The sequence below is a fragment of the Ixodes scapularis genome, unplaced genomic scaffold (genome assembly GCF_016920785.2).
Source record: "Ixodes scapularis isolate PalLabHiFi unplaced genomic scaffold, ASM1692078v2 PGA_scaffold6__148_contigs__length_123643588, whole genome shotgun sequence".
Lineage (NCBI taxonomy): Eukaryota > Metazoa > Arthropoda > Arachnida > Ixodida > Ixodidae > Ixodes > Ixodes scapularis.
Window position 1 is genome coordinate 60952440 of NW_024609881.1, and position 72089 is coordinate 61024528.

A 72089-nucleotide genomic window follows, 5' to 3' on the forward strand; every position below is an offset into this window, starting at 1 on the left:
TCTCGTCGCTCCAATGTAGGAAGCGTCACATTCCTTGCACTGTACCTGGTAAATCACGACACTTTCTGCCTCTGGCAGGGTCGGATCTTTTGGCTTGGAGATAACATTGGCGATTGTTCTGTAGGGTTTGAATACAGTTCGTACCCCCAACGGCCCAAGGCCGCGTCCCAATGCCTCCGAAACCCTTAACGTAACGTGTTCGTTCGGCTCGATCCAGGCGCCGATGGGACATTTGTTTGTTGGTCAACAAGAACGCATTGGTCTTAATGAGTTGAAGTCAGACAGCTCCATCATGATTTTAAAGGCCGACAAAGGAAAAAGAACCGTTGTGCTTGATAGGGATGACTACATGAACAAGATGTATGAAGTTATAAACGACAGTCACTATTTCGTGAGGCTATCAAGAGATCCCGCTGCTAAGTCCGAAAGAGAGTTAGTTGACCACCTTCGAGAGCTGAAAAAGAAAGGACGTATCAGTGACGACTTATACCGTCGTCTCTTCTCCTTTGACGCCGCGACACCCAAGATGTATGAACTCCCCAAAATTCACAAACCGGGTTGCCCCCTACGCCCGATTGTATCTTTTATTAGTTCATCCACTTACAGCCTTTCCAAATATCTGGTTATGATTCTGAGCCCTCTTACAAGAAAAAATGAGTTTAGCCTCCGGAATTCCCATGACTTTGTTGAACTTATACGCGCTCAGACCCTGCTACCGCACGAGGCTATGGTATCCTTTGATGTGATTTCATTATTTACGAATGTCCCCAACGCCCTGGCGGTTGATGTCGCCCGTGACCGGTTGTTGGCAGACCAGTCGTTGTCCACTCGCACAACCCTCCTTGTTGAAGACGTTATACTCCTTTTGCGTTTTTGTCTCAACCAGTGTAATCTTAGTTTTAATGGGGACATATATCATCAGGTCAGCGGATGCCCTATGGGGAGTTCAGCTTCCGACACCGTCTCGAATCTCGTCATGGAATATGTTGAGGAAAGGTAATGTCTGGCATTGATTTCCCTGTGAAGTTCTACCGTTGTTATGTCGATGACACTTTTGTAATGGTTAACAGAGAGAACGTAACTGATTTTGACCGCAATTTGAATAGTGTCCACCCCTCAATTCAGTTCACCTGCGAACATGAAACCGATAGTACCTTGCCGTGTTTAGATGTACGTGTCCATAGAACTAGTGAACCTTTTTTAAGATGGAGACATCCGTATATCGTAAACCATGTGACATACAAAACTTTCTTGACTACCACTCTCATCACCCTACTTAACACAAAAGCTCAGTTGTAAGATCGTTACTTCATCGTTCAGAAACTGTCCCATCTAAGTCAACACTTAGCATTCAAGAACTTAGCCATGTGCGGGAGGTTTTGAAAAAACGTAACTACCCCGACTGGTTTGTCAATCGCGTTAGGAAACAAATGTCCCATCGGCGCCCGGATCGAGCCGAACGAACACGTGACGTCGTGTGCATCCCGAAGGCATTGGGACGCGCCCTTAGGCCGTTGGGGGTACGAAAGAACAATTGTCAATGTTATCTCCATGCCAAAAGACCCGACCCCGCCAGAGGCAGAAAGGGGCGTGATCTACCAGTTGCACTGCAAGGAATGTGACGCTTCCTACATTGGAGAGACGGGACGAAAAAGAATAACAAGACTAAAAGAACACGCACGGGATGTCGCCAATTCCACGAACGCCACCCGATTCAAGTCCGAACTCGTCGATCACGCATGGACGTGAGGACACCAATTTGACTTTGTCAAGGCATCGACCTTGGCGAGAGATATAAGGTGGGGACCGAGGAAGCTGCTGGAATCTTGGTTCATCCAGAATGACAAATGCGGAAGTGATTCATCGCTGGTAAACAAGAACCGTGGCCCCCTGCCGGACGTGTACACAAACTTTATGCCTAAATAGCCGAACTTTTTTATGCGACTCTCACTCGCTCTGTGCTCTACTGAAGATGCCTCCCGCATTGGAGGCGCAACGTTTATTTAAATTGTTATTTTTGTTATGTCAAGCCGTTTTTGTTATTACATAAATTAGGAGCGCAACCGGGACATTTTCTCCCGTGAATGACTATCGGGTGCTTTGACTCCGAAGCAGCTCTTTCGGCGTCCATTTAATGTTCTCGGAGTCGGTCTTTGAGGCATCGCCCCGTTTGCCCGATGTACCTGGTCCCGCAGGACAGGGGGATCGCGTACACTTCCTTCGGTTCCTCTCCTTCCGCCAAGATTTCTCTTGGCGGAAAACCCGCCCGCCCGCTCCCACGGAGCGGGCGGGTTTTGAGGTTGAAGCCGAAAATAAAGTTCGCTCTTTCCACTTTTTTTTTTGCGTTTCCTCCTCTCCTGCCCTCCTTTCCTCACTTCACCGCCCTCCCCCGATGGGCCAACACGGAGAATGGATTAGGAGACGCCTCCGTTAATCCGGCATAACCCACCGTAGAGGGGGCGTGCTGCTTGACTAAAAATTATCTCGCTGCACAAAAAAAGAAAAAAGAAAAAACGTCGCGGGCAGCGATTTAATGCGCTTTGCCGGATGCGTAATGCTTCGTCCGCCTTGAACAAGCTGGTATGCATTGGACTAACATTTTTCGAAGCGCGGCAGGTTTAGTGTAGGTCCTATCATAATGGTCCTGCAAGACTTCCCTGTCCGCCACAAGCTAGCCAATAATTCAAGGACATAACGACAGCAGCGTATTCAAACAGTGTAAAATAAAATGTATATAATATTTATAAGAACACCATCGTCTTCACTGCTTGGCTTTCAAATGTTTAGCGCCGCAAATAATCGTAATCAAAATATTTTTATAATTGAAGACCCCTCGTTGTGCATCGAACCCAAAATTACGCTTACGTGAAACATGATTCGGCGCGGGAGCAACTCGAGTCACCGTAATTTTTTTTTTTTTAACGTGGATTTTGTTTTCTAATCTAACTGAGGTACCACTCGCAGAACACGAATCGCATACTTGGAAGGATCTGAAAACTCATATAGCTGGTTGAGTGAATGCAATACTACCGCATTCGTTGAAGCTCGATTTGTTGATTCGAACTTCAACAAATCACACGCACCCATTCTCCCTATTTCTGTTTACCCAGTCATAGTCGTTCCCTCACGGTGCAATACGAGTACAAGTAACGGCAGTTTATGCAATGTTGACGATACACAGCCGTGATCGCACGGTTTTTAGAAGCGCTATAGAACGAGCACAAGCGTCGAATTTCGGTACTCTGATTGATTTCTGTCTTCCCGCCGTGACACCACACGAGAAAAGCGATTTCGTTCTGTCTGTGAAACTAGGAACAAAGAAATCAAGATATAATCCCGTAATAAAACAACGCGAAATGGATCTCTGCAGCCAATACCCAACCGTTCGCGAGGTGACTGGGCAAAAGCATATAATACCTCCGTGCCTTTACCCTCTGCGCACCGCCAGAGAGAGTCATACAAACTCCTTTGCGATATTATCAACACGATTGCGTTTGCAAGCCGGTAGTTGGACTCGGCTGGGATTCGTCCCTTCTGACTTTCATAGCTCTCTATGAAACCAGAAAGGTAGATACTTTTCTCCATTGGGTTGGTTTGCCCGGGGCCTCCAGTTATTTACGGCCAAAATCACACTAGAGGCGCTTCAGCAATGTTTACTCTGGTCGACACACGTGCTCCTTAAAGATGCCTGTCGTCAACTCTTTCCCAAAAGATACTTGAAGAGCCAATCTTAGAGGCCGACGGATAACGAGGCCTTAGACCTCAAAGAAATTATAACAGAAATTTGGCGTCGTCATTCCCAAACTGGTTGCCGGACGAAATCCAGGGTTGGTAATAGTAACATAAGATACGCACGGCAGAATTCCCTGCCATAAATAAAATGATTTGGCTAACGCCAATGTAACGCGAAATAGGTGCAAAGAGTTTTGCGATAGGAAGCGTAAACCGAAAAAAAAAGGAAAAAAAAAGAAAGAAAGAAAGAAAGAAAGAAAGAAAGAAAGAAAGAAAGAAAGAAAGAAAGAAAGACTGAAGAAAAGGAGAAATTAGAAAAAAAAATCTCTGGTGACTTGGCCAAAAAAAATTCTGTTCATGTGATTTTTCTTGCCACGTGACCAAACAAAAAAAAAACGAAAAAAAAAATAACACGAGAAAAAAAACCATTCCCTGCCCGGTTTCGAAGCTAGGCCCTCTTGATCGTGAAACTAACGCGCTATCCGTTGCGCCAACATAACTTTTTTTTTTATTTCTTTATTGCAGCCAACATAACTTTTTTTTTTCTTTCTTTATTGCAAGTTGCGCCAACATAACTTTGTCAGTAATGCTCACGCATTCCCACATCATAGGCGAAAGCTTAGGTGCCTTCGCAGTTTTTCATGCATGTGTTATTTTTATTTGTGGCAAGGGTTCACGTCCAGAATGCTTTTAGAGTTTTCGACCAAAACGAGTTTTCTTCATCCGAGTCACCTTCTAGAACCAGTAGACCGCACTGGGTCGTCCGGCTAATCAAGCAGCTATTTTCAAATTCTCTGGCGTGCCCGTCCTCGGATCCGAGGTCGCCGTCTGACAAGCTTAACTTTCTTCCACCTGGTAGCCGGAACCACCACGGCCAGCTTTGTTCCGTCCCCACTCCCTCTCGAGAGGATGGCCTCGCCCCGAGGCTAATCCCATTCTCTAAACCTCCTTCCATCCAACGCTTGACCTTTCCCTCCCCGTCCCCCAGCTTCGGGAGAGAAGGTTCTTCTCTGCAGAACGTCCCGTTTGTACAGCGGCTTTAAAGTTCAGAGATTGTCCTGTCTTTATCGTCCCTTTTGTGTCTCCACTTTTTAATATTTAAAACGTATCAACACGCTAAAATAGGACAATTTCCGGGATTTCATTTTCATCCCCCAAGTGTGATGCGGGAACCGCGCCATAGAGCCACGGTCGTTTCCGCACTTTGTTATCGCTAGGATTTGACAGTGCTCAATCACAATGCAAGACACGCACAGAGCCACGCTCGCTTTTGCAATGCGCCGCATAAAGGAATGTCCAAACAGGACACGACTCCGACAAATCGTGAAAATTGAAGCGGGCTTGAAGCGGGCGCTTCCGCTTCAATTTTCACGATTTGTAGGAGTCGTGCGTTTTGTAGTGTCCAGTTTGGACACCCCTTAATAATGATATATCTTGTTGAGACGTGCGCACATCCGTCTTGCGCAGTGTTAGCTCAATGGCAGCACCTTCTGTAAAGGCGGATTCACACCGGGGATAGCAGTCGCGCGATCCAGCTAAATCGCATCGCAAAAAAAAAAAGAAAAAAAAAAGTAATTAGTTGGTCAATTTGGCGTGCGCGATGAGCGAGTCCAATGCCTTCGTTGGCGAGTCGCGTCTCAAAAACTCTCGCTCCGAACGCCGTTGGTTAGCTCGGCCTCTCCGCGACTAGAGTGCATCGCAAAACGTCGGGTCAGCAAGCGACTGCTCAAAACCCGTCACTTTTTGCCCGCGATGGTCGCTTTTGCGATGAAATTTATGGCGCGACTAGATCGCATCGCCGGTGTGAACGCGCCATAATGTCGAACCAGTCTCGCGGCGCGTCCCGATATTGGCTTGTGTACCTACGCGCGAGTAAAACATCTGGCACAATTTGCGTTTGCAAAGCCTGCTCCAGCCGCGTCAAAACATTTAGCCAACCTTTGGACTGCAGAAATCAAGAGACAACCAAAATAAGATAAAGTTGCCAGCCGAATAAAACTTGATTTCTATTTAATTAAGATGAAGACCACCCGCGTACATCAAATACCTCATCAGCCGAACTCCAAGGCAGTAAGCCTAGTTCTGGCACTTGTTTGGCACCTTTGGCCCGTCGCTGCCAGATCACAGCCAAACTATCATGAAGCGAAGCCTAACTTGGGCACTCGCTTGGCGACTTGGGCCCAAAGATGCCAGATCTCAACCTAACTACAAGGTAGTAAGCCTAACTCTGGCACATTTGGGGCGATTTTGGCCCAAATGTGCTAGGTGACAGCCGAACTGTCAAAAAGTGAAGCCTAACTTTGGCATTTATTTGGCGATTTTGGCCCGAAAATGCCAAAGCTCTGCCGAACTACAAGGTAGTAAGCCTAACTCTGGCACATCTGTGGCGATTTTGGCCCGAATGTGCCTGGTGACAGCCGAACTGTCAAAAAGTAAAGCCTAACTTTGGCATTAGTTTGGCGATTTTGGCCCAAAAATGCCAAAGCTCTGCCGAACTACAAGGTAGTAAGCCTAACTCTGGCACATCTGTGGCGATTTTGGCCCGAATGTGCCAGGTGATAGCCGAACTATCAAAAAGTGAAGCCTAACTTTGGCATTAGTTTGGCGATTTTGGCCCAAAAATGCCAGAGATCTGCCGAACTAACGGGCAGTAACCCTAGATTTGGCATTTGTTAGGCGATTTAGGCCAGAAGATGCCAGATAATAACCGAACTACCCGGGAGCGAAGCCTAAGTTTGGCACTTGTTTGGCGAATTAGGGCCAAGATACCCAGACTGTTGCCAAGGGAGGTCAGGTTTGGCACTACTTTGGCTTCTTCGGGCTTTTTAATGCCCTAAACTGCCAGACGCAAGCCAAGTTTTGGCCCAGAACTCGGTGCTGCCTGGGTTGACACCACTGAGAGCCTATAGCTTGCATTATAAAGTCTCTAAGGTAACTGACAAGGTGAGAACAGGGAGGAGCTTCAGTTGTCTCCCCTCAAGCTTGAGTCTTCCCCTCGAAAATGCTTCAACATCTCGTGCACATCCAGCACGCGCATACTGCCAAAGCATGGTGGAAGGCATAGAGCGCGCGCTGAAGGCCGGGTGTTTGAAAGACACGCCATGCCGCTCTCGCTCAGTCTGTGAAAATAGTAACATCATTGAGTTTAAATATTTGAAAGCGAACAACTCTCATGCCTCATCTATGCAGATAACGATAATACACCGCGGCCAGCTTTATCAAAAGTAGCAGACACATCGGCTGATTTCCATTCTTTGGAGTGGGAACCCACCAAAAACAATGGTGAAAAGAACAAAACAAAAAAAGCATGAATTTACACTGTGCATTAGGCAGGACAAACAAATTTCTTCAGATGCATCGAAAACATTTATTCACAACTTTACACAATTCATTGCCAGCTAGAATACAGCTAATGCACTTTATTGGGGGCTGCAAAGTCGCACACAGATGAAGCAATGAACCTGGCTTACAATATTTTAGATACAAAGTGCGCACATTCTTTATCACAGCAATGGTACAGCAGCTATCAACCTCAGCACAAAAAGTCAAGCATTGCTTAGGGATGTACATTAATCTTAAGGTTTACATATACCACTAGATGTATGACACTCAGTGAATTCATGAGTATAATGCTGTGAACTTCCATTTTTACATACAAATTAACCCCTTCCAAGCAGCCATATTTTATGCTGCCCATAAAGGAGTAAGCAGCTACCTTAAAATGAACCAAGAATTGATTTGGTGTTTGAAGTTCACTAACTTCTTATCAGTTAATGGAGAAAACAAATCTATAGCACAGGAAATAAGGAAAATTGCACTGTGAAATTAAAAACAAAAAAACAAAAAACGCTATTTTATTTCTTTTATTCCTTAAAAAGATTTCTGCCCGTGATACAAATAGAGAATGCCAGCCTTAATTTAGCTTAGAAATTGGATATGAGATTTCTAAACAAAATAAAGAGGATTGAAAACAATTAAACCAACCCTAGAACAACTTTTGTTGCTTCAGGATATAAACCCTGAATTTTCATAGCATGAAACATAGTACAGCAACAGAAGTAAAGAAAACAAAAACAGAAGACCAGGGACACTGCACTGACTCCCAGCTGTCATATTAAATAGAAATATATATTAAAATAAAGACAGAAGAAAAAAACTATGCCACAGAAAAACACAAAAAATAAAAATGCTCCATTAAGCACCAGTGCAGAGACAAGATGTGACACACATGCCAGAGATATTCCACGTCAGATTGTGCCTTGGGATAAGGTAACTCGTTCAAAATACAAATGTGCGATTGTCGTTTATGGTTGTGGTCAATCCTACCAAAACGTCCCTAGCAAGTTCCCACTTAAAATTTGGAGATAATTGCAAAAAACTGAAAGATGGGTGCTTCTTTGGTCATCATTATGCAGATGCATGCCATGCGTATTTCCCAACTATTACGAAATTGAGGGGTGGTACTTATCGTGGCATGGTTTTTATCATGGTTTATCATGGCATGGATTTCAGTATTTTACGGTACTTGACTATTGGTGATCAATATGTTCAGTCGGAACTAGAAGAAACACGAATAGCGGGTGCATGGTTTTTGACCTATGCTGCATCACCTAAAGGCATGACGACGAAATTTGATATGCACTGAGCGAGAACTTAAGACATCAAAGATGGAGCTGCACATTCCCAGCCGCAATTTACCATAAAATCCCGAGAGATAGCCCACCTAACACCAACCGCAAATCAGCTGAAAATATGGAGTGGGCTAACTTTCAATGTACATTCAAGAAAAGTTTGAAAAAAATTCCTATTTTTAGGTGGTGTCCCTTCCAAGCTTGTAATGGTGGTGAGGGGCAATGAAGCAAAGATGACTGTACTTCCCAGTCAGCAGCGTTCGCTTATATCCCGCCACAGTGAACAAGCCGCATGTATGACGAGGCCCTCATTGACCCCAGCACTACTATTACTAGGAGTGGGCTGTGTTTCGGTGTTTAAAAAAATATAACAAATCAAGCCAAAAATAGGGATGCACTATCTTTCAGGGTTGGGGCATCTCCCGGGATTTTGCTACTGCAGGGGTGCAGCATCTTCTAAAAACCAAGCACGGTCTGTTCGCATTTGGTTTTGTGTCAACTGTGCATTTAAATTTTCACTTCATTACCCATTTATGGTTTCCTTTTGTCGTTTTCTTCTGGCTAAAACAAGGAATCTGGTAAACACCCAGAACTGCACGTGAGTTTATGCAGACTCTAGCACAAACGTTTCCCTTACAGTGGCTAAGTAAGTGTGAGTAGGACAGCAGAGACACACACACTTTTGTACAGACCTAGCATTAACTTTCAAAACTTGATTAGTGTCATTAACTTCAACAAACTGAAAAAATTGCCCTCACTGAACCTACTCAGTACGTTGTTTTGAACATGTTGTGCTCTTACATACAAATCAACTTCCTTTAAGCAATCACATTCTGTGTGGTCTTTCGAGCAGTAGGCGACTATCTTAGTAATGCGACCAAAGACACCATCTGCCACAACGTAAGAATTTTTCCTCCGAGATTTGTCCAGTTCAGCAGTGCAGAGCTTAAAACACCCAATTTCAATCTTTTTGTACTGTCTTCCAACATCCCTAACTTGTCCTTTCCCATAAAAATGAATGAGGCCATTGCGCGTGTACTGGACTTTCAAGTTGTATCCCTTCAGCAGGGCCTTAAATAAGTGGCTTATTTCCCCCCCTCTCCCATTTGATGAGATGTAGATCTCCAAAGTCTTGGTAAGGCCTGGAGCAAAGAAAACTTGTCCACAATTTGCATATGTGGATAACGAGTTCCCTTCACAAGCCGCCCCAGTTTCCCATTAATGGACTCGAAGGGGTATAATGAGTAGCCCCAAGGCGGGCCCCACTCCATTGCACTATCGACAAGATGTATGAGCAGGTGTGTGTTGTATGGAACATGCTCTTTGCCATACAACTCCTGATACTTCTGGACAAAACCAAACATGGTGACCCTAAGGTCTCGGAGCTTTTGAATACAAAGTGATGGACCTAACAGGTAATGCATGATCTCAACAAACTGCATCCAATGGTTGAAATATTTCGAAGGAAGGATTCCTTTCAAAACTACAGGGGAGTAGTACAGCAGCCAGTTTCTCCATTCCGACGATTTCCACTCTTTCATGACATTCAGGGATCTGGGCAGTCTTGACATTTCCCAGATGGGCTGCAAGCCCATCAGCTTAGCATCCATATCCCTCATAAAGGGACGCAGGTTAAACGCGTCACGTCGCTTTGCCTTGAACCAGAGAAATGTGGTGGATCGCACGAAGCCTGAACATACGGCATGCATGTAATCTACCACAAAGCCTGTATTAAAGCTAAAAAAAGAAAGTAGTAAAAGAACGCTTGACCCTTTTACACCACAGCTTGGTTCGCCTTTACGCGCTTTGCGGGCATGCTGCGAGAAAGACTCGTGCGTCCTCCTTTTGGGAGGAGCAGCACCGGCTGGGTACACACGAGAATTCCCCTTCCCCTTTTCCACTACCTCGCCGGGCTCCTCACACCATGCACATCCATATGCACCGTTAAACTGTGTCATCTGCATGAGTTCGCACCTTGCAACGGTGTCCACCGTGCAAGGCCCTGGGAATACCTTGGATACTCTGGTATTCCCTCCCTTGTCGGTCCATGAGATGCCACTCGACGACAGCTCATTCAATGCTTTCACAAAGGGCACAAGGAATGTATTCATAGATGGTTTCCCTGAACCAAACCATAGTCCAAACAATTGGAGCTTTTGCATTCGCTCCCTAAATGGAAGTTCATTAACTTGGACAAGCAAGGGCCAAATTCCAAAGTTGCTGCTTTCAAAAAGCGGTACACCATCAGTGTTAAAGGTTATAGTTAGGTCATCTGCACCCAGTGGGAGCCTACTGCAACCAAGACTTTCAGTCACGTCTGTTACATCGTACGACAAACGGTGTTTGCCTAGGATGCTGCCATCGCTCGTCTCAAGCATCTCACGGATTTGGCTAGCAAGATCTAAGGTAAAAAAGTAGGACAACGACTTCACAAGGTCGTTTTCAGAATGCTTCATACCACACTGGTTACAACAGGCCTCACCGTCGCTAGGACCTAATTCTCCAATGTAACCCATGCAGCTGCTACAGTAGAAATGCCTAATCTTCCTACCCACACTTCCAGCAAAATGCTTGAAAAAGCAGTATTTTGTTGTAGGATACTTTGTATCCTTTGGTAGATGAGAGTCAATCAGCTTGAGTACGCTCTCCGTGGCTTCCTTGGATGAACATTGCCGAAGACTGTGGCCCATTACCATCAGGAGGCTTTCTGCCATTGACAACTTGGCTGCTGGGTATAGCAGCTCATCCTGAACAGAATTTCAGTCACGTGTTAGAATATTTCACTACATAAAAATAACAAGAAAATAAACGGGCTATGGGAATGCATGATCATATCCAGAAAGCAACCCAACAAAAAGAACAGAAGACCGCACAACACCCCCTTCTTTTTTTTTTTAACATGACCAAACCAATGAAAAAGTGGATAACATAAATAGAAAGAACAGAAGAAACAGGCTACCTGCTGAACTTTCAACAACCTTGAAAACCCTGACTGACGCTGTGGTGGCTGCTCTCTGTAGGTGCTACTAGTGCCACTAAACAAGCTACGCTTCAGAGTAAAGGCACTCGCCCATATTTTGGCTTAAAATCATGGTTGCCAGTTATCTGAAGGTTTATCTGAAATCACAGGAAACCATTTTTTGTCCTCGAAAATGTTTACACAGTTCGAGACAAAGCAAAGCAATACCACATGAGCTTCCGAACGCTGAATCTAATGCTGAGGAAGTTGCACTTTTGAATCATGACGATCGGCAGTTCCGCCTGCTCTGCACAAGCACCAAAATGGCGGCACCCACAACAATGTCGGGGAACGAGGTGCCAATACTCTGCGCAGCTCATTTAGTGGCTCTAGGTGTTACATCTGTTAAAAACAGAGTCTGGGAGCAATAATTAAAATGATAGTTCTGTGTCATTGACCTTTTAAGTGTGTTTGCAAAAGCAGTCGAGGTCCTATTTGCCAACTTGTGCATCTAAAAAATTGTGCGGAATCGGATATGAAAATAATTTGGCAGAAACACGAAGCAAATGAAAAAGACAGGCCTTGTAAGCACTATAATTTGTTGGCCTAGTTGTTTGAACATCACGAAAATAGAAAGTGCCAAGTACAAGGACAATTGGAATACTACACAGGACAAATGCTTGTCCTGTGTAGTCTTCCATTTGTCCTTGTCTTTTGCGCTATTTTCGTCTTGCAAGCACTCTTAGATGTAGCCTCCATATCAGCGACCAAAGCCAGCAACAGGATAAGAAAACAGCAGGTTCCTATTTACTGAAGTAAAAGAAAATGAGAGCAGAGAGTCGGCACTGTTTTTGTGTTCTGTATCTTATCCCTGTGTTTCTCCTTTCCAAAGCCCCTTCTCCGTACCTGTGGAAAGGAAAGGAGAAGGGGCTGTGTTCCTTTTCCTCTCCTGCTCGCCTCTCATTTAGGGGAAACGTTTCTGCTAAATTTAGCGGAAATCTTTCCCCCCTAAATTTCGCAGAAACATTTCCCCGCTAAATCTAGCAGAAAATTTTCCCCACTATATTTAGCGGGAAATTTTTCCACTAAATTTAGTAGGAACGTTTCCCCTAAATGAGAGGCAAGCAGGAGAGGAAAAGGAACACAGCCCCTTCTCCGTAACTTTCCCTTCTCCTACAGAGATGCACTCTAATTCGGCATTACAGGGAGTTGTAAACGGCTTTCATTTTTTAAAGTTGTTTTAAGTGTGTGCCGCATCATGTAAAACTGGGAACTTGAGTTACACAAGTTGCTTAGATGCTGCTTTGTCACTGACCTTAGTTTCATGCCTTAGCGGTGGAAAGAACAGTTTTCTGGACGGGCTAAAACGGATATCTCTGGTGCGGTGTCCAAGCGAGCATCTCTGTTGTGTAGAAACGGTCACTACTGATGGGAGCGACAAACATCTGCAAAGTGTCCCTGAGAAGAATTCCTCGACTGTGTGGACCACTTTCTCCACTTCTCAATTCAAGTGTGGAAACCGACCACCTGCCCTTGGTGTCTCTTTTCGGGAAGGTGGAGTTGGACATGCTTCCACACCCCATCCAACGTCTTTGCCTCAAGCTCATGCAGTATCACTTGAGGAGTGAGCAGTTGGTGTTCTGAACAGGCGTGTCAAGCGAGGCGTGCATGCGCCTGAAATGTCATAGCAACAAGTTTTTTGTTTTATCCTTTTTTTTTAGTTTTGTTGGCAGGAGACGCTGTCAAAAGAGGCTCCTGGGGCATGTGCCAACAGGACTTTATCTGGTTGATCAGGTTGCACCATTCACCGTGCTGCGTGTCTTTACCTATACAGTATCTTACACCGTCACAATGTTTTCCAAGATTTTGATGCTATTAAATTCCTTGTTTCGTTTCGCAAAAATGCAGCTGCCATGTTTCCCTTGAGAAAAATATTCTCATTCAAGTTCTGAATCTATTGCCAGGTCAGCTGTCTACTCCTTGAATTGAAGAATATTGCATCAATTATATAAGTTCAGGGTGCAAAACAGAAGGAAAAGCATATTGCAATTATTGTACGCAATCAGCATTCCAGAACGAATATTTTAGCCCCTAGCATTGTGTATGAACAAGCAACCGTTTTGGTTTCGGTTTAATCGTTGTGCGCCAGGCAATTTTGAGCTTTCGTCTTAAACAGGCCTCTCAGTTTAGGGAAGTAAATTTTCAAAGCGGCCGAGGCAACCGCTTCCTGCGCGCGCTCAACGTCAACCACCAATAAAACGTTTTGTGAGGTTATGAAATGCTCAAGGGCAAAGAGAAGTTTAGACGTAACAAGTCACAAACCAGCTCGCTTCTTGACCCCGGATTCGGCGAGGTAGGAGCATCCGACTCATCTTCAGAATCAGATGATGACGGGTCGGATGAGTCCTCCGACGATGACGGGTCCGGCGAGTCCTCCGACGATGACAACTTGTTCCCGGTCTCGTCCTCGCTTTCGGCTGCCGAGTCCATCGCAGCCGCCGTGTCGACTGTGATGGGACAACAATGATTTTCATTATGAGTGGTGAATGCCCGGATGCAATCGTGTGGAAACCGTGGAAACAGAAAAGTTATAATGAATATATAACCCACCACAAGCGCGGTGGCCGACATCTGCATTGTTTCCGTCGCTGTTGGCACACGATTGACTCTGTGGGGTCGCAGCTCTAGTGGCTCCAGTGGCTTGAGACTGGCCAGGTGTGTCGTTGTCCTCAGCATGGTTCTCGGAATCGTTCGACTCAACAGTAGGACGCTCGACAGTCCGACGATTCTTTATGCGGCACTTCGAGCGGATAGGAATCTTGCAATTGGTGTTCCAAAGGTATTCGCTGTACTGTCGCTTACCAGGCATTTCAGATTGCAAACGGCATCGGCGGCCTCAACAAACAGCAACAACCGGACCTTACGCCTCGCTGCTCACGGAGACGGCGGAAAACGCAACAAGCGAAAACTGCGAAAACGCCGACGCTGCCGACGCTACGACGCTACGTCAACTGGATTCGGTTCGTCCCTTCGCCACTCGCGGTAGAGCTATAACTCCCGCCGAACAAGAATATTATTGTACGTCACACATTTGCACCACTTTTAAGGTAACAAGAGTTCATCGGAGTCGCTGTAGTCACCCTGAAAAAAAAAAAAGGGAAACCCCGAAGGGCGAGTGCTTTTTGTGAATTAAAACGATTGGCTGTTTCTGACAATAAAATATTTTGCCTGAAACTAAAGTTGGTTGTTTTGGGCAACTCATTGGTTTCGGAGCGGCAATACTATTTTTCATTTTGGGCTACATCCAAGGAGGTTGCTACATCGCACCAACGTTAGTCGCACTGTGACATCCGGACGTACAATCAGGCTAGGCGGCGCAAGCTGCTACCCAATACAAAGGGTACAGCCGCTGGCATTTATCTACCCACCCAATCCAATCCAAGCAACCAAGCCGCTTCTTTTCTTTCGTCTTTGTTGGCGGTTGCGTTGTTTGCGTGTTGTATCGGAAGGTTTACGGGGCCGGCGGTACGGGCAAGATGACACATATCCTTATTAAGTGGGTAGGCGAAGATAAGTGGGATGTTTATCCCGTTAAAGCGTTAGACAACCCGGCCATCGGTGTGCAGCTAATGTCTGAGGAGGGAGCTATAAAAAAATTACGCAGGCAGGTCGTTGATGTAAGATGGAAGGTGGATGAAGACCCGTCACCCGCCACGCTCTTAGATTTCGGTAAGTGTTGCTAAACTTTTTGACCGTTTGTTAGTATGGTTTAGTCATTTTCAGTGAAACAGCGTCGAAGAATGTGCGCGATGTCTTCTGTGTATGTTTATTTTTAGATAAAGGACGGCAGGCCGTTGAGTAGATGCAATTTTTCAAACAATGCACCTAGGCTCGAAACGTAGGTTTCCTACATTTTTAGCATTTGGTTGGTTGCCGACTTTTCTTTATTGTTTCCGAACCAGATAAGATTCTCTGAAATGTTTACTTTCATATTTATTTCTCGCAGGAAGTGAGGGAGCGATGGAAGGCAAGCGCACGCAAATGGCGAAGGGTGCGCCGGACGCCGGAGCCTCGACGGCAAAGGTTGGTATGCCGCTCTTATATAGGGTGATTGAAATAATGAGGCTGGCTGTTAAACGGACCGCGAAAATCGACTACACGCAGAGCTAATACTTTTGTCAGAAGTGTATTCTTCATTATCTATACTTGGCGTCAGTCCCTCGTTACTTCGTTGTCAAAGCTACTTTCGCCAGCGTGTGACTTTTATGTTCTAGACCAGTGGTTCTCAAGCATGGATGTGTTGGGAACCCCTTGGGTACCCGCCACAGTTATGGGGGACCCCATGCCAGCGGGAGAAGGGGAAAGGGGGGCGGGGTTGCTCTAATATTACTAAAGACTACTAAGTGCAGTGTGTACTATAAAGACTACTAAGTGCAGTGTGAAAAGGGCATCCTTTACTGTTATATAGAGAGGAGAAGAGTGAAGCATCAAACAAATGGATGGATCGATGGTAATGACTGTACCCCGTATAAACTTGTGCCACCTAGCCAGGGTCAGCAAAAAACAGCTTTTCTTTTCATGCGAGGGTGTGCCAGGAAGCCTTGAGGCTTGACGCCAGGGACTCGCGGACCCCAGTGGGTCTGCGAAACTTCATTTGAAAACCACTGTTCTAAATAAAAGTCGTTCATGACATGCCATTGATTGCCTTTGTTTTAAAGAACTTCGTCTATGCATTTCAGTGTAGCTGTGAGGCTAAAATAAAGGTTCTCGAAGAAGAGAATGAGTTGCCCCGGGAGCGCCTCAGAGTCGCAGAAACTAACTGTGGTAAGTTCAACATTTTGTCGTTAACAAATCTGCTATATATTTCGGCGTTCCGTGATGTGACGCCTTTTTATAAATTTTTCACTGTTTACCAGCATGCCACCATTGTTGAATGAAGCAACCCCAGGCTAGCGTGGGTTGGCAACAGGATAAGTATTCAATACAAGTGATACCCACTAGCATTATGCACCTGCTTGATGTCCCCTGCTGTTGAGAAAATGGTTCTTTATAAACGCTGCAGTGCATCCTTTGCTTTGCGACATTGGGATTTCAGGCAGGAGACTAGTGGGCGAAAGTCGCTCCTGGTCGTGCGAGATGAGATGGTCGCGTTTGAAGAGAGGTATTTTTGGGAAAATGCACAAGATGTGGGCCAGGCCGGGCTTTGCATTTACCTCAACAAGATGTAAATCTGCCTTCGTGAATACCAAACACGAAACGGGCATGAATGGGCCCCTAAAATTTAGCGTCGATGTCAGACCAGATTGACTTGTAAATGGCCAGGCTTTTAAATATCGGCTTGTGCAGACCTTTACCGTAGGACTATTCTTGACAGCTGCACTTGTCAAAGGTACCACGTGTAGCAATTGAACTGTAGGAGGCCTTGACTTTTTTTACTCAAGCCAGCAGAGAAGCAAACTCCAGCAAAGCAGCTTAGTGGTGGCAAGTCACTCGAGTCTACTTCATGCAGCGTGCCACTTTAGTTGTGGTCACATCAACCTTTTTGCCTTGTCCTACAGAAACCACTGAGAAGACAGCTGATACTGTTACACTTTTGCCCCATAACCTTCTCTTTGTTGAGATAAATTTCAGCACATACTGTATGCAGTAAAAGCGATAGTTACCACCATGGCTATGTGGAAAGGTGAATGTGTTTCCCAACCTATTGGATGTGATCATGTCCGTACTACACATAGCATACTCTCAGTTCGCGGGCAAGTAAGAGGGCCACTTGCACAGGGACTAGAGAAGTTTGAAAAGGCCTTGTGTAGGGCCCCATTTCCAATGTCTGCTATCAAAGGCTGTATATTCTTATACCAATGCAATGATTATTGTGCCGACTTGTCGTGACTGAATTTCAGACTCTGCGAAGATGGCCAAGAAGTTGGAAAGAAGCCTGCGCCACCTAAACCGCCTGTGGGCGAGAAACGAGGAGGTGTTGGAAAGCCCTAAGGTATTGCTAGGAGTCAACACAGCAACTCCCTAGTTATGTCTGAATTATTGCACCTCTCGTAAAAGCATGTAGTGCATGCCAATGTGTGGCACGTTTTGTACACAGACACAATAATGTAGTGTAATCACTGTTGGTCGCACAAAAACCATATGCTCAAATTTTGTGCATCTTTTCAAATACAGCGGTAATTAGGCTTGTCTATAGCATGTGAGCGTGCGGCTTTCACCGGTGAGCACTAGGCTAGTGGACAGACACAACTATGTTTGGCTTGTGGACATTCAAGATTTCCCGCATACTTATGCGGAGCGCAAGTTTGTCTGCTTCTCTCGCAGGGATTGTGGTGCCGTCAGAACGCCGAGCTCTGATTGAAGGATAGTGGGTAGGCTTGCTTTAAGTTGTATCGCAGAAAACACGTAGACATCCATACTGTTTAAATACAAACCTATTTGATCATCATTTCAAGTTTGGAGCTAGCTAGCTGACCGAGCGCCGAGATCAGTTGGAGTGGAAATGACGGTTGGTCAGAGCGCCAGCCTCGGGCTGCGCATGTTCATGCCTCAGTGATCTTTCTCACGTGCAAAGGTGCACTGACGCTCCAAGATGTCCAGCTGGATTCACCTTCAGTGAAACTGGTTTGTGACATGTCTGAGGTGTCAACAAACCAAGATTCATTGTCTACCACTCCTCCAATTTCATAATTAATATTTCCGATGTAAGATTTTCTCGTGTACGCATTTACCTCGTCGCTCCCCTCCCGCCTTCTAGAGGATGCCGCTACATGTTGACCTATGTGGGCCAAAGCGTGCATATGGTTGGCAAGCAGCCTCAAGCACTCAGCAATTCCAGATACACTTATGCGGACTGTTACATGCTATCCCACGTGACTAGACCAGTTTCCACTGATGCCATCAGCCTAGTGCTTGCCAGAGAACGCCGCATGCTCGTGCATTATACACAAACTCATCTCTGTTACGTCACGGCGCAGTGGTGGCGCGTCGGTCGCACTTCAGGTCTGAAGCTGTGGGCAGAATTCCCCATGCCAGACGTGTATTCCTGCGTTGTTTTGAAAGTAGCCTGACAAAAATCTGCCTTCTCGTCAAAACGCCGCGACTGGGGCCGTACTAAAAGTATCGAGAACGGTTTGAAGGTCAGTTTTCACGTGCTCGGTTCGTCCGAGAATTTGGATATGTGCCGTGAAAAGGGAAAAGCAGACGCCGTCGCACAGCGATTGCTTGGGCAGGAAGCACCTTGGGTTGAATTCACGGATACTTGTGGTCATCAGATTTATTTGTTTTGTTCCAACATGAACTCCAGAAAACCGTCAAGTTGTGCAGACCACCTGCGGACTACGTTCAGTGCGCCTTCAAGTTCAAACGGCCGCCTGATTGTTTGAACTGTCGTCTGCTCTTTCAAACGTTTCTGCTTGTCGTCTGCTCTCTTAGACGATGCCGGCCCGTAGACCAAATGTTGGCCCGGTACTTGCGATAGGAAGTAAGTGCAGGCCTCAAAAGACTTAAATTATAAGGTTGGTAAGCAGGCTCGATGTAAACAGTAGATACAAAAAGATGTTGATCATTGTTACCAGCGACCATCACCGACTTGTTACCCATAATTCACTTGGCCCGATTCTGCTTGCGATTTTCAGTATTGACGTCGACTATCTCGGCTACGGTACACACTTTTGCAGCCCGAGTGGCATTGCGACTGAAAATTGCGAGCGACATCGCATCATGCGAATCAGGCTTTAGCATACTTATTGCGGCGTCCACGCGGAATGAAGCGCTAGATGTCACATTATTCACGCAAAGTTTTGCGGTGTAACAAGCCTCGGTAATTTCGCTGACGCCACTCAAGCAGTCAGACATTGCCAGGAAGACGTATAATCAACAATTAGAACGCGAAAAAGAGCAGGGGGACTCGCACCGACGCCGGCAACATCGCATTTCCATGGTTTTTTTATGGTGCAACGTCGAGCTTCTTGCCCACACCCCCATCTCGCATGCGCGGTGCCAGTGGCGTCCGCTAGGGGCCCTCCAGTTTGTTTGTAACCATGAGTTGGTGTATAGAAAAGCGTGATTTGCACTGTAGCCTGTGCGTGTATGAGGCTGCATATGAGGCTTCATGAACATTGATGGGAAAGGCTCTGGTTTCCTTATTTAGTGGGGAGCTTTTGAACTGGCTTTTAACTAAAAGTTTCGAAGGATCGTAAGGGATTGGAGCCACATTCTTGTTTCCGATTGACATTTGAGTCTTCGCAGTTTTTAATTCTTGAAACTGTTTCTGGTTTAGGTCGACATCGGGTACGGCGTTCTCGTGGAGCAGACGGCCTTAGCGGGCCTCAAGTCGGCAGGCGTTTCGGCTTCAAAATACGTCAGGGGTCTCCTGAAGGTGGTGTTTTCGGAGGAGGAGCTGAAAGGCAAGAGCCTTCGGGGAAGGAAGTGCAATGCGCAGAAGGAGAGTGAAGTGAAGCCGGCCCTCGATTCAGTAAAACTCCAAGCTGTCCTCGGTATGTAATCCTTCCTTATCCTTGTTGTACCTAAGTTTTTGCAAATGTCTCATTTTATTCTTGGGCGCTGCAATCTATATGTCATGGTCATGACCTTCAATCCGAATGCATTTTCTACCTTTGCATAACAAAATAGTCAGTTTTAACTATTTTGGGAAGACACTACCTTGGAAGTTCAACTTTCAAGCCCTTGCTTAAAATAAATGAAAATAACAATGTTGACTGCTAATTATGATAAAGGATGCAGAAGGAAGTTCCAGCTCTGTGCACCGATTGTGAGGGAAATTACAATTCCTATTGGGAATACACAAACATTGTTTGGTTAATCTATAGTTAAGAAACTAATGAAATACTCAGCAGTGTTCTTACTAGATGCAAGGCAGAATGCCTAAACAGTGGGGCTATTAAAGAATCTTGTCAGAAAAGGCTTATTTTTGGAAAAAGATTGTTTTTCAAAGTGGAGCAACTTTTTGGCCATCTGTGTTCTTAAAAAAATTATAAATTATTTTGTAAAAACATTTGTAAAAAGCTGCATTCCTCATTAAATTTCACTCAGGATAAAATAAGTCTGCATCTTTGCTTTAGTCTCATGATCAAACGAGAAATTGCCAAATGAAAAAAAAAACTTTGAAAATATTCTTTATATGTTGGTGAGCCTGATTATAACATTAGTCAAATGTCTTGCAAAAACATATTTTGTTAGGCCATGTCTCCTTGGACGAGCTGAGCTCGTTGGATGCTTTCTAGTTAAAGATGCCATGGACGTCCAGTGGTTTTTTCTGTAGCCCTCAATTCCACAGACGAGCTAGGCTTGTCTGGGTAGTTTGCGGCACTGATCATAGATGGCGAGTATTTTACAGCAGTTCAGCGATTTCTTCGTCGGTCAAGGGACGCGCCGGCGTTTGCTGAACGCCATTTTTCAAACAAACAGTCAAAGGTGTCATACACATACATTTTTGTGCTGCCATGTATGCATCGTTTTTAAAACTGAAAATGTTTCCGATACATGAGTATAGATGGTGCATCCTACCCACACTCTAAATTGAGCGGGCATTTAAAGATGTGGTTCCCAGCAGCAAAGAAAGTGCAGCGTGTCTATAGACGCGCCCCCCAATCTGCAGTCAAAATTGACGCACGTCTAAAGACAAAGACAATTGAGCGGAGTTGCCCTTTAAATCACTTAAAAGGGTTATGACACGCCAAAAATAAAATATGAGATAACTATACTGCTAGGACCCATCGTATGTTCCTATAATCCTGCTAAATTTGTTTTGAAAAAGGTGCGATAATTGCGTGGATAAATCGATTTATATGCGGGCCCCTCGGAGGGGCAGATCCGGGCAGACCTGGAGGCTGATGACGTAGCCAGCCTCCAGCGCGGTGTCTCCTTGCACGGACTCACAGACTCGGCTCTCTTGGCATATCGACTCTCAGCTTCTTCGTTTACCTTCCACGTTTCCAGCTTCCGGTCTGTGACGATTACGTCTACGGCATCGCTCGCCTTGTCGAAGTGTTCGACATTGATCGCAGCAGCGATGAGAGTGATTGCTATCAAGACATGTTGGAAGCTGTTCATTTTGACTGCGACCCGCTGGCGACCAGCTCCAGCGACGACGAGTTCGCCGTGGTCACTGTCGTCCGGGAATATCTCGCAGGCGCATGCAGGGTGGAAGGTCAACCGGCCGGGCGGCCAGAGCGAGAATAGCTTTCAGTTTACCGAGTTGTTTCAGCGGTTTTGTTCGTTCTGCGACGAGAAGAGCTTAGGCGATCATGGGGGCACCTAGAATTAGAGTGTGTTCATGGCCACGTGGTTTATGGACACCATGGTGTGACTAACTTGAGCAGTGTTGCCTGGTCGCCAGATGAAAATTATAAAAATTCGTAAATTTAATATTGCAATTACCAGAGCTCTAAAAAATGCATAACTTGGTGTATATACTAAGTAGCCTATGAGCATTCCATTTCAAGAATAATTATCTATTTAATTTTCGTGTCATAACCCCTTTAAGTGCGAGACACATGCGCGAAAAATCCATCCGATCCAACGTCCGATCCGGCAGTACGACTGCCTGGTCCGAAAATGTTGGTCGCTTCAAACGTCAGATCGGCGAACCGGCGCGCGTCCAACGTGCCAGATAGTTTCGCACGGCAGACGGACTGTCGGAAGCGTCCAGCCAATCGCAGCACAGCTAGCGCGAACGTCATGATGACGTACTGGGTCAGGCGGAAAAACGGGACGGGGGACGGGAATCCGGACACGTGGATCCCGCTAACCCATTCGAAAAAGATGGCCCCGGCAAAGAATGCATGCTCTAGCGAGAACAACCTCCTAACTTCGCTCGTGCTAGCTAAACCGTCATTCTGGGACCAGCAGATCTATGAACGCCGACCTCCGCTGCAGTGCTTGGATCTCCTGGGCGGAGCCGAACGGATCATTGTGTCGCATGCAAGGTCGGAAGCGTGTGTCTCAAACTGCCGCGCGCGGCAATTCGGAGCGGCGTTCGGACTGTCGGATGGAACGATTCTGCCGTTCATCTGTCTCGCGCTTTGTTCAGAAAATGGTCTGTTTTCTGCTCCATAATATGTTCTTTTCCGCAACCCTAGCTGCTAGAAAAAGCGAGTTCTTTTTCCACCTTTCCACCACGTTCGTTTTCATCCATGTTGCGCTACGGTCAAATGCTCAAATGCGTAGGTAACCACGTTCCGTACCACACATTCTCTTTCTGACATGGATGAAAAGGAACGAAAGGCTCGGCATGCTGCGGCTCACCGTCTACGCAGACAAGCACCACCAGAGCTTCGCCCCAATCAACATCATTCACCACGTGGAGATGGTTTTTTTTCCCCCCTACACGAGCACGTGAGCTCACGAGCAGGAGCACGTGCACCCGACGGCGGACGGACATACGGACATGGCTAGCCCCTAAGGAGCTTTGCCCCTAAAAGGCAACCTTTATTTTCGGGCTTGGCTGATGAGGCAGGGCTTTGCGGACCGCTAGAATGCCTTTGCGAACCCTCATTTGAGAACCACTGCTCTAATTTATCAAAAGAAAACCTCTATAGATTTGTTAGATACCTTCGCTATATGGCTCTGAGGCAAAGCATCGTCCTATGGGTCCACAGTTTGTTGGGTTCGCATTCCAGCCGATGGGCCCACAATGACAGGCTTACGGGGCTTACGAGCACTGTGTAACTAAGACTTCGGCTGCTCATCGAATATTCCTAGGGGCTTGAGATTAATCCTTTGTCCTTCAGTGGGACGTGCGTTGGTTTCACATGGGAACATCCAAAATTTAATATTTTTTATATAGCATAACCTAAAATAAACTTCAGAATTTCACAGCTTTCTAAAACATGGACCTCTTAGGTCTCATTTGCCTTGTGTCTTAATCATTTGTTTCATTTTTTTCTCATTTCAGACTACACCTGCAAGGAGTACAAGGGGGTCGCCCTCTTGACTCTCACAACGAGCCTTTCAACACTGTTGTGCAGGGACATGAAATAGGTAAAATGCTGCTACTGTCTTTCATTATTTCCTTGCTCGATTCGAGTCCGTAAAATCTTTTGGATTTGCTTATTTTTGGTTTGCATGATAATTCCCTCTCCCCAGGTCACATCTTGAAAAGAAAAAAATGAGTAAGGCAATAAATTACAGCCTCAATTTGCCAGCCCAAAACTCCAAAGCAATATATTGCATTGATTGAAAATGCTGAAATGACAACACTGCCGAACAATGCGGTCTCCATAAAATAAGGTATGATTTAAAGTGACCCTGCCCACATTTACCTTGTCGGTAATTTAGAGGCTTTCATACAGCTTTTCATGGGTGCCGCCACCTTGATGTTATCTGACCCTGCTTCATTAGCCAGCATTCAGTTTGTTGCTAGTGCTCAGCTGCATTCTCTGCTGAACCAGAAACCACCAAAGCTTTATTTTAAAGCTTTTTTTTATTTTGTGCCTAAATTGTGCAATTTCCTGAGGGTATTTGAGTATATTGGGGTATCGGTTAATCGGCTAATATCTATACTGCGTATCCCAAAGAAAATGTTCAACCAAGACTAAAATATGCCGCAAAAACAAGCTACTCAATTCATCCAAGTAGGCTTTCCTCGGAGACATCTTTTTTGTGCATCAAAAGGTCAAATCTAAACTCGAAGTACGTTAAAAATTAAAAAGCTTACTTTTCGAAGGACAGCCTTGTGCTTCAATTTCGTCATCTTTTTATGTTTTGTGCGTGGAAAATTTTTAAAGTGGAAATGGGAAAACAAAATGTATATTTGTGGAGGGTTTCTTTTTGATGCGTAGAGTTGCTAATTTTTGCAGGCCATTAAATTCAGCGTTGAATTTTTTGAGGAGACTCCCAATGTTTACGTCTTTGTTAGAAATGAAATTCACATAACGCAGTGAGAGTTTTGCAAATATTAATTTCGTGCAGTAAGGTTATTGCAGCCGTGTTCCTTCTGCATGTGTGTGCACTTCATACATTGTTTTCATAAATTAATTATGAGGTAGTTGGTCAATGCTGTGTGCTTCAAAATGAATTAGTGCCGACAGCCAATGTGTTGGATTGAGTCTCATGCGAACGCATAGTTGTCAATTTACATGCGTGGCTCATATAAAAGGGCCACTAATCAAGTCTAAAATGCTCTGCTCAGGGTTATTCAGATATGAAAACATGTATTCTAAGCGACTGTGTTCCCACTGCTGCATCTACTGTCGTTTCTGGTCATGTTCTGTGCAGGAGAGAGGTGACATAGTAGCCCCTGAATTACATAACTTTGATCATCCTTGTATCATGGGCACAAAAAACATGCCATATGTTTACTTTTGCAGAACATTCAATATTCAACTTTGACGGGAACAAATTTACATTCACTGAACCACTGGATGTGGGTTACGCATATCATAGCGGGCGTCCATCACGTATGAACAGCCTCACGCGCAGTAATCAAGGTCTTGAGCTGGTTAACTGCAGGCAAAAAATGACAGACACAACCAAAATCGAAGATTGGCAATGGCGGCTCCACGAGCGCGCCGACTGGTGGTGCTATGAATGACTGACACATTGAATGCATCTATGGATGATGAAGTGCATTACTATATGTGTTTTTCATTTCTTTTCATTATAGGCTACAGACACAAGCATGCGGCGGGACCAACAAGGTGCAATTTAAGTGTATAAATAAACTTATTCTTCACTCTTTGATGCAGCATTTATTCATATACTGTGGCTAATTTGCTTTAATAACCCACTATTGACGCACTTAGAATGCAGTTGCAAAAATTCTATTGAAACACATTGCAAAAATTTTATTGAAACTCAATAGCAAAACTTCTAGTGAAGCTCAATTGCAAAAATTCGATTGAAGCACTATATTGCCAAGAAATTTATTGAAACTGGATTGCGAAAATTCAATTGAAATGCTACTGTCAAAAATTCTATTGAAACTCAATTGCGAAAATTATACTGAAACTCAATTGCAAACATTCTATTGAAACTCAATTGCAAACAATCTATTGACACTCAATTGCAAACATTCTATTGAAACTCAATCGCAGATAATCTATTGACATTCAATTGCAAACATTCTATTGAAACTCAATTGCAAACATTCTATTGAAACACAATTGTAAAGATTCTATTGAAACTCAATTGCGAAGATTCTATTGAAACACTATTGCCAAAAATTCAATTAAGAATCGGTGGCCAATACCCTGGGACGGTTCAGTACAAACACGTTAGAAAAAGTCAATTGAGTTTCAATTGAGACTCTATGCGGTATATTGACTGCACCCTATTGACTTTCAATTGAAACTCAATTAATTTTTTTGTAAGGGGTCAGTGATGAGATTTATAAGCTTCTGTGCGCTCCACACACCCTAATAAAAAAAGTTGGCCTCAAGGGACTGACGGCAGTATTTGGTCCTCCGAACTCCCAGTTGCTCCCCGAAAGGACCATCTGGTTCAAGCTAGGTACCGTGCGCAAAACCCGGGAACTAACTGCGCTCGACTGGGAGTACCCGAGAGGCGTGCGCGAGCAAAGCAGCCATTAGTCCTTCTCAGACAAGGTGCATATGTTTGTTTTAGTCCCCGAAGTTCAACGGAATGCTCCCCAGGAAGACAGCTAATATTTCACTTGTATTGGGGATCGGCGCGATTCGGCCCAGCACGGCTGAAAGCGTCGACCAAACTCGGACGAAACTGGCGATTTGTTTTTAATGTGCCACGGTCGTTCAGACATTACATGGTAGAGCTTCGCGCGCTGTGTGAATGCGAGGTAATCAATGTGTTGACTCGACTTCATCCAAATATCTCGTCAACAATAATGTGCTCTATTTAGCGGGAAAGTTTCTCGCCAAATACAGCAGGTCGAGTCATGACGTCACAGCAACGTGTGACGTCACTCGTGGCTGCGCGTGTTGCATTATGGGATTTCGTGCTCCAACCGACGCCAATGCCAGATTTTCTTTGATACTACACTCTAAAAAAAGAAAGGGAGGAGAAATGGAGGAAAAAATATTGTCCTGCCCTGTCGCCAACGGAATGGAGGAAGTTGCCCCCGTTCCTCCCTTTCACCGATCCAGATGCAGCGCGACCTAGTGGCGCTTGATAGAGGAACCAGAAATTCCTCCTGTATATTCGTGGCGGCAGCGGCGGTCGAACCGCCGCTGCCACCGCAAACATGTTTAGTAGCGGTGACAGCAACTTGAGCGCTTGGTTGCCGTCACCTCCGCGAGAAACGTATACTCTTGAAATAAAGCGTACGTGCCATACAGCGAAAGGTAAACCGTGAGGCGTTTATTTCAGTTCTGCATAAAACAGAACAGCATATCCAGTCGATAGGAACGAGAACTGCGTTGTGGCGAGCGACTGCGTCCGACACACGCTGTATTCCGTCCACATCGGGACCACGGCCGGCTTGCGGGAACGCGCGTTTTTCAAAAACCATAGCCGCGCACAAGAAACGACACTGAAATGACGATTCAGGGAAGGGACGAGGCAACGGATCCGGAAAGCAAGGTCAATTACGCATTCGGGAAGAGTCCACTTGGAAGAAAGGGTAGTACAGACATTTCATTCTGGTTGCGAGGCAAAGTGGGGGAGGAGGGCAGATCCGCGGGCTTGAAGGAACGAATGATTCCCCACAGCCGACGGTTCACCGCTGCTTCTTTTTAGTTTGCGCTGCGCCGCATCTCCTGCTACATGTCAAAACTCGCACTCAATAAAAAAAGAAAAAACTCCGTTTTTGTTATGCGGCCGACACAGTCTATTATTGCGCGATTCCTTTTGTGTCGCGAAACAAGCGCAGATGTAGTACACGACCAAGCCAACCCGGCGTCAACAACCTGGATCTCAGACTAGTCGCAAACGTACTGGACGTACTTATAAAAGGAGCATTTCGTTACAAAATGATCAATGAGTTTCAATTGACTTTCTACTGTGTTGCTATAGAGTCAATTGAAACTCAATATAAACTCAATGTCTAATGAGTTTGATCATTAGAAACTCAATTTTGATTCTATTGAATTTACTCATTAGGAATGCAATTGAGACTGATCATAAGGAACAAAATACCAATTCTAATGATTTTACTCATTAGGGATGCAATAGAGTTTTGTCATAAGAAACTCAATATCGATTCTATAAAATTTACTCTTTAGGAATGCAATTGAGTTTGGTGATAAGAAACTCAATATCGATCCTATTGAATTTACTCATTAGGAATGCAATTGAGTTTGGTAAAAAGAAACTCAATATCGATTCTATCGAATTTACTCATTATAAATGCAATTGAGTTTGGTCATTAAGATCTGAATATATATTATTTTGAAATTGCTCATTAAGAATGATATTGGGTTTGCTCATTAGAAATGCAATTTGTATTCTTTTGAATTTACTCATTAGGAATGCAAATGAGTTTGGTCATAATATACTCAATATCGATCCTATTGAATTTACTCATTAGGAATGCAATTGAGTTTGGTCATAAGAAACTCAATATCGATTCTATTGAATTTATTAATTAGGAATGAAATTGAGTTTGGTCGTTTGTGGATTACTGCACCCGTGTGCACCGAACGATTATTGCTTGTACCAATATGTTTCTAGTAAGGGATAGAGTCCAATGACGTCGAAACACTGTTTATCATTTATAAGGCTTTCAAAGAGAAAGTAGCAAACTGGGAACCTTAGTAGGTGCTCAGGCGGTCGCCGGCCAAATGAATGCCGTTCTTATGTAGGGTATATAAGGGGTAGTCAAGGGGAGTACAATTAGTGGGTTGTGAGTGCTTAGTTACGATGTTTGTGTTCGTTTCCTCTATGTGCTTTGTTTATTTCATGTTGCATGCTTTAAAGCAGTGATTCTCAAATGGGGGTCCCAGGACCCTTTGGGGTCCGCGAAGGCATTTTAGGGGTCCGTGGAGCCCAGCCTCAGCAGTCAAACTCAAGAATAAATGTTTATTTTCTCAGGTTTAGAGGAAACGTTCCAATTTTTAGGTGAGCTTTCTCGCGTACACGTCAATAAAACAAGTCTACTTCACACTAGCCCTTGGTTATATGCATCTATTAAATCACTATCATAATGGACCTTTCCCACATACCGACGGCACCTGGCGGTGCCTGCGCGAACTAAAAATCGAGGAAGTGACCTACCTGCGCTACCAATCGATAATGGGAGCTACGCTACCAGTTTCTTCGCTCTCTGAGCAGCGGCGCCTGTCCAACGCGACTTGAAAGAGGGGCATCCCTGGCGTCCACCCAAACGTCGTGTTTTCCTTTCCGTCGACGTTGTTTTTTTTTGTGTAACACAATTATATATATGCTGCAGTTACGTGTTCTACTTGCTGATATACAGCATCCTTCCGAATTTCCTCGATTTTTTGTACCGACTACCGCCGCTTGGCATCGGGCGCTCGCGCGTGCGCAGAGCGCTTCTCGGAAAAGGTCCATTAACCTACACATTTCCCTTCCCCTCACAAAGGAAGGGGTCCTCCATCTTCTCCGTTGATCCACAAGGGGTCCGCGAAACATAAATGGTTGAGAACCACCGCTTTAAAGAATTATACAAAAGAATTCTCAACCAGTGCAATTTTTTCTTAAACGCAGTTGCAATAAATTCTATTGAAGCGCGTTGCAAAAATTCAATTGAAAGTCAATTGCAATATTTTTATTAAAACTCAATAGCAAAAGTTATATTGAAACACTATTGCCAAAACTCCATTGAAATGCAATTGCTAAAAATTCAAAAAATTTAATTAAGACTCAGTGCGCAATACCCTGGGACGGATCAATAGCGACTCAATAGAAAAAGTCAAGTAAGTTTCAATTGAGACTGAATACGGTCAATTGAGTAAGTCCTTTACAATTTTAATTGAAAGTAAATTCATATTTTTGTAAGGCCATAAACATAAGCACTCGATAATCAATAAAAATACTATTTAGATAGAGACATGAATAAAATATTACTAACAAGTGCTTCACGAGCCTCTCTTTAGATTTAGTGTCCGGGTTTCGTTGCGTTAGCTCTTGCAACGCGATATTGTGCACCGGGCTGCAAACGTTCTACTAGAACATGAAAACGAGGCTCCGCCACGGTATATATAGCGGAAGTCATAACGGATTGCGTATGGAGTTGCGGGAGTGACTAAACGATCTATTAAAAGTCTTAACACGGGCTTTTTGACTTTCTGACTCGGGCATTGTGATGTTTTTAAGCGGTTGCATTCTATCACCAAAGACAGTCTTATTTTACTTGTCTGCTGAGGATACCGAAGTCATGGTTCGTGGGTCTTTATCATTCCCGGCACTTACCTTTTATAGGAAAAACGCTCCAGATTAGTAAATTCGAACAATTCTAAATTTCTGTTACACCAGTGACAAAGCACGACCCAAGATATCTTTTCTGCTGTGGCAAGGAGTCTTGTTAAAATCGGTAATATTGTTTGATTGAAAATCCGTTGAACTCGTTCAACAAGTAAAATGATTAATTACCCCACCAAAACTGAAAATAATTACATTTCCACTGAACACTGCAATCAAGCAATAGCTTGATTGCAATGTTTAGCACAGTGTACTGCATTTCAGCACTGCATTGTCAAGATGATTCATCGAACTTATTCAGAAGATAATTATTAAATTTTAGTTAATTGGCCTAATGATCTACATTTGCTTTGCTCAGGCTGTTGAATTAAGAGATGGTGGCTATTCCACAAGACAATTCAAATAATGTATTTAGTAAGAGTAATATTTACTCCGCCTCTCCGTCTTTATGCGCCGAATGCCCCCGCCCGCTTCGATCTGGATGAGTTTCGTACCGGCACGCGTTCGTGTGATCGCTACTGCGTGATGCACGTTAAAAATCCAAGGTTAGCGGTTGTACCGCACTGGCTAAATTTCTCATCTACAGCTAAGAGACCGATTACCCGTTGAGGCGCATCTCCATCAAGGCTGTATAAACATAAAGAGCAAGCCAATTTTTAGCGTACGTAGAGAGACGAAGGGGCCCGGTATTGCTGCGTTGTTGCTGTTGTGTGCGGGGTGATCTGCTTGTATTCCGTGTATTCGTGTGTTCAGTGACACATGTGCATCTCTACCATGTAGCTTTCGAAAGTCGGCAGAACCTGAAGAAAACATAACGCCTCTCCGACGTTTTTTTTTTTTTTTTTGCCGATTTGAGCGTTATTTGTTGGAAGCTATATCAATTACACGAGGGGAGAAAGGTTCCTCCACTGAGAGAGAAAGGTGGCAATTTTCTTCCCTTCTTAGGGGACTAACTTTTCGTTCGCGAGCAAAAATGGGCAGCAATATTCCTCCCTTATTAGGGGAGCGAATTTCCTCCCAGATTTGTAGGAGGAAATTTCCTCCCTTTATAGAGCAATATAAGGGACACGCGAGTTCCTCCTTTAAGGGAGGAAGTACTACTCACTTTTTTTTTTAAAGTGATAACTCCTAAACGCTATTGCTATAAAACACAGTTAGCGTTCGGCGCCAGCGCATTAAAACGCTTCTATTCTTTGCGTACGCAAAACTTTAGCGTGCGCTATTCGAAAAGTGCCTTATGTATTTTAATACAAACGTTTGTTTGCTCGTGCAGGGAAGAGATTCTAATAAGGACAGTGCGGATGTCCAAAGTTGGGGTGAGTGCGACTGGATTCCTACCGCAGTTATTCCTAGTCAATTTCTACTCCTTCAAGTGCAACTATAAACCAGTGGCCCTTTATTCAGTCCAAAAAGCAGGAGCTCGAGCTAGGGTCCTTTCCCGAGTGCCAGAGCTTGGGCCCCTTCACCGTCAAGATATGTCAGGTGAGAGGGATTGACATCTGCAGCTGTTTACTACCATAGAACTATTAATGTTTTTTTTTTTAATTTATTTAACATTGGTACGATGCATTTTCGAAAAAAAGAGTAGCGGGACGTTCGTGATCGAGCAATATTAAAAAAAAAAAAGCGCGTCGCCGAGTTGCCAACAGGAGAGGCCATCTCACATGGATGAATAGTGTTCGAAATTCACAAGTCTACATTTATTTTACCAACCGTTCCTTCACTTCAGTTATTGTGTTTCCTGATTCAGAACCTTCATGAATACAAAGTGCGCATGAAATTAGCTGCGCCGCGCTGCATCGAGTAAGTTTTATGCTAAAGGTTGGTCCTGCTGATGTACAGAGATCACTACCAACAACGCCAATTATTGTTGTTTAAGTGCGGCACAAGTTCGCCATATTAAATTTATTGTTTCCTCTGCTTCTGTCGCCAGTTCACTACTCACTGTGACATATTGATTTAATGCATGGTGCCAACAAGGGCCGTGCATCGCCGTAGCCCGAGGTTGCATAAAGCAGATTGCATAAATGTCCACTTACACCGCCTGTGGGCGTAAGTCGTTTAACGGCCCATAGTCTGAGAGGCCGTAAATTACCTTAATTACCATATTCCATCTAACTTGAAAGCCACGCAAGTTCATCTGTTTGCTTCCCTAGGATTGTGGCCCAAGATTCCCCGCCGCCGACAGAGCCAGGACTCCACTTCATTCAACGTTTCTTCCAAAGGGAGCCAACAAGTGTCCCATTGAATGCTTCCCACGATGTGAATACCACACCAGGTTCAAGGGAACAAGTGCATTTTAAATGACAGACCCAGCGCATTGGAGAACACACTTCCGATCAACGGCCTCCTGCGGTGACTCTGACAGATTATCCAAACTAAAATCGAAAGACTATGAAAACCCTTGTACAAATGCACCAAACACAACTTTTGTTATCGCTGGTACTTTTCACAGTCCGTGGCAACATACGCAGTACAGCGCCATATTTTACACAAAGGCAGAAGCACCGACAATGACTTACGACCCCGCTCATTTGTATGATTTGTTGCTTTCTTACAAGAACACAATATGTCTCAAAGTTGTACAAAGCTTCAATGAAAAAGAACTAGGGAATAAGCAAATAGAAGCATACATTTCAAATGAGTATCCTTGTATCATTGTAAAGATAAGAGAGTTCAGCAATATTGATAAGAAACCAGGTAGCTTGTACGAAATAGCAATTGCATATCTTGTTGCAATGACTAACAAGATTGTCGATTCAATTAATATTCCCATTGAATTAGTCAATAGATCAAGTTTTGGGCACAATACACCAAGTGTCTCAGAAATTATTACCGCTTATAGGATTAATATTGGAATAGTGCCAGAGATATATGCAGAAGTGTTGGTAGAACGCTTAATTAACTTCAATGATGAATTTTTAGTGCCCCTCTTGAATTCCTCATTTCACTTCAAGTTGAACCCAATTCAGATTAAGCATATTGATGACGGTGTTTCCAAATATAACGACCTTCATGAAGAAAAACAGGGGTCACATTCAGTTAGTACGTGGTCAGAAAATGTAGATTTGATTAAGGTATTGATGAAAGTTTGTCGTCCGAGGGGACGAAAAATATATGATCAAATCATGAAAGAAAAAAATAGGTTAACTTACTAACAAACTATGTATCTGAAGAGCTAGAACAGCCACAACCAAACATTGCTAGTCCTCTAATTAAAATGTTGGGACATTTATCGTATTTCAAAAAAGGAGCCTTCTACACGACTGAAGATGAGTACAAAAAGGTGTCATTACGTGAGTTTCCAACGAAAGAAAACACACAACTAAGCGAAGATTTTGCATTTTGGCGTATAATGCGAGACGTTGCATTCGCCTTAGATGCAAAAGGTGCACACGAATTGTCTGAGGCTATAGAAAAGCGTAAGCTAACAGGTTTGTACAGCAGTCTTGAGAAAGCTAACTTAGAATTAATCAGAAACAGTGGTTATCAAGAGGTTGAGGATGGATATGGCAGTGATAGCGATTGCGAAGTCCAATCTGTGCCAGTTTTGTATTCTAAGAAGGTCACAGTAGCAACTGGCATGAGGGCAATTAATTAATAAATTAATTAATAAAAAAAATTTAGCTCATTTTTTGTCAATATATTGCCTGAGACAGCTAGGCTTTAAGCATCAAACAGACGCCGAAAAAATGCACTTTGAAACAAAAGAAGCAACAAATTCAGTTCGGGATACAGGTTCATCGTTAGGTTCAACTAACAGCCAATCGCAACACAGGGGCGACGCAACGGTAAGGTATGTTGATTTGAGTTATTGTGCTGCTTCTGGCCCTGATAACATAAATCTGAGAGATGTTCTAAAGCGAACATCAAAAGACGATGTTGTTGTTTTCGATCATACAAGTACTAATACCAGAAATATAAATATGGCTGTACACCTATTTATCACAAAAGTAGAAGTCATACTATTGGTCAATAGTGGGCTGAAGAACGAGCAGCTTGGGGCTGACATGAACCCTTATGGGACGATTAGGATAGTTGCGAAAGATCGTCGTCTACTCACTGAGCTATATCTTGCACTCAAAAATGTACTAGAACTGAGAGACGAGATTTTGCCAAAGCAGTTACACCGCATACGAAAAGCCTACGAAAATGTTGGAGCTGTTGTAACAAATGAGGCAATTTATAAACAGTTATATAGGAAGATAAGTGATGCAGGCCACGAGAAAAAAGCATAACCGTCGAATCTACGCATGAAAATAAAATTACATCAAACGAATTCAACGACTTTTTTATAATTTACTCATTTAATTTTTAACCAATTTAAACAATAAAACACAATAAAAAGTTCCAATCTTCTAGACACGCTGAATTTTTTTTTTTTTAGCACTGCCAGCATCCGACTGCAACAATTAACCGGACACATTCTTGGTTTTTACACTTTTTCCGACGAGCTCTTATAAGCTGAATTATTTTGATTTATTGTGTAATTTAATAATAAATTCAGCTGGTGGATCTGAATCGATTTCCTAAATCTGTGAGAGAGGGGAAAACCCGTTCCTTTCGGCACGCTCTAGATCTACCAGCCGTGGGTACCAGAGCGGATTCGGAGCGACCCAACGCCCAACCGACGTGAACGGAAACGGAAGGACGCTCTTCCCGTCAGACTCTAGCCGTCTTCCCTCCCGTCTCCCGTGCACGATTCCCGCTAATCTTCCTCCCGCAAACGACGTGAGCGTGGCTGATCCCGCACAAGTGTCGAATCCGGCCGTGCGCCAACGGCTGCTGTCACTTCTCGGAGGACGTGAGACAGCTGGATACCGCAATGGTGAGTTGGCAGAGTCCGTGCTCCGAGGTCGGCGGATGACTTTCAAGCGAAACAAAAAGTGCACGCACACGAGCGCGTGATTTGCGACCACTAAACGACGTGCTCATGCTCACGGCTTTATGCCTGAATTCAGCTTTGGATGTACTGCAGCAGATGCTCTAATTCGTGTCACCTTAGCACGAACTAACCGTATGCTAGCGCGAGGCGGTATTCTTGACCGGCGCCCTGGCTGTGCGAACGCTTCGCAAGCTCGCGCTTTTAGCATGTGTAGCCAAGAATAGCCCATGCTTAATTTTCAGAGTTGTTCACCTGCGGGATGGTGCTGTGTGTGGCTCTGCTGATTGAGCAAGGAGCTCGCGCGTATTAGCCGCGATATGTTTCGGTAGCGCTCTTCTACGGTGTCCCCTCGTGACGTCACTACCTCGCAAACAACACGTTCGATGGTGTTTGTAATTAGCATGGCGGAAGCTCGAAATCATTCCGCTCTCGAAGCAACACTGCCAACACAGTCAAGATCAAATTTCTTATATTCCTCTTATTTCCGTTGATGGGAATTCCTTTGCTGACGTCATCGTCAGCATTCGCCCAATCGTGGCAAGCGACGCTTTGGATTGCGCACGTCGCCAGTACATTTTGACCGCGGGCGTTCCTGATGTGATGTTTTCACATACTGAACAATGTTTAGTATCTCAGTTAAATAATTTTCAATTGTTTCCAACATCGTCATGGTTGTTGTCAACATGCAGAAATTCAACTAGTCTTTTTTGGCCTCCGTTTGCTGAAGATCGCTTTGGCTGTCGTCACAGACGGAGCTTTGTTAACAGCTGCACTCATCAATTTTCTCCACCGAGCCACAATAGGCTGTGGTTGCAGAGGAATATCGGGTGCTATTACGGCAAATATGAGCTGAAACGTCATGACACCTTGTGCTCGGGACTATTTGTGCTGTATGTCGTATCACTGGGCGAACACTTGCGCACGCTGGGGCCGAGACACATTTACTCCTGTGCTTGTTACGCCATTCCGATCCCCGTCACGATATCTGCACCATGCAACCCATTGCCTATAGACACTTGTGATGGCCACATTTTTAGATAATTTGCCTCTACATCTTTGCCAGTGAAAGGAGAAATTAAATTTTTATTTACCAACTTGCTTTTTACTTGAGTGAATTTACCTTTCTTCCGCAAACAGCTGCACGATTATGCCTTTCTGGAGCATTCGCGACTCCAGCAAACTATAGGGGGCGCGCTGGTCAGGAAAAATGGCGATCGAAAGGACGTCGTTTTCGTCGTTCATCACGCAGACCACCATAAATCTGTTGCGCTGCAGCGTAGAATCAATATTACACATGAAAGCAAAACGATTTTTCTACAGTAGAAACCTTCTTCTAGTCAGTGCGTAGGAATGACACGGCAGAAATATAAAAATAATTACTGGAGGCGATGTTTGTTTCTATGCTGCCTACAAGAACCAAGCAGCGATAGCTGACGGCAAAGTCGAAATGACCTTCTCTCCTGAGCTTCTCGGCGTTGCCGCTACGCGACGTCGATTTCCCTGGAGTCGCCAATTCACCAAAACGCCCTCTGAACCGGCATTTCTGCCGCTGCATTGTAAGTGAGAAATTTAGCTGGGGAATGTTTTAACAGGTATCGCATAGCAGTGATGCACGGCCTGCCAGTATAGTGCTCATTCCATAGGACAACAGTCAGGTGTGGGGATCGAGGGATACCCGTAGCCCTGGGTTCCACAGCACGATCCTTGGTTCTCTTGAAGGGCAAGGGTTATGCATGAAACCGTTTGCCAAATTTAATCAAAACAAGCTCTGCGGTACTTCTGTGCAGAGCATCAATTTGTGCAACAATCACTTTGCGATAAGTGGCTCACACTCAGATCTTGGTTCATAATTATGAGGAATGGCAAGCGTGACCTTGTCACTTTCGCACTGAATACCGCACCCGCCGTCTTGCTACCAGACAGCCGGAAGTGCGCTGTGGTACAGGCGCACAAGGAGATTTGTCTCTGCGTCAGTGTGGCGGAAATGTTTGCAGAGCAGTCTGCCAGGCGGCGCTGATAGCGCCACACTTCCCCTGGTTGAGAACAGATCTTCAGACTGCAACTCATCGCCTGCACCAAACCGCTTTTGAGGCTTCCTTTGTCATGTTAGTACAAGGGCAAATAGGCTTCGACTTAGACATCAAATAAGGTTTAAATCTTGGTTATTCTGGGCCCCTCATTGCAGGAGTGTAAAATTACTTCTCATTTTTGACACATGATTTCTCACTATTTTTAATGCTTAATTCACGGCTAGCTCAGCTGCCAAGTACGGTGACAGGCACAATGAAGCAATTTTTTTCCATATTTTTGTGAGCAACGCTCCAAGCATGCGGCGGTGTTCTCCTGTTTCCCACAGTCATGTTGAAACTTTACAAATATCATGATAGATCTTGTTCTCCCGTCTATTCCGAAGGATATTATAAAACCATTTTGTTAATTTGAGGAAGATCTAATAAAGCAAGCGACGGAGGCGATCATCATTTATATCCGTCGTTGGATTTGTGTGCATCAGAACAAAACATTTTTTTTAGCGTCTGTAGGTATACAATAATTTTTAAAAAAAGAGCTCGGGGAATCCTGGGAAAGCAAATAAAAGTGCCGAATTCACATACATTGGCATGATGCAGGTTAAACGGCAATTTCGAAATGAAATTCCCAATAAGGCGAGCAAACATTGAAGTGGGAGAGTTAAGAATTTATAGGCATATGCCTAAAATTAAGTGCTCTGATTTATTATATTTAGTAAGGACTAATGTTCTTGAAATCTTGGAATAGATCACCTCTGTCACCGTATTATGGGGTCAACCTGGAGGTGGGCCACAGGTATTAGCAATTTCTATAAGGCGTTTGTTCTACTTTTACGGCTTTCCGTTTAGACCGCCAGATGCTGTGGATATTTGCTTAGCTCATGTAAACTGTCGAACGAACCCACCCTGACACTTTTGTTACCCATCTTGACAGTTTTGTGTCCTAGCGACGAGGTGCCGTTGATTTCACAAGTCGTCATTACTCCATTCATCCATACTCTGACTGGGCCGCAGAAGCTGCATGCTCGTTGGTCCAGTCAACTGTCAATTTTAAACAACATAACCAACCCCCTCACCCCCTGTAGACTCGCGTGCAGAGATTGAAGTCAAGCAATCAGAGAGAGGCCTTTGATTGGTTCGGCGAAAGGCGCTCAGTTTAGGGTGAACGTAGTGTAGACCAGAGCAGGCTAGCTGTGCCGATTTCGAAACAAAGTTGTAATTTATAAGGTGGTCAGATGTAAGGTGGCAGATATTTTGGCTGACCACTTTTGGGTGGATAGACCAATAAGATCCTTGCTAATTTTTCTCAGTTGCACCTTAATGAGTACAATATTGCAACAAATTAACCTGTGATTGTGATGTGTTTTTCTAGGACTTCAGTGAAACCCAATTACATCAAACCCGGTTAATTTGAACTATCCCGTGTATCGAACTATTTGTGAGCAGACTAGGAGCTGCAATAAAAATGCATAGCGAAAAATGCGGTTATAGCGTCTCCCGATAGATGAACTTGGTGACATCGTGATAGCAGGGACGCTAAATACGCCTGTCTTCTTCACTGTCCAGGTGCTGCTGTGTCAGATAGCAAGCGGCGGCGCCAACAGCTTCGGCACGGTTTCGTATCAACAAGGCATCAATAGTGACTCGACGGAACGTGGTCACCTCCCCCTGGTGTACAGCTATCCGGAACCTACGTCCTACCCTGGCGTCACATCCGGAACTTTACCTATAAACGCCCACAACGATCTCGTCGGCTTCAGTGGACTTGGTGACATCGTGATGGCAAGGACGCTAAATACGCATGTCTTCTTCACTGTCCAGGTAAGTTACACATATCCTGTACACTGCTATCGTAGTGATGATCGGTGCTTGTTTCTGTCATCAAGTCCACAAACCATAGTTAGGAGCGTTGCGTCAGTGTGTCGTGACTTGATATCAGCATTGTTATTACAATAAGGAGATGTAGAAACGAATCCTGGACCTAGTATCGAGGAATCACTCGACCAGCTCCTTGCTGGCCAATCTGAAATGCGGAAAGAAATAAGAGAGATCAAGGAAAAACAATTAAGTTTAGATTCATTTGTCAGAGATGTCCCAACATGGCTGGATAAAGCAGAAAAGCACATAGATGCTCTGCAAAAAAATGAACAAGACTATTCTCTGCTACAAGTTATTGCAGATATTCAGAAAGCGAACAAACTACAGGAGAGGAGGCTTGTTGAACTCGAAGACCGGTCCAGAAAAGACAACCTTGTTATATTTGGTATTGAAGAGCAACCCGGCGAAACTGGAGACACGTTTAAAGATAAAGTCATAAATAATCTTTTCACAACCACTTTGAAGGTCACTATAAACAGTGTTGATCGTCTGCATCGTCTTGGTAGACATGTTCCCGAAAAAACAAGGCCAGTCATACTGCACTTCCAAGACCACAGTGAAAAAATGTCTGTTCTTAAGAATTGTCATTTACTAAAGGGAAGTAAGGTTTCTCTCCGGCATGATTTGTTGTAGGAAACAATTCGAACGCGAAAGTTGCTCGAGACATCTGCGCAGCCAGATAAACAAAACGACGCTAGAGTGTTACTGGTTCATGATAAGCATAATGTAAACGGTGACATTTATGCGTGAGATGACAGCGCACAAACGCGCGTGAAACTGCCCAGCAGCAGCAAGAAACGTGTTTCCACCGCTCCGTGACATCAAAAACAAATAACCTTCCGACTTGTGACATTTAATGCGCAAAGTGTTCTGAATAAACTTACAGATTTCGAGGCAATGCTCCTTGATTTTGACCCCCACGCCACTTTGATAACCGAGACATGGCTGCACTCAGATATACGGGACAGCGAAGTCATTCCTCCGACACGCAAAATATACCGAAACGATAGACCGTCACGTGGCGGTGACGTTGCGATTGCCCTGAAGTTCGAGTTAGGCGCGTGCCTACTACCAGGCATTCCTAACCACGAAAGTTTGTGGTATCGGGTTCACTTTTACGGGAATAGCCTTGTTCTAGGAGTAGTGTACAGACCGCCTAATACCTCACCAGTGTTCCTTGAGCAATTATACGACTCTCTTGGGTCTTTTCGTAATGATCCCGTACGACTAATCATGGCCGGTAATTTTAATTTACCCCTTATTGACTGGTTAAAAATGAGATCGGCGGGAGCACACCCACGTGATTCAGAGATGTTACTTGACTGTGCGTTCTCGAACGACCTGACTCAGATAGTGACATCGCCGACAAGGATCGGCAACACGGCGTAATCTATTTTGGACCTGGTCTTTGTTAGTCCACTAATATCGTGGTACAATATTGACGTTTTAGCAGGGTTGTCTGATCATAAATTGCTGTATTTTACTTCCAACTTTTCAAAAACGTGGAACATGGTGGTGTAAAAAAATAGATTGTTAAGTATTACAACGATGCGAGTGATGTTGACGTGCTTGACTACTTGGAGACACACTTCGATGATTTCTGTGAGGAACGACGTCACTTAGAAACCCAGTGGACTATGTTTAAAAAACAGTTGCAATTATTGGATTGCGCAGTATGTACCCAGCAAGGTAAAGCACACAAGAAGAAACAATCCTTGGATAAAAGGAGAGATTATTCAACTAAAACGTAAATTGCAACGTAAAAAGCGTACTCACAAGTATGGGAGATCTGAACTTTCTCAAATAAAAGAAGAATTGAAAGAAAAATTTTCAACTTCCAAGGAGTTTTTCTTTTCGCAATCTCTTATCAGTGTTCTAAAGGAAGCGCCCGCTAAATTTTGTAACTTCTTATCGAGAACAAAAAAGTGTGTTGAGTGTTTAAATGTTAGTGGAATTCTTGTCACTGATTAAACCGACACGGCAAACGAATTCAATAGGTACTTTCAGTCCGTATTCAGCCCCCGTTCGGCAGCACAGCCATATGGCATCTGCGATATGTCGTCGGCAATGCGGGACCTTGTCGTAAGCCGGGAAGGAATCTTTGATCTTTTGCTTCGGCTAAATGTTAGAAAAGCGTGTGGGCCAGACAACGTGACTATCGAATTCCTTCGACGCTATGCTGAAAGGCTATCACATAATTTGTTCGTCATTTTTAATAACTCACTAAAACAAAAAGAGATTCCTTTTGACTGGCGTCGCGCTCGTGTTGTGCCGATTTTAAAAAGAGGTGATCCTCAGTGCGCCTTTAATTATCGCCCTGTGTCCCTTACCTCTGTTTGTTGTAAGACACTGGAGCATCATAGTGTTGTGGGTGTCCTATTGCCCCTGCCCGCTCGGACCGCGCTCCGCTCGCTCACCGAGAAACCAGACGACACCAGCCGACAAAAGAAGAGGTTTTATAAATACAGTTCTCTGCTGCGCCGGTGGCTTGGCCTCCCCGGTTGTGGTGACCGCCGCTGCCTTGCAAGTCTGCCTCGATGGTGCAAGCCCTGGTGTGACGTGAAGGTCTGGGTCCGCGACCCCGCGATGGAAAAGCTTCTGTCCTCGAGCTCCGCCGGATTCGACTGCCCAGCCCGTGCTGTCCCGTCCCTCCACTTCCTTTTCCCTATTTCTTCTGGTCCCTCGCGCCTCGCCATATGCCTCTCGTCTTACTCGTCCCCTACAGTGTGCAGGCACATTACTGATTATGTGGAAGAAAATAACCTCCTTACTAGTGCTCAGCACGGCTTTTGTCGAGGGCTATCAACAGTGACACAGGTAGTAACAACTTTACATGATTTTGCTACGCCCTAAATAAAACAAAGCAAGTCGATGCCATCTTTTTAGATTTCGCGAAGGCTTTCGATAAAGTACCACATTATAAACTAGTGCAGAAGCTATACGCAATCGGAATAAAAAACAGCCTAGTTCAATTCGTTCAGTCGTACCTTTCAAACCGCTCCCAGTTTATCGAAATAGACAAGCAATCTTCAAGTCAGTTATCCGTTTCATCAGGTGTTCCTCAAGGATCGGTACTGGGACCGTTATTGTTTCTTATCTTCATAAACGACATAGTTGACAGCGTAGATGACAGAGTTCGGGTTCGGTTGTTTGCAGACGACTGCATATTGTACAAAGAAGTAGAAACCCGTATTGATCAGTTAGCTCTCGAAAATATTCTTCAGAATGTTTATACATGGTGTGATCAGTGGCAACCCTATTGAAAAAGGCCAATATGAACTCGGCTTATTGGAAATATTGTATTCCAATGAAGATGATGGAAACCAATAAACACTTATTGTTATCCGATTAACCCAATACGCACGATGGGAATTCATATCGGAGCACAATATCCCGATATAGTATGCGGTTATTGGTATACAACAGGATATTGGAGCAGAATATCCTGATATAACTTGTGGTTATTGGTATACAACGCGACATCGGAGCACAATACCCCAATATACTACAGGGTTATTGGAATAGAATACGACATCGCGTGCATATTGGTGACCGACATGGGCATACTGTACGGCCACACGATATACAAATATTGGTCGTCGATCATGGGACCAAAGGAGAATACAATATGATATCGCGTGCATATATCTCAGAATGCGGGTACCAAGTTACCAACATGCATTGCGTTGGCATATCCACACGGCAATACGCGAAAAATATATTGGGTGTGGATACACACATAACACAAACGTTCTGCGTTGCGAACACATTAACATTGATCGACAGTGCAAGAATGTACAGCTGTTAGTACGGCACACAGTACACACAGCCTAGCGCGCTTGAAACTAGACAACCACCAAACCATTCAGAATAACTAGCCGGAACACCCGCCGCGACCTACCTTTTAATGAGAAAGCCCAATAACGACGTGCTCATTGGAGTGATCGTTTTCCAACAAATGTTTATTGCAGTTATAATGCAACAAAAGTTGATCGCCAAACGATAAACCCAACGTAACGGGACACAGTTCGATGTTGCAACACACCATCGCAATACAACAAGAAATTATCGGTGTTGGGACACGACCACCACATCGAATACGATATCAATACGAAGTTACCGACGGTGAGAAATACAACATCATGACACGATATACTAGTTACCGGTGCTGGGACCGAAATCGAACGCTATACGTGACAATGTCGGTTCGCGCAATAAAATAATGACGGTGAATAGGTTTGACAGGTCACGTGCATGTAGTTGCTTCTTACGCGCACATTTATCGATATTGACCCGCCTTTCTGGGTAATCCTACGTGGTACACAAAATCCACGACGACATGCGAGCACATTTCACCCACCACTTTTCGTCGCCTGTTTCGCGAGATTCACACACTGTCCGAAAAACGACGTGAAAAATACGTGCACTTGCGCCATCAAACCATACGTTACAGCCTCGTTTCTCGAGAAGACAGTTTCCATCGCCAACACGCGCGCGCGCAAGCAGTTTGGATTTTGAACTGTTTGAACCATAGAGTAATATACACAAGGTAAAGAGCGGACACTGCCATAGGCCCCAGCGGCCCAGATAGACCAGTGACAGGTAGCGCTCCTAGCGGGCGGTATTAAGTATAAACTGATTCCGTTTCCGGTCAAGTTAGTTTCGGTTTCGGTTTGGGCGCTTCTGCTCCTGTTCTCCGGTACCCTTCTCTCTCTCCCTTTCCTCCGCGCCTCGCTCGGCTCTCGGGACATCCTTGACTCCCAAAGCCGCTGTTTTTTTTAGTTTTTCTTTTTTTTAAATACTGACGCACTTTTGCTTTATTTTTTACGATAAAGTCCGTGCAAAATGTGTCAAACAATATTTCAGCTTAGTTCACATAGCAGAAGTATATATATTTCTTGTTCTTTTTCTATTGTAAAGCATTGAAGTTACACAATCACCGCGTTGACTCCTGGCTGGTGGAGCATTTTGGGGTGAACAACAGTAAGTGGTTCGAACACATTTAATTGCATCACATTCATGTATACATGATTTACTTCAGAAGCTTTGTATGTTTTATACGAAAGAGATTGATACTCACAAAAATAAATGAGTATGAAGGACTTCGGCATATCGTACGCTTCGTAATAGATTCTTAGAGGAACAAAGTTAACAAAACTTTTCCACGGAGAACATGCTGTATGATACATTCACTTTCACGCCGACTCGGGTACGGGAAGTAAGTGCAAAAATAAAAAAAGACATCGCTATCATTACCAGTCATAAGAGTATAATAACAGTGCGAAGCACACGCCGGATAGTACAAATTTCAGATTTTCGGCAAATATAAAAAAAAACACCAATTTGCGTAGCCTCAAACTCACTGCGGGCGAGCCATTACCAAACAATGAGAACTCTATTCGAAATCTGACAAGATTCAACGTCCCTAAACATTCCCTGAAATTGTTCGCTTCAGAAAAAAGCGGCTAAAAAACAATGGACAGTGGATACAAAAGTGGATACATTTTCTTTAAAATATTTTTAGCTTCAATACACTATTTTCTATCGAAATTTCGTAGAAGGTGGACAAATATTTTTGTTAGGGAGCCGTGATACACATTCGCTGGAAAAAGGGGAAACAAATATTTGGAGAGCAAGCTGCACCGCCCACTTGATAAGCACTTTTTGTTTTTGGTTTGTCAACCGCCTCTGTTAATACACTATTAACAGTTAAACCTGTCTCGTTCTTACTAGCCACTGAAGAGTGCAACCGAACTTTGTCCAGATTCCGGTTGAGAAATCAAACATGTCAACACAAGCGTATTCTGCAAAACAATTTTAAAAACCCTTTGTGATACTCCTCTGGGCAAAGGCTAAAACCACCCAGACCTCAAAGTGTGCTATACAAGGCGGCACACACTCCTCGAACATGTGTCACACTCTCTATTATGGAAAGAAAGTGATTTTCTAGTTGGTGAATGAAATGAAAGGCAGCCTGTGACGGTACTACGAAGTTCCCAAAGAATTTTCCAGGCACGTGGTATGCTTTAGGAACAAGACAGTACTGGTGAGGCCAGGTCAAGTTATTACACTCGTCCGATAGCAGCTGAGAACAGCCACAGCTGTAAGTTGTCTGTTCAAGCAAAAGCTTGATCAAATAGCCCCAAACGTAATAAAAAAGTGGACAAGTCATCAATTATGTTAGACCTGATGTCTGATGCCAGCTCAGAAATATCCTCTAGTGGCGGGAAGTTATCAATTGGAAGACATTCCACAATGTCTGAAATTAAACTTTCATGGTGCGAAGATATTTGCAACTCCTTTAGGAGGTCAGCCTTGTCATCCTCTACGTTTTCATTGTCCGACAGTTTGAACAGTTCCTTTATCCAGAGGTGTTTTAGTCCTGAGGCGAACTGATGCACATTTGGGTTTGTGTTGCAGCCCAGCATTTGTCGTATATAGCTCCAAAGACGTTCTCAAGTGTGTCTTGCTGCAGGCGTCGTGTAAGTAAGAACTTAAAGTCATGGCTGCTTGAAAGCTCATCCCAGAGCATGAGGACACTTTTTATAGTAACTTGCCACCCAATGATGGCTAATGGCTGCCTCCTACTTTGGAACTGCCATACTGAAATCCATCCGAGTTACTGGTGGAGAAAATCAAGTATTTCAGATTCCCCCTTCAGAACCCTGTCTTCTTGAATTTTTTAGCTATTTAGGCAATCGAAAAGTATGCACATCCTATCACAGAAATAGGCTGTAGCCATGGCTGCCTCAGGAAGTTCTTCGGCATAAACAAGGGATATGATTGCAAGAAAGAGTGAGGCACTCAGTACCTGTTGGGCACAATTTTCTTCCATTTTACAGAAAGGTTCTTGAAAACATGTGTTTCTCAGTAAGCTTCGGAGCCAATTGCAAGCTCATCTCATGGATAGAACAATAAAGTTCAATAGTAGAAGACCACTCAATGACCTCATTTCCAATGCAAAGTTTGTGGGCTTGGAGATGGCTCTTGGTTGTTTTGGAAAGGTGCGGAACATCAAAGACAAAGTAAACGTATTCGTTGTCAACTTTACAAATGGCTTATCACCACACACACCAAGCTTACATTTGAAGCCCCCTAACCACAGACCACAGCCCTTACTGTGAAGCCAACAGTCGTAAAGGGGCGATGCACTGATATTTGTATTTTGCGCAAATACCGCTTAGAACGAATCCCTGACGTTAATGATCTGTGAAATAGCTGTTCGTTTTCACCACACGCAATCGAAGTCGCAGAAAAAAATAAAGAAAAACGAGCAGAGTTCACCCCCTCAACTCGCAGCCAGAACAAGCGGCCCCGTGATCTGGAGCCGATTATATGCCGCCAATGTTGATCATAGCCATGCGCTGGGGTTGGCAAGGCACAGGACACGCGCTGAGTTCCAGACATTGTTATGGTTCGGCTGTTGTCGTCATTGCAGCGATTGGACACAGGACACTACCCGAATGTTTCTCGAGCAATCGATTATCACAAGCCCAAATCGAGTGTCCACGCCATGCTCGGCTCCAATCTATGAGCCGTATTCAAATATCGTCACTGGGCGGTACTGCTACCGCCCAGCTATGACATCAGGTTTTTCTAAAGAGAGATTGAATGAAAACGCTCGTTTTTGTCCTCGAAATTACAGCGCAACAAAGGAGTTTCTTGGTCAGTGGCGTTGCGTGCAAGTATCATTGAGTCCTACTAGAGCCAGTAAGCTCGTGTAAAGTGAAAAACATTCCAATTTAATATCGTTGTACCGCCCCTTTAAGCTCCCGAATGAGAGAAATGAGGAGACTGCGTTAAACAGAAAACGTTGCTGGAGTGTGCACTTCAGTGTATGCAAGGGGCTAAACGCACCTCCTGGAAATTTCAGACAGCATAACAACCAAGGCTCTATCTGCAATGTTAGAGGTTCGTTCAACACCGTCATCTGTAAACCCATGGACAACGTCGTGTGCAGGGTCGTAAGTTAAATTCTTTTTTAAAACAATCTCATCGAAAATCAACATGCACATACGTTCAAGTGCAGCCAGACAGCCCGGCCGAAATAACAGCGCGAGAAGCTCGAACCGATCGGCTCCACGAATTCACGCCGAGCATGCGAGCACGCGGGCGGTCATGCGCTAAACGAACGACGCAGGGACGAGCAGAGGAGAGGCGACGGCGTGCAGGCAGGCAGGCCATGGCAGGCGCCATGGCCTGCCTGCCTGCGTGGTTTTTGTGACGTATTTGATTTAAACTATTTAGTCGATTTAAGTACTTTAAACAATTTTAAAGCATTGCCATTGAAAAAATAAATACTTTTCACAGAAAGAGTTTTAATTAATTTTAACCAAATCGCACAAAAGCGCCACGTAGCGGAGTGTATTAAACGCACTATCTGGGCCGCGAATCGGCTCCTATGTCCTCTCTTTACGTTTACTATATTACTCTATGTTTGAACTTCGAAGGGAGCGAGCCCGGCTGGCCCGGCGTGATGCCGGCGTGCTGGCGAGCCGCCAAGACGAGCATGCGCAGTGCGCAGCGGGCGGGCGTCGGTTGCGCCACTGTCACCACTGTTTCTGTGTCAACGACTGTGTGTTGCGCGACCCGGCCAGCCTGGCCAGCCGGCGTGATTGGCGTTCGTCGCACTCTGTACTCGTGGGCATCGAGCGAAACCTACACACTTTCAATTGCTTCGAAAGGTACGTATACACGACTCTATTACTTGCAGCATCGAGTGCTTTGGCGTACGCGGATCAAAGTAAACACCGAAGGACAGAAATGAGACGTGAAGTTTTTAAATCGAGGCCTTTTTGAACGCCTTGTGTCCCCTGTTGAAAGCGCCTAGCTGTGCTCAGTTGCAGGCGTCATTTCGACTGCGTGTGCTCCAATGTAACGTCAGTCACTGTTCACCCTCGGCTAGCTTTGCCAGTTTGTTATCTCATGTACGAAATAGACGTAGAAACCAGCGCCGCGTCTCTTTCGGATACTCAGCCTCCAGCCCCCTTCCTTCCGGTGTGCTTTCTGCCGCGCCGTTCGGCGCATTGGATTCGCGGCCGCGTCAGGCTCGTTCGAAGAGGCGTCGTTTGAAGCTGACGAGTCGCCGAAGTGTACCGGAGCTTCTCTTTAGGAAAGTCGCAATCGACGCTCGGCGGCTCGGCTCTGAGCTCGTACTTTTCTCCTCCCGGGTATACCATGAGTGCCGATGAACGAATTTGAAAAAGCGCTAGCGAGTGACTTTGTGACGCCGCCCAACTGTCCTTCTATCAACGGCGCAGAGCAAATAATGTACAGAAAAAAAACGCGTTTTTTATATTTTGTTGGCCATGTTTCACCTCAACACAAAGTAAATCGCGGCTGTACGTCGGTTGACTCATTACTGTGCCTAGATTGTAACGGAACCTTTTTGGTGTGATCTTATTCTGATATCGTTATATCTCGCCTTTTCATCTTGGCTGCACACCTCTAGACGACATTCTACACATTGCACTCCTTGTCGACATGTCGCTGGTGCTTGAGACAAATTGGAATTCACTGTTTGCTCACTCCTTGGTGCACACATTTTATGTTCAACATCAGTTATCTGAAGGAGGCTCCATGAAACCCTGGAATTTGTTTAGAGGTACCTCTACATACTGTGTTAGAGTGCTGTTTTGTACGTTGTAGGTTCGCACAAAATCAAATTGCACCTTGTAATATATACCCTTTGATTGTTTACTACAATTAAAGTTGCAATCAAACATTGGCCACGAGAGGTGACTCGGCCAACGTGGCCAACAAATTCCTCACATAATTTTCTCCATGGGTCATTTTGGATGTTGACAAATTTTATTGTGAATAATGAGTGTTATGCACATATGTTTCTTCTACTTTTCAGACAGGTACTTCAGTTAGATAAACCCCAGCAAAAGCAGCAAGAGAGTCTCGTAGGGTCACACCAAGGATAACGGCATTCCTGCTCGAGTCCCGGGTCTTCTCACCGAACTTCACTGAGCATAATGGTACATTCCCTTTCCTTAACTTTGTGGGAGACAACGGTGAAAGACGACGCAGAGGGCACGTGACAGGCGGTCGGCGGAAAAAGAAGTCACGAGCTGGCGCCAGACAGTGCGTGCTGAGCGAGGCTGGAGCTGGGCAGGAACATCGAAGCCGGGCTGCCTGGCTTGGAGCGGTCCGCCAGCGAGGTTCAAACCGGAACGGTAGAAACGGCGAGTCCTGGCCATCTAGCCAAGGCCACGACGATCCCGGGGTGGTTCCGCAGCGAGACTCGGGCAGTGATAGCCCGGGACAGCCAGCCTACGCAGCGCTGGCATGGGAAGGACGATCCGCAGGCCTGTACACTGACTCCGACTGTGAGCTCTGATCGACGGACGACAACAAGTGTCGGCGTGCCTGGACTGCTGGCTCTGAACGACGGGCAACCGTGAGGTAGTAAACTTATTCGCTGTCTTCTCGGTGCTGTATGTCACTCCTTGGGTGACGGGCGGAGCGCATACCGATTGGGCGGTGAATATTAGTAGCTAAGCGAACTCCATAAAGAAACCAGTATTAAAATGGCACATCCAACGTGGGGCTCGTTCGGTATGCCTCTGCTTCTAGTCGTCCCCAGGGAGTCTCACGGATTCGTTGAGCGGGTTGTTCACTAACGCTAACGATGCCCGTTGAGACAAATATGTTGGAATTTTGGCGACTTGTCTCACGGCAGAGCTCAGGAGGTGTCTCCTCGAATCAAGTACCTAAAGGGCTCGAAGAACGAGGTTGAATACACGCTTTCTCGGGTACCCTAGAATAGTGGTTGGCAGGAGACGGGGAGCGCGGTTAAGATGTAAGAAAGTCGCCTCCAGAGGCAGAGGAGAGTCACGGCATGTTCGCTGGAAGGCAGGATAACGAGTGGCAGGAGGGGAAACAGCCAGGACTCATTGCAGATTTAGGATTTAGGCTTGGGGTGATGCGGTAGGCAAGTAAGCGCTTGTCGAGGCCTGGAGTGCAGATGGGTTTTTGACAGTGGGTGTTGGAAAGATTGCGGAAATGGCAGTTGATACCGGGAACACTGACAGACGAGATTGTCAGCGGGCGTCGGGTAAACTGGCGGAAATTGCGGTTGGCACCTGGAACGCTGGCAGGCGAGTTAATGAGCACTATGATTTGTAACTGCTGGGCCAAGACGGCTAGTTTCTTCGCGTCAGTCCAACAGTCGACAAAAGGCGGAGGGACGACTCTCCCTTGAGGGGGGTTGTTCCAAGAAAGCTACGAATTGATTTAGATGATTCTTTCCCGACTTCACTCTGGCCGGTCGTGGCACTGACTGCAAGACTTTCAATAAGTCATGTCGCGTCACGGCCTGGCCGGGGATGCGGCGGTAGACATTTAGGTGGCTTGTAGCTGTCCAGCTTGCCTTGAGGTGTGAACGGTTGAAGCGGGCTTTTTCGCTGAGCGTGAACGGTGGAAGCAAGCCTAAGGCCCATTTCAGACGGGGCAATTTCCCTCAGCAACTTAACGTCGCAACACCAGCAACACAGGCCGCCTGCGTTCAGACGCTGCAACCAAATTGCTAAGACTTGACATCATCATCATGAAATGTGATTTTTCTTGCACTATATAGACGCACAGCTACGTGCTAAAAACGTGTTTTTATATCTTTGACTGGCATTAATATTCACTCATGTTTCTGAAAAAGTGTATTTCCAAAAACGATCCATTTGAAACCAGGACTAAGTCTTCAGCTGTCATCCTCACTACCACAGGGGTGTCACGTGAAAATATTGCGTCCCTGATTGGCTGCTGCCGCTTCAAACTTTTCCAGTTTGTTCGAGTTGCGTGTCTGTTTTAAGCCGAACCTGATCTCAGAAATTCGTGCTGATCTGGGAAAACCTGGGGAACTACCCGCCAGGAACCTCAAAATTGCTAGAAAAGTTGCCCCATCTGAAGCGGGTTTTAGGGAACTGAAATCAAGGGCAGTGGAGCTCTGGGTTCAAACCCACCTGGAGACGTTTCTTTCTTTTTGCTTTTTTTAGTATACAGTATATATATATATATATTTATAAATAATACTTTTTTAAAGTTTTATCGTATAGACGCATAATTTACACACTAATTCACATTCAGAAGTGCTTTTATTCACACACTGTGGGTCCCTAGTGCTTGCAATAGCTTCTTGCTAAGCTATTGCAAGCTCTGCAAAGGGAGGGGCATCTTCCCACCCTTTGCAGGCTGTAAAGCTGTGGCTTGCACAGCTCTAGCAGGTCGCACCTCGCACACTGGCTCCATCATCAAGCATAGGGGCTGCATGAGTCGCGCCACAGCGTAAGGCTATATACGCTCGGGTTATAGCACCTGGGACCATTCGTCGCTGCATTCAGCTGTGGTATGGTGGCATAGTCAGGGCATGAAGCAGGGGTACAGCTTGGAAATGCTCATCTTAATCACATTTGAAGCACAATTTTTTATTACTTTTGTGTCGAGTTGTCAGCATTTTAAGGGTGAGGAAGCAAGCAGCAGCGAGAGCAAGAAAAAAATTGAAAGCCGCTGTTATTGAGAATTTATTACAAGCACTAGGAAGTCGTGGAGTATTCTTAAAACGCTTCTCAAGCTGAATTAGCGTATTAATTATGTGCTAGTGCCTCAAAAATAAAAAATAAAAATTAAGTATAATTAATAAGGATAAACACATACACCAGGAGGACTTCAACCAGAACAACACAGTCTGTAAACTTGAAATTTGACACCATAAACCGCTTGGCACCACCCAATTTTATTTCTAGGTCGTTTATCGAGGTATATGAATTTCGTTTGCAGCTGTGGGCTGCAAGAGAGAGAGCCTTATTTTCATTTACTTTACTATTCCCACCAAATATGGCAAGTGACCAAGAATAGAACCTCATTTGTCGGCCGAGGCACTGTGCTTGCATCAAGGCAAACTAGCCTGGCTTGGTAGGCTTATATTTTGTTTCATAACCCGTTTAGGATTCTGTTGTCGCTCATCAAAAGAAAAAAAAACTGACTAAGTCTGACTTATTCTGGTGTGCAGGTACCCTTGGCAGTAAACTCTGCTAAATGGGGCAAAATATATTATACATTTTTTAGCAAATATGCATTGTTTTAGCAAAATGAGCTACACTATTTGACTAAGGTGAAACAGAACGAGCCTTTCCACCTGGGTCTGTTTCCATCTTTCGCAGACACTATTTCCTGGTTTTTGTGGTTTGTATCAGACTTTTGTGTCTCTGACCGGCCAAAGCATCTGTGTTAGACTCAGACTGGTTTCTTTAGGTTATATGCAGGTATTCTTCGCAGCAAATAGCTGCCAATCATGAACACGAGTTTGTTCTCGGCCACCAAGAGCAAGTATTTTCAAGGTGAGCTATTGCCTGCCTATATTTTATTTAGTTATTTATTTGGTGATACTGCCAGCATTCTGTGGAACGCCCAGGCAGGAGGTGTACAAAAACAATATTAAAGGACAAGCGGAAGTAGTACTAACAAGCAGACCGCGCCACTACTCAACAAAGTGCGAGAAAAGTGCTTCACTAAAACCATCTAATGATCTCAAATCAAAACACTTTCAAGAAGCTTATTCCACTCACACGTGGTTCTAGAAAAAAAGGATGCTTTGAACAAAGTGGTTCCACACAATGGTTCGACAAGTGTTAATTGGTGTTTGCCTCTCAAGGGCCTTGTTTCGTTAAATGAAGTGTAATCACAGAGACGCAGTCGCAAATTACCCTGTATCATATTATAAAGAAACTTCAGCCGTCCTGTTTTTCTCTGGGTTGCTAAATCACTCAATCCCGATCTTGGGTACAAATCTGAAACTGATGATATAAAACCATAATGGTTGTACACAAACTGCAATGTTCTTTTTTTTTTTTGCACAGTCTCTAACATATCGATTGACAGCTTTGTATGTGGGTCCCATACAATACATGCATATTCTAGCATGATGGTTTTATAAGCTGTCAGTTTAGTTTCAGGTGAACACAGGTTAATATTTCGTCTTAAAAACCAGAGCTTCCGCATTGCTTTACCAGCTATAAACTCAGTATGTGCACTCAAGATCAAATCAGAGGTAATTAAAGCTCCGAGGTATTGATATTGGTTAACAGTATCGAGTGGTACTCATTTGATAGAATATGTAAAAAAACAAAGATTTGTTCTTCCGTGTCAAGGCCATTTGAACACACTTTTTACAGTTTAGAACCATATTCCATTTTATGCACAATGCATGAACCAAAGATAGGCATTAATTTAATCCTTCTTGATCAGACGGGTTGTTTACCTTAGTAAATAAAACACAATCGTCAGCAAAAAATCGGCTTTGTACATTGGGGTGGTGTATCTTTAAATCGTTAATAAAAATTAAAAACAAAAGTGGCCCAAGGACCGAGCCCAGTGGTTTGCCCGAGAAAACGGGTGACTCGGAGGAAAAAACAATCTACACTAACACACTGCGTTTAGTGTTTCATTCCCCTTGGATGCCTTTTCCTACGTGTAGTGGTCTTGCATTAGTATTTTTTGTCTCCCTTCTGCAAAAACAATCAAGTTTAATTAAGACCGGGTTCTTTCTTATACATGCAGGTCTTGGTGGCAAGCACCAGCCAATCAAGGCCAGAAGTTTGCTCTTTGCCGCTTGTCGCAAGTGTTTTCAAGGTGAGTGATTGATTCCTATCTGAGTGGTGTTTTATTCCTCACAGACACTCTGTTTCCGGTCTTTATAGTGGTCTTGTGTCAGGCTTTTGTGTCTCTGTCTGGCCAAAGTATCTGTATTAGACTAAGACTGGGTTCTTTAGGATATGTGCAGGTATCCTTCGCAGCAAATGGCTGCCAATCAGAAACACGAGTTTGTTCTCGGCCACCAAGAGCAAGTATTTTCAAGGCGAGCTATTGCCCGACTATATCAGTGATATGATGGCTGCGCAAATTGCGCCAAACTGCACCAAGGGGCTAACCCTGCTACATTTTGTCAAAATATGGGTAATCTGCGCCCAGCCTGCGCCAAAGGGCCAATTTTGGTCGCCTTTCAAAACCGAAACTAAACTAAGTACCTTAACTGAGCATGCATGAGCTAGGCGGCACAAACGGCCGCCCGACACAAAATATCCTGCATCAATCGTCCATGGTTGTTTTTAATAGTCTTTTCCCGCCATGCCGTCTCTTCTTTCACGCTCTCGTCGTCTCGTAAGCGTAAGTCTCGTCTCGCGATTTTTTTTTTAAAGATTGATGTTGGCGTGTGTGTGTGCTGCAACGCTAGCGTGCTGGGTACCAGCCATGACGTGGCGCTGTGAAACGAAACTATGTTTTGGCGCGGCGGGAGTTGCTTTTCGAGCTGAAGCTCTGGCTCCTGAAATCAACGGCCACACGACATTGCAGATATGGAGCTTCCTAAACTGAAACATAAGGACCGCCGCATGTTCATCAACATTCATGTTCTTGTTAAAAACATACGCTGCTACAAAAATCCCTCTCTAACTCAAAGACTGCTGTGTCGAAGTATTGATCACCTAGGTTTCTCTTGGTGGGCTTTCTTTCGAGAGGGACCCCGGTACGTGAAAAATGTGTTGTGAAGAAAAGTTGAAGTGAGCTAAAGCAAAGAAGGGAATGTCCGCACGCTGAACCCGCAGAGAACGCTTGTTTGTCTCGAGTTCAGTCGTTGCACAAAGCGACCCTGGCTCGCGATGTCTTGCATCAATGCGCTCAGGTTCTTTTTTTCCGTGTTCATCTCGTACCTCGCCTGCCGGCCTTGCAAGCACGCGGAGCTGGACTCTTTTTTTGTCGCATGCTGGGCAGTTACATTTTGCATAGGCTTTTGGCAACCAGTTGGCGACGGAGCGGAGAGGCATGGTTTCGATTCCGATCGAACAGCCGTTTCGCTCGTGCGACGAAGCACGCGCACCTGCAAGCCTGCCGGAGTTGCCCTCACGTGCATGCGAACCTACGATGCGAACATAATTGCACGACAGAGGCACCAGCCGGGACGCTTGCAATTCTGTGTTTTACATTTGATTACTTTTGACGAAAATCTGGCACGTCGGCAATCAGTAAAACGGTGGCAAGCGGTTTTTCGGAATTGCTTGGCAATGCCTACAGCACTGTACACTTGTGGGATGTCGCAATGTCTCTTTGGAGACATTAAAATTGGACATTCAATACTACCCTAAGCTAAAGCAAAGCTTGCTCCAGCTTTGCAGAATGGTTCGAAAACCAAAAAGAAATGTGTCATGTCATTGGCATTTCAGTTACATCTTGAAAGACTCCCATGTGGCCAAACTAGACCATAATTGGTTTATTTCGGCGAGCAAGATTCCCTTCGCGTGTCCAGCATTTAAAACAAATATTTTTATTTTTATTAGAATATCTGCTTTAAAAGCTACTTTTGCTGCTCCAAAACACTGTTTTGGCTGCTCCGAAAGGTGCTCCAAAACGGCTTAGGCCGATCACATCACTGCTATATGAGTTTCAGCATTTGTCAAGGAGCGCAAAAATCAAAGCCCGGGGGTTGGCCATTGCAAAAATGTTGACTCGGAAGAGCATAGGGAGGAAGCTTTACAAAAGTATCCACCTGCCAAGTGAAACCGAAACTAAGAATGTGGGTTCCATTTGAAAAAAAAAAACATTGTCAGCCCGAATTAACTTGGGGGCGGCACGAAGCAAACAAGCCACGCTACGAGTAGGCTTGGTTCAGGCTTTTGTAGGGGTGGTCGATGACTCTGTGTTTTCTAAACAGATCTTTTTCTAAAAGTGTGGTGGTCGAATATTCGGGGATGGGCATTGAGTCGGGATGTTAAGGTAAAAATTTCATCCACATGCCGGGATTCATGTGCCTTGTCCCCCTAGCGAGGGGTCAAGGCCTTCAAAATTTTAGGTTCGCAAAATTGGTGCGTCAGTATTGACGTCTCATTTTACATCAGGCCTCTCATTTTAAAACTCACAATAAATGACATGTCTAAAATTGCTTTGGGTGTACTTCCTTCCAGCAAGTATATGGTTCTGTCTCAAAAGGTCTAATCTGATGTTGACTGCACCTCAGGTCTCCACCGACAATTAATCAGGACGAGACCCAACCGGGACATTAGGGATGAGTGGCTTAAGCAAGGAAGGCTACATATACGACAGCTTCTTGCGGACAAGAACCGAAAATAGATAGACGGTGGATGTTTCATTTGCTATGCCTTTTGGCATGCACATTCTGTTTGTTATGATTCACGATTCCAGCATAGTTCAATTTCAACTATTGTAAAAAACCGAGCATGCGCTCAGATCGCAGAAGCGCCTACCCTCTGATTCGAAACGATCCGCAAATAAGCAAAGGGCATACCAGACACCCATACACCTGTTTTGAGCCATGCTCAAAATATTAAAAGAGCACATCAAGCGCCAGGTGCTTTGGCGTCTTTGCCACAACGGCGCCGGTTGCAGAGCTGACAGACCCGTGACTGGTACAAGCCATGGCATGGCCTTTGGGAGCCAGGGAATCGAGATTTTAAAAGTAGCACAGAAATTGGAGGCGGGTGGTGAAGGTGGGCAGAGTTAACAGAAAACAAGGATGAAGGAAGTTCGTCGCATGAGGCATCTATGTCCCGTGCATATAAGTTCGAGTGTGCTGTAGTTGGCTACTCAAAAAAATTGTTACTTGGACGTAACTAATCGCAAATCTCTTGCAGTTTCCACGGCCCACAAGCCAGCAGGCGCCAGTTCATTCTTGTTCAAAGGTGAGGATTCTAGATTGTCTAGATTGCTCTGAAGCAGCAATACTGAAGCCAGACAAGCGGTACGGCATATTTAATTGACGGAGCCCAGAACGACTGGGGACGCTTACACTGAAGCTTGTTTTGCTGCAATACACGCTTGTATTGCAGCAAAACAAGCTTCAGTTAAAGCGTCCCCAGTCGTTCTGAGCTCCGTCAATTAAATATGCCGTATCGCTTGTCTGTCTGGCTTCAGTGTTGCTGTAGGCGACAAAACATGTGCCAAGTTTTGTCACAAGAGGCATATTATGTCACGCACATGTAATTTTGATTTTATCCGGCTTAGTGTGCTGTAGGTGGCTGGTCAAAGAAATTGGTACTTGGACGCAACTAATCGCAAATCTTTCTGGCAGTTTCCAAGGCCTGAGAGCCAGCAGGTCCCAGTTTGCTTTTCCTCAGAGGTGAGAATCCCAGATTCCCGAAGCAGGAATACTGAAGCCAGACGACCGGTACAGCATTTTAAACGACTAGGGGCTCCTTCATTGAAGCTTATTTTTCTGTAATACACGCGAGCGCAATTGAAGTATGCCTAGTTACGTCACAAGAGGTTATCTATGTCCCGCGCATGTAATTTTTTTAATCTTTCCGACTTAGAGTACTTGAAGGTGACAGCGCAGGAAAAATCGAACTCACACCAGACACTCAGGAAGACAAGCACACGCGCTGAACTTAAAACTCTTGTGTATTCGACTGCTTCATTTTTCTTTTCAGCGTCTGGGTTGACTTTTCAGAACTTGAAAAGTAGAAGAAGTAGCACGAAATACAAAGGAACATTCTAAAGAGAAGGCAAAAGAACTGTAAAACAGAAGACAAATGAAGAAACGGAAAAAATATCTATACGAAACACATTTACAAATCGTCCCTCTCCCTCATCGCTATCATTTAGATAGAAATTTCAGCTCTTTGGTCGACAGCGCTATAGAAGTAGTACTTACACACTTGTCCTTCAGCTGTGCTATCTTTTCCGCTTCCATTATTTCTCTAGTCAATCCGTCTCTACTCCTACCTATTACAGAACAATTTTCAAAATGTGCTATACAGCCACAATCGCGACAATGGATTCCCAAGTGTCCAGCTACGACTCGGTGGGTGTTATAAAAATGCTCTCTTAAACGATCATTCAGACACCTTCCAGTCTGGCCTACATACTCTCTAACACATGAGAGTGGGACAAAATATACAACTCCTTCAGTAGAATTTACAAAGCTCTTTTGGTGCTTTTTCGAACAAACAACTTCCCGGTGTGCCGATCCGTTTACCTTCCGGCACAGGCTTAGAAGCTTATTTGGTGCTGAAAAAGCAACATTAATGTTAATGCAGTTACCTATCTTTTTAAGACCGTGCAAAACTTTATGTATATATGGAACAACGGCCGTCCTTTTTTCTTCTGTATTGCGTTTAGGTCGTTCACCCCCATCTTATTCTCTTTAATAAATCCTCTGCCGCGGCTGTAAGTAATGCACTAGGATATCCTGTTGACTTTAACCTGGCGATTTGAGCATCAAAGCTAACCTTAATTGAATGAATACATGACTTATTGCTTTTCAGACCGCGTCAGGATTTTTGCAAGGTGGTTTCCTTGAACTGCTCACCGTATATTTTAAATCTATATTTGCGTGTTGGGAGGGTAACACCTTTCTCCAAAAAGCAGGGGTATGCATTGGTTCATGCATAGTACCAGTTTTGAGTAACCTTTACCTCGCGCATCGGGGCCGGATCCTTTCACGTAGCTTAGATGCTTCTTCTGTTGTGAAGGTGTTTCCCTTTGTAGATGATTTTTTGATTGTGCTAGATTGTGCAGCTAAGGACTTTCAAATATTAGTCTCTAATATTGTTTTCTGTTGTAAATCCTGTATAGATCCACCAGAAATCACTCATGAGCTCTCCACAGAAGGTTCCTTACGGCTCTTGGACCTCAGATTAATTTTTTCGGAGCATCATGTATGTTGGTCATACAAACCGAAAGGGAAGAAACCTTAATTTTCAGTCAGCACACTCCAAGCTTGTTAAGCGAGGCATTGTTAAATTATGTCTCACCAGTGTGCTTAATAAGTCTTGTATTCACTCACTTAAGGTTAGCTTTGATGCTCAAATCGCCAGGCTAAAGTCAACAGGATATCCTTGTGCATTACTTACAGCCGTTGCAGAGGATTTATTAAAGAGAATAAGATGGGGTGAACGATCTAAACGCCATACAGAAAAGGACGGCCATTGTTCCATATATACATAAAGTTTCGCACGGTCTAAAAAAGATAGGTAACTGCATTAACATTAATGTTGCTTTTTCAGCACCAAATAAGCTGCTAAGCCTGTGCAGGAAGGTAAATGACGGCACACCGGGAAGTTGGTTGTTTCAAAAAGCAACAAAAGAGCTTTGTAAATTGTACTGAAGGAGTCGTATATTCTGTCCCACTCTCATGTGGTAGAGAGTATGTAGGCTAGACTGGAAGGTGTTTGAATGATCGTTTAAGAGAGCATTTTTATAACACCTACCGAGTCGTAGCTGGACACTTGGGAATCCATTGTCGCGATTGTAACTGTATAGCACATTTTGAAAATTGCTCTGTAATAGGTAGGAGTAGAGACGCATTGACTAGAGAAATAATGGAAGCGCAAAGGACAGCACAGCTGAAGGACAAGTCTGTAAGTAGTCCTTCTATAGCGCTGTCGACCAAAGAGCTCCAATTTCTATCTAAATGACAGCGATGAGGGAGAGGGACAATTTGGAAAAGTGTTTCGTTTAGATATTTTTTCCGTTTCTTCATTTGTCTTCTCTTTTACTGTTCTTTTGCCTTCTCTTTAGAATTTTCCTTTGTATTTCGTGCTACTTCGTCTACTTATCACGTTCTGAAAAGTCAACCCAGACGATGAAGAGAAAAATGAAGCAGTCGAATACACAAGAGTTGTAAGTTCAGCGCGTGTGCTTGTCTTCCTGAGTGTCTGGTGTGAGATTAATTTTGCTGCGCTGTCACCGCCAAGTATGGTTCACCAACTCGCCCAAACTTCCATTCTATCGACTTAGTGTACTTTACGGGGCTACTCAATGTAATTGCTACTTGAACGCAACTAATCGCAAATCTCTCTCCCAGTTTGTCCCAGTTTCCACGGCCTACAAGCAAGCAAGCACCAGTTCGTTTTCCCTCAAAGGTGAGCATTCCAGATACTTTAATTAGGTGCACAGTGTAAGATAATACTCTTCAGGTGAGGACAGCGCGCTCTTGGCCACGGCCCGATGAAGTTCGCTCTTCACACTTTCTCACTTTGGTTTCAAGCAACGCCAGCAGGTGACTCGTCGATCCGTGGGCACGTTCAAGACGGCTCGTGCCGCCTTATGTACCACACGCGCAGAGCTCCAGCGAGGTTGTCACACGTGCAGAAAGACCATGGTGTACCGGGGTGTCATGACAACGAGATAATGTTTTTAGAGCGCAGCTCTTAGGCGCCCGTTCCCGGCTTGAGCGGCGTCGGCGTCGCCGTTGGCGTCGCCGTCGGCGTCGGCGTAACCGCAACCCTCGTAACTCTCGTGAGGGTTACGAGGGTTACGAGGGTTAATCTCATGAGGGTTACCCTCACGAGGATCACGAGGGCCACGAGGGTTACTTACCCTCGTAACCCTCACGAGGGTTACGAGGGTTAGTTACCCTCAAAAGGGTTACCTTGACGAGGGTTACCCTCACGAGGGTTACTTACCCTCGTAACCCTCACGAGGGTTACGTGGGTTAGTTACCCTCAAAAGGGTTACCTTCACGAGGGTTACCCTCACGAGGGTTACTTACCCCCGTAACCCTTGCGAGGGTTACGAGGGTTAGTTACCCTCAAAAGGGTTACCTTCACGAGGGTTACCCTCACGAGGGTCACGAGGGTTATGAGAGTTACCCTCACGAGGGTCACGAGAGTTGCCCTCACAAGGGTTACTAGGGTTACCCTCACGAGGGTCACGATGGTTACCCAGGTCACGTGACCCCCCCCGGGGGTCACGTGACCTGGGGATACCCCCCGAGGTCACGTGACCCTCCGTTGACGTCATCGCCACTGATGACGTCATCAGTGACGTCACTAATGACGTCACCGGCATCCCCATCGTCATCGTCATCATCACTGATCACGTCATCAGTGACGTCACTAATGACGTCACAGGCATCTGCATCGTCATCATCATCGTCACTGATGGCGTCATCAGTGACGTCACTGATGACGTTATCGGCATTGTCACGTGGCCCCAGGTCAAGTGACCCCCCTTGACGTCACGTGACGTTCCAAGGTCACGTGACTCCCACAAGGTCACGTGACCCCCAAGGGCACGTGACCCCCCCGCCCTCCGAGGTCACTTGACCCACCCCCCAGTACCCTTCCCTCCTCCTCCTCAAGAGCTGCGCTCTAATTCGGCGTTACAGGGAGTTGTAAACGGCTTTCATTTTTTGCTGTCACACAGTTCCGCCGTTTGGCCGCCGGTGACACTGTCAGTCGCGGGCACGGTGGCAGCCGAATGATGCAGTCTTTCGGATGCCCGTCGAACGAACACTATTTGATTCCTCGCGCCGCGCGTTCAGCCCCGGCGTGTCCTCACCTAAAGAGTGTATCTTTCACCGTGGTTAGGTGCAAAGCAGGAACTGTGAAGCCAGACGAGCGGATAGGTGTATTTAATTGACCGAGCTCAGAATGACCCGTGGCAGTCGAATGGAAGCTTATCTTTCCGCAATCAAACACAGACATGATTTTGAATCTATCCAGCTTAGTGAAGGATTGCTCCTTATTGCAAACTAATCCCAAATTTTTATTTTGCAGCTTCTATATGGCTACAGCTAGCAGGTGCTGTTTTCATTGAAAGGTGAGGATTTCGCGTTCTGTTTTCAAACAGCAAGTTTTTAATGAGGGTCCTAAGCAATTAACTTTCTTTTGCAGTAAATGCCAGATCCTCCAGTACAGGAATATATTAAATATATTTGGTACGGATAAGCCCAGTGTTTTGCTTCTTTATTCATAATTTGACAACAGCAACATTTTTTATTTTATCACTCAGAAATACACACAAGAAGAGACTGCGTTGCGGAGAAATGCTGCGCTGAACGTGATTTTCCAACTCGTGTATAGTTTTATTGGTAGCCGATATAATATAATGGATTCCAATATCCATAATACGCTAAGTACACTGGAATCGTAAACCCTTATTGGATCCCCATAGACACATGGGGATCCAATAAGGGTTTATACGGAATTGGATTCCAATGTTTTCAGCGTATTATGGATATTGGAATCCCATAACAAACCCTTATTGTAATACTATACAGTAAATGTAATGTTTTCCAATACACTGTCCATATCGTATTGCAATACAATAAAAAGATATTGTTTACCAATATCCATAATACGCTGTTCATATTGGGGTTTTCCAATAGGGAATGCAGGAGCTCCCAGTCGTTCTGAGCTCCGTCAATTAAAAATGCTGTACCGGTCGTATGGCTTCAGTATTCCTCCTTCGGGAATCTGGAATTCTCACCTTTCAAGAAAAGCAAACTGGGACCTGCTGGCTCTTAGGCTGTGGAAACTGCCAGAAAGATTTGCGATTAGCTGCGTCTAAGTATCAATTTCTTTGACCAGCCACCTACAGCACACTAAGCCGGATAAATTCAAAATTACATGTGCGTGACATAATATGCCTCTTGTGACAAAAGTGGGCACACGTTTTGTCGCCTACAGCAACACTGAAGCCAGACAGACAAGAGGTACGGCACCTTTAATTGACGGAGGTCAGAACGAGTAGGGACGCTTTCACTGAAGCTTGTTTTGCTGCAATACACACCTGGATTGCAGCAAAACAAGCTTCAGTGAAAGCGTCCCCAGTCGTTCTGTCAATTAAATATGCCGTACCGCTTGTCTGGCTTCAGTATTGCTGCTTCAGAGCAATCTAGAAAATCTAGAATCCTCACCTTTGAACGAGAACGAACTGGCGCCGGCTGACTTGTGGGCCGTGGAAACTGCAAGAGAGATTTGCGATTAGTTACGTGCAAGTAACACTTTTTTTGGGTAGCCACCTACAGCACACTCAAAATTACATGCACGGGACACAGATGCCTCATGCGACGGAACTCCCTTCATCCTTGTTTTCTGTTAACTCTGCTCAGCTTCACCACTCGCCTCCAATTACTGCGCTACTTCTTTAATCTCGATTCCCTGGTTCCCCAAGGCCATGCCATGGCTTGCGCCAGTCACGGATCTGTCAGCTCTGCGACTGGCGCTATTGTGGCAAAGACGCCACAGCACGTGGCGCTTGATGTGCTCTTTCAATAATTTGAGCATGGCTCAAAACAGGTGGATGGGTGTCTGGTATGCACTTTGCTTATTTGCGGATCGTTCCGAATCAGAGGGTAGGCGCTTCTGCGACCTGGGCGCATGCTCGGTATTTTACAATAGTTGAAACCGAACTCTGCAGGAATCTTGAAACATAACATACTGTGCACGCCAAAAGGCATAGCAAATGAAACACCCACCATCTATCTATTTTCGTTTCTTGTCCGCAAGAAGCTGTCGTATATGTAGCCTCCCTTGCTTAAGCCGTTCCTCCCTAGTGTCCCGGTTGGGTCTCGTCCTGATGAATCGTCGGTGGAGACCTGAGGAGCGGTCAACATCAGATTATACCTTTTTGAGACAGAACCATCTACTTGCTGAGAGGAAGTACACCCAAACGAATCTCAGGCATGTCATTTATAGTGCGTTTTAAATTGAGACGAATGATGTAAAATGAGACGTCAATACTGACGCACCCCTTTTGCGAACCCAAAATTTTGAAGGCCTTGTCCCCCTCGCTAGGGGGACAAGGCACATGAATCCCGGCATGTGGATGAAATTTTTACCTTAACATCTTGACTCAATGCCCATCCCTGAATATTCGACCACAACACTTTTAGAAAACAATATTTTTTTTAGAAAACACCGAGTCATCTAAGACCCCTACAAACGACTGAACCAAGCATACTGGTACCGTGGCTTGTCTGCTCAGTGCCGCCCCCGAGTTCATTCGGGCTGACAATGTTTTTTTTTTTTTCAAATGGAACCCACATTCTTAGTTTTGGTTTGTCTTGTAGAAGCAGGTGGATACTTTTATAAAGCTTCCTCCCTATGCGCTTCCGAGTCAACATTTTTGCAATGGCCAACCGCCGGGCTTTGATTTTGCGCTCCTTCATGAATGCTGAAACTCATATAGGCGGGCAATAGCTCGCCCTGAAAATACTTGCTTTTGGTGGCCGAGAACAAACTCGTGTTCCTGATTGACAGCCACTTGCTGCCAAGAATTGCTGCACATATCCTAAAGATTAGTCTAACACAGATGCTTTGGCCGGACAGAGACACAAAAGCCTGAGACAAGGCCACTATACAGACACGAAATAGAGTGTCTGTGAGGAATGAAACAAACAACTCAGATAGACATCAATCACTTATTTGAAAACTCTTGCCATGCGCGGCAAAAAAACAAACTTCTGGCCTTGATTGGCTGGTTCTTGCCACCAAGACCTGCACGTATAAAAAAGAACCCGGTCTTAATTAAACTTGTGTGCTTTTGCAGAAGAGAGACAACAAAATACTAGTGCCAGACCACTACACATAGGAAATGGCATCCAAAAGGAATGAAACACAAAACTGATATAGGTGGGCAATAGCTCACCTTGAAAATACTTGCTCTTAGTGGCCGAGAACAAACACGTGTTCCTGGTTGGCAGCCATTTGCTGCAAAGGATACCTGCAGATATCCTAAAGAGCCGAGTCTTAGTCTAACACAGATGCTTTGACCGGACAGAGACACAAAAGCCTGACACAAGACCACTATAAAGACAGGACATAGAGTGTCTGTGAGGAATGAAACGCGCAACTCAGATAGGCGTCAATCACTCACCTTGAAAACACTTGCCATGCGCGGCAAAGAGCAAACTTCTGGCGTTGATTGGCTGGTGCTTGCCACCAAGACCTGGATGTATAATAAAGAACCCGGTCTTAGTCAAACTTGGGTGTTTTTGCAGAAGAGAGACAACAAAATACTAATGCAAGACCACTACACATAAGTTATGGCATTCAAGAGGAATGAAATACAAAACTCATATAGGCGGGCAATAGCTCACCTTGAAAATACTTGCTCTCGGTGGCCGAGAACGAACTCGTGTTCCTGATTGGAAGCCATTTGCTGCGAAGAATACCTGTAGATATCCTGAAGAACCCAGTCTTAGTGTAACACAGATGCTTTGGCCGGACAGAATACAAAAGTCTGATACAAACCACAAAAAGCAGGAAATAGTGTCTGCGAGAGATGAAAAAAGACCCAAGTGGAGAGGCTTTTTCTGTTTCACGGTAGTCAAATAGTGTAGCTCATTTTGCTAAAACGGTGCATATTTGCTAAAAAAAGTATCTATATTTTGCCCGATTTAGCAGAGTTTACTGCCAAGGGTACCTGCATACCAGAATAAGTCAGAATTAGTCAGTTCTTTTTTCTTCTTTTGATGAGCGACAACAGAATCCTAAACAGATTATGAAACAAAATATGAACCCAGCAAGACAGGCTAGTTTGCCTTGATGCAAGCACAGTGCCTCGGCCAACCAAATGAGGTTCTATTCTTTATCACTTGTCATATTTGGCGGGAATGGTAAAGTAAATGAAAATAAGGCAATCTCTCTTGCAGCCGACAGCTGCAAACAAAATTCATATACCTCGATGAACGACCTGGAAATGAAATTGGGTGGTGGCCAAGTGGTTTAACCTGTCAAATTTCAAACTTACAGACTGTAGTTTTGGTTTAAGTCCCCCTGGTGTATATTTTTATCCTTATAACTATATTTACATTGTTTTCTTTTGTCTTTTTGAGGCAGAAGTACTTAATTTATAGGCTAATTCACCTTTAGAAGCGTTTTAATTACACTCCATGCCTTTCTAGTGCTCGTAATTATTCTCGGTGAAAGCGGTCTTAAATTTTTCTTTTCTTGCTGTCGCTGCTGCTTGCTTTCTCACCTTTAGAATGCTGACAACTCGACACAAAAGTAATGAAAAATGTGTTTAAAATGTCATGAAGATCAGCATTTCCAAGCTGTACCCCTGCTTCATGCCCCGACCATGCCACCATACCATAGCTGAGTGCAGTGACAAATGGTCCCAGGTTTGTCACCCAACCGTTTTTTGGGCTTACGGTGTGGCGAGACTCATGCAGCACTTATGCTTCGCGATGGAGCCAGTGAGCGAGGTGTGACACACTAGAGCTGTGCAAGCCACAGCTTTACAGCCTGCAAAGCGTGGGAAGATCCCTCTCCCTTTGCAGAGCTGGCATTAGCTCACCGAGAAGCTATTGCAAGCACTAGAAAGCCACAGAGTGTGAATAAAAGCGCTTCTGAAAACGAATTAGTGCGTAAATTATGCATCAACATGTTAAACCTTAAAAAAAGTATATATGTATATATATATATATATATCTATTTAAATACTAAAAAAGGCAAAAAACAAAAAAAAAATGTTTCCAGGTGGGCTTGCCCCCAGAGCTCCACGGCCCTTGAATTCAGTTCCCTAAAGCCCATTTCAGTCGGAACAATTTCGCTCAGCAACTTCATGTCGCAACACCAGCAACACGGGCCGCCCGCGTTCACATGCAGCAACCGAATTGCTACGACTTGCCATCATCTTCATGAAATTTTATTTTTCTTACAGTATTTAGACACACAGTTATATCCTAAAAACATGTTTTTATATCTTTAAATTGGGCTGAGAATACTAACTCGTCTTTTTGAAACAGTTTATTTTCAAAAAAATGATCCATTTCAAAAGAGAACTAAGTCCTCAGTTCTCATCATCACGACCACAGGGGTGTCACGTCAAAATGTTGCATTCCTGATTGGCTGCTGCCGCTTCAAACATCTCCGAGTAGTCACGAGTTGCTCGTCCGCTTCGAGCCGGACCCAATCTCAGCAATTCGTGTCGATCTAGGGAAAACTAGGGAACAACCCGCCAGCAGCCCCAAAATTGCTGGAAAGGTTGCCCCGTCTGAAGCGATCCTATACTGTGTTTCGTACATAGAGTGCAACGCAGTCAAAGCTAGCGCACCGGATTGCATTGCTGACCGTGCCTACGTTCGCCCCATAAGATAGTGCGTCCCCTGCAAACAAATTTTAAAAAGTCAGAAAATGTGCCTCCTCGGGGCTAGTAACTGATATTGGCGTTATGATTTCAACAGAGCACAAATGTTTTTCAAGAAAAAGGAAAAGATAATGTAAACCACCTTAAATTGTTTTCGTGTTCATCCGTGTGGCAGCCGCTGTGGGTTTTCGGGTTGTGTGGCACTGGCTGGTTTTGAGAAGATGGCGTCTTACGCAGCAAGCTCAAGTATCTTTCCTGCTCGGATGTTTTCGAAGATTCGTTGTGCGAAAATCTTGAAAGAGTGCAAGCAGATGATCGCCAATGTGTACGGGAGTATAAGAACACATTCCCCGGAGAATTCGGTCGTGAAGTCCTGGAGACGGCCAGTAACGACACTGGAGTGTGCCCTGTACTGTCGCGAAGTGCAAGGCGCAGTGCCTATCTGGCAAGGTGGCGTCCCCGAAGGAAAGACCTCGCAACAAGGAAGTTTCGAGCACGGGGACCGTCAAGCATGACGAGTTCACACAGAACGCCATTCGCCTGAACGTGCATTGCAAGTGCTCCGAGAGGGAGATTTCCACCCTTGACAGCTATTTCAAAATAAACTGTACAGGCCACAACTATTGTCGATTAATGTTTTAATGTAAATTTTGGGACAAGGCCGCTATCAGGACAATTCCTCATTCCACGCTGCACGAAAGAAAAATATAACTCGGTGCTGGAGGCAAATAACACGTGCAAAGCGGCAGACCAGATGGTAGAAATCTGGCCTCTCGGCGACTTATAAATAAAAATCAAGAAGGAGGAACTGAAATATGCACTTCGTCAATGCGCACAATCTTCCAAAAAAAGTATGTCTAAAAAAAAAAAAAAAAAAAAAAAAAAAAAAACTTGGCGCGTAAAATGGGTTCCAACCACGGCCATCGAGACGTCAATATCGCCAGAGCAGCGCCTTCTACCACTCGTCCACGAAACGCGCGGAGTAACACTTTTTCAATTTTTTCATGCGCACCACTTTAGTACCTTTGACAGCGTTGCGCGCTAAGTACGAAACAGAGTATAAGACACCCTATTGTCTGGTACAGAGACCATTTATGAACGCTTGGGTGTTTAAACGATGTACTACACATTTTACAAAAAGAAAAAAAACATTGGGTGTTTAAACGTTGTACTACCCTTTTTTCAATAGAAAAAAGCAACAATAAAAAAAAACATTTCAGAAGAAAAAGTTAATGAAACGGAATGTACCATTATGTTCAGTGAAGTTTGGTGACAAGACTCGGGACTCGAGCAGGAATGCAGTTATCCTTGGTGTGACCCCAGGAGACTGTCTTGCTGCCTTTGCTGGGGTTTATCTAACTGAAGTACCTGTACGAAAAGTAGATCACATGTGCATAACAGTCATTATTCAAAAGAATATTTGTCAAATATCCACAATGACCCATGAAGAAAATTATGCGAGGGATTTTCAGGCTGCGTTGGCCGAGTCAGCTCTCGTGGCGAATGTTTCATAGCAACTTTAATTATAGTGAACAGTTATATGGTATATTACGAACAAATTGCGATTTGGTTTTGTAGGAAACTATAACACACAAAACGACACTTGTATACAGTATGTTGAGGTGCCTCTAAACAAACTCCAGGGTTTCATGGCGCCTCCTTCAGATACCTGATGTTGAACATGAAATATGTGCACCAAGGAGTGAGCAAACAGCGACTTCAGATTTGTCTCTAACACCAGCGACATGTCGACAAGGAGTGCAACGTGTAGAAGGTCGTCTAGAAGTGTGCCAAGATGAAAAAGCAAGATGTAACGATATCAGAATAAGATCACACCAACGAGGCACCATTGTGGTGAGACAATCTACGATGTAGAGACAGTAATCGGGAGTCAACCGACGTATAGCCGCGATTTACTTTGCGGCGACTAAAATGAAACATCCCTACCAAAAAAAACGGTTTAAAAATAAACCGAAATGAATCCGGAATTTTAATCCGTCATATGGGCCCCTAAGCAAACCGGATTTCTAGAAACCGTAAATGAACCGGAAATACCCAGTCCGGAAACCCAACCGTAATTGGTCGAAGCGGAAGCTGAACCGTATCTGGCCAATCCGTAGAGCTTCACCGGAGTGGGTCTAACCGTATATTAAACCGTATCAGGCAACACCTGAATATAACAGAAGTAGTTTAATAGAGTGGAACACCTACTGTTTCACCTTCCGATGTATTGCAGCTGATGCTACAATCCATCCCTTACAAAAATGTCATATCTAGACTTATAATGAAAATACAGATATGGATATATAAGGAATAGGGCAGATATGACCACATATGCATAATCAGGCCGTATATGGATAGATATAGCCATATCTGCCCAATTCCTTATATATCATATATAGACTGCTTTACATGATCCCGTGTTTGGGCCTGGCAAATAGGGTACCCACCTCATATAACGCAATTTTCATGTGATGCTCCTTCTAGCATCACATTAAAATTATTGCCATGGGACAGGTACCATACTTTCAGGTCCAGACATGGGATCATATTATGCATTTCTATGATTATCCACAAAATATACATTGTACTTCTATCCCACACTGCCAAACGTGTGTTTACGTAGATACATCGGCAGAATAGGCCACTAACCAATCTTTAGTGGCCTGGTTCGAAATTTGTAATTCCGACAAATATGTAAGCTACAAAATCAAATGCACGCGATCGCTAGTTAGCAAACATTGTAACATATCATTCGACGTCTGAAAGTCACAGCCCTTTGGCGGGATTGGTTGTCGAGGGAGCAGACAGATATGGTTTGCAAAAAAAGTTTTATACATAAAAGCACCAAAATTCCGAACAAGCACTTCCGCCGTTCAAGAACAAAATAATAGTAATATCACACGAACAACCATTAAAATAAACTAAATATGTAATAGCACACAGACTCCTATTAAAATAAAACAAAAGGAAGGCGACAATTAAGCTGTAAACTATACGAAAGTTCCAAAGTCGTTGATCCTTACTCACAGGGTAAAGTTCTGATTGAACACTCCGGTCGAGCACAGCAGTTTTGACATGGGCTTGCTTGCTAGCCTCGTCGTTGAAGTCTTTCCTTGCACCGTGCGATGTTCAAAGTCCCCCGTCGCTCCTCGCTGGCCTTGTTTTTCCGTTCAGTCCCGAAATCATCCCTTGTGACCAACACGTCGCACACACACACACGCACAGACACCATTGTTCGCCGGAAATAATACAAGATGAAAAGTTCATTACTGCTCCTTGAACACGACGAGATCACCACCGCTTCCCGGACTGAAAAATGACGAGGGCATCATATTTTTAACTAAAACTTAATAAAAGAAAAAAATAAATAAATAATGAACACATAAGTAACAGAAACCCGGACTAAATCATAAGAAAAAAATGAAATAACGAACACACAAATAAAAAAAGAGTAAAAACACAAAGGACTTGCACAGAAAGCCACATTTGTTCAATTAAAAATGACGTTTAAGCCTGATAAAAAAAATATTCCTGCTGCGCTAACCATAACCACTATGGTGTGTAAACTATGCGACTTTGAGCAATGCAGGAATATTTGTGATCATAATCAAATGTCATTACGAACTCAAAACGTGTGGCTGCCTGCCTAGGTCCTTCATATTATTATTTTTCTGAATCCTGTGTTCAGTATTGTGGCTGCTCAGGACCAGGCGGAACTTGGTGGTGCTTTTTCCATTCCGACTTTATTTCGGACAGCTTTGTACCCATAGGGAGAAGCACTAGCTTCTCTACATAATCCCACCCCTTCTCCTTGGAGGTACCCTCCGTGTATGCTGCAATTGGAAGAAAACAAACAATAATCAGCAGATATACACATTATTAGCTACATTGTTTTGTAATAATTTTTCTAAATAGGCCCCTGGCCTAGGGCAACACAAGACCTTTTTTGGGCGATTTAAAGTTTTGACCCAAACAATTTGTTCCGCATTTTGCAGAACATACCCTGTAAAACCTTAAAGTTTGCAGAACATACCCCGTAAAACCTTAAAACCATTACGATTTCGGCATACTTTACATCACCATTGTGCTTCCTATGTGCATGACATTTAAAAGCCAAATCCGCAAACACTTCACAATAATTGAAGCGTATTAAGGAGTGTGCTTTATGTGGGGCCTTTAAGTGCAAAGCATGCAAAGTGCGCGTCCGTCTGCATTTGCACAGTATACAGAAGAGGGGAGAATGCGGGCGGACTGCTGTTTTCACTCCTTGCAGGATATAGCTCAAGGATTCTCTAATTTTGCTTATACAGGGCATTTCACCGCACAGAACGTACAAACACAAGCTTGGAGATCGCACACGCAGTCTCGAAAAACAATTACATCGCGTTTTTTTTTTTGTTTGCACCATAAAACGTTTTGCAATCATAATCATAACATCAATGGGAGTACAAATGATTGCATGAAAGTTCCCAATTGGGTCTGTTTTATACCGCACAGTCACTGTCTATACACAAATCAACTAGCTCTACACATACCGCTCAGCACACCACTGCTAGGCTGAATCAGATAAGTGACACACTTGCCGAGCTTGAAGTACAGTCGTGATCTATACAAAGGTGAACAAGCAATCGTCGACTGCTCAGTACTGGGAGCATCATCCAGCAGCTGACTTGCTCTCCTTTTCAAATGCCTTGCGAACCAAGTGTGGTAAGTCATCGGATAAGGAGAGAACGTCACCACACACGGAACTGAGCCGTTCATACTCGCCTGTTTACCTTCATATGGATCAAGTCTCTGTCTGGCCAAAGTAGCCAGTGTGTGTGCAGCACAAGCGGCTGTATTGAAATCTCAAAAGGATGAAAGTTCAGAACAGGCTTGGTAAGGTTTCACATTGCAAGTATGCCCATGCAAATTTCACTTTCTAGAACATAAAAATGCATTTCAAATTGTCACCCAAGACAAGCTGCTCTTACACAGCTGTATATATAAGGCAGCTTACCCATCAACAGCTTTTGCACACTGCCATGGACTGAACCTCGGCTTGGTCGATGCTAGCTTCTCTTCGGCGAGGGCTGCACTGAGTAGAAAGGTGAAAAATGTGCCGTGGATTATGTGAAACAAACAAAAGCAATCCTAGCATGCACAATTCGCTGGAGGCACTGACAAATAAAAATCAGAGGTTAGGTCAATTATGTTCACGCAATATACTTAAAACGCGTACCATGAGTGCTGGCAAAATATTTGCTGCCTTCAATCTAGATAAGCTTGTAAATGTACATGCCAAATAACAAGTAACTTAAAAGCTGAAATATATTTCGATGGAACTACAAAAACCGAAGACTAGCTCTGCAAATATAATGCTGTATAGTACACCCTAGATGTGTAGAATCGGACTACAGCGTCCTCCTTACAAAGACTGAAGCAAAACAAGTATAGAGTCTGCAGTGTCACTACAACAGAAACGATGGTATTGTGATCTCGTGGAGATAAAAGTTCGGAACAAGTGTGACAGGCTTTGGCATGACAAATATGCCAATGGCATTATTCATTTTTGTATATTCTACGGCGACAGTGCAGGGAAACAATCACACAACAGATACTCAGAAAGACAAGCACACGCGCTAAACTTATAGCTCTTGTGTATTCGACTACTTCATTCTTCTCTTCAACATCTGGATAGACTTTCCAGAACGTGATAAACTGAAGAAATAGCACAAAATACAAGGAAAAAAGCGAAAGACAAGACAAAAGAAGTAAGAAAACCCTTACACATCATCATTCTCTCTACCGCTATTGTTTAGATAGAAATTGAAGCCCTTTGGTCGACA

At 44.5% G+C, this 72089-nt stretch overlaps 1 protein-coding gene and 1 pseudogene across 1 annotated transcript; one reads left to right on the forward strand and one right to left on the reverse strand.

Annotated features, from left to right (window-relative positions):
- Nucleotides 1–9448: 9448 nt before the first annotated feature.
- Nucleotides 9449–13952, reverse strand: LOC120844575. The gene is made up of 3 exons (XM_042294781.1): nt 13933–13952; nt 13645–13829; nt 9449–11110 (listed from the first exon to the last, which is right to left on the reverse strand). Exons 2-3 carry the CDS (start codon nt 13810–13812, stop codon nt 9449–9451), a joined length of 1830 nt encoding a protein of 609 aa, XP_042150715.1. The 5' UTR covers nt 13813–13829; nt 13933–13952.
- Nucleotides 13953–14832: 880 nt separating this feature from the next.
- LOC115328628 lies at nt 14833–39249 on the forward strand (annotated as a pseudogene).
- The last annotated feature ends 32840 nt before the right edge of the window (nt 39250–72089 follow it).

What these genes read in the sequence shown, in the direction of transcription:
- LOC120844575 (XM_042294781.1), bottom strand. Translation starts at nt 13,812, where the DNA reads ATGGACTCGGCAGCCGAAAGCGAGGACGAGACCGGGAACAAGTTGTCA. An exon ending in CGGGGTCAAGAAGCGAGCTG is followed by an intron (nt 11,111 to 13,644) that starts GTTTGTGACTTG and finishes AATTCTGTTCAG; the next exon opens with GATGAGCTGCTATACCCAGC.